Source organism: Trematomus bernacchii, unplaced genomic scaffold, assembly GCF_902827165.1.
Source record: "Trematomus bernacchii unplaced genomic scaffold, fTreBer1.1, whole genome shotgun sequence".
Classification (NCBI taxonomy): Eukaryota; Metazoa; Chordata; class Actinopteri; order Perciformes; family Nototheniidae; genus Trematomus; species Trematomus bernacchii.
Genome location: NW_022987633.1, coordinates 117,501 through 177,502, shown reverse-complemented (window position 1 = coordinate 177,502; position 60,002 = coordinate 117,501). Strand labels below are relative to the sequence as shown.

At 42.1% G+C, this 60,002-nt stretch overlaps 3 protein-coding genes across 3 annotated transcripts in view; 1 reads left to right on the top strand and 2 right to left on the bottom strand.

Moving 5' to 3' along the window:
* Positions 1-1,896: 1,896 nt before the first annotated feature.
* On the bottom strand, positions 1,897-30,217 carry fam102ab (family with sequence similarity 102 member Ab). The gene is given in 13 exon segments (XM_034133068.1): positions 1,897-2,333; positions 2,413-2,482; positions 2,566-2,687; positions 4,156-4,190; positions 4,192-4,361; positions 4,975-5,070; positions 5,356-5,516; positions 6,041-6,087; positions 6,334-6,450; positions 12,091-12,120; positions 12,751-12,871; positions 29,412-29,702; positions 30,036-30,217. Coding segments are annotated over 12 exon segments (1,161 nt in total). The 5' UTR covers positions 29,558-29,702; positions 30,036-30,217; the 3' UTR covers positions 1,897-2,287.
* Positions 30,218-45,781: 15,564 nt separating this feature from the next.
* Positions 45,782-52,353, bottom strand: naif1 (nuclear apoptosis inducing factor 1). Its single transcript, XM_034133058.1, has 3 exons — positions 51,684-52,353; positions 50,339-50,389; positions 45,782-46,350 (listed from the first exon to the last, which is right to left on the bottom strand). The coding sequence occupies exons 1-3, from the start codon at positions 52,126-52,128 to the stop codon at positions 45,833-45,835; spliced, it is 1,014 nt and encodes a 337-aa protein (XP_033988949.1). The 5' UTR covers positions 52,129-52,353; the 3' UTR covers positions 45,782-45,832.
* Positions 52,354-53,569: 1,216 nt separating this feature from the next.
* slc25a25b (solute carrier family 25 member 25b) overlaps positions 53,570-60,002 on the top strand; it is a 20,013-nt gene continuing 13,580 nt past the window's right edge. The window contains exon 1 of the mRNA XM_034133065.1: positions 53,570-54,517. Within this exon, the coding sequence (XP_033988956.1) occupies positions 54,182-54,517 (336 nt within the window). The 5' untranslated portion in view covers positions 53,570-54,181. The remainder of the gene's footprint in view (positions 54,518-60,002) is intronic.

Below are 60,002 nucleotides of genomic sequence, written 5' to 3'. Positions count from 1 at the left end.
TCATAGGGTACACCAACATACACATTTGAAAGAAATGAAAGAAATAAAGAAATAAAAACAGAACATGACATTTAAGACAACCATGCATTTCCCAATTCCTTTTAGTGGTTTCTAACAATCCTCCTCAGAGAGTACACTTGTGCAAAATAGTATATTAAGTACATATATAGAGTGATCAAGTTTTAAACAATATAATAAAAGAATAAAAGCTAATGTTCCAGTTCCAGCCTTTCATGGCTCTGGTGCTGCGTTCAGGAGGTGCTCATCAACGCATGAAGCAGGACAGACATCTGGAAGCTGCTTTCACTGCATCCTTTAAAAGCTCAAGAATAAATAAACGTCTCATTCCTCTACGTAACAATTAGAAAGGTTTGGCCTAAGTCATTCTTGATTCTTACTCATCGTTGATTGCACTTATTGTAAGTTGCTTTGGGTAAAAGAATCTGCGTAAATAAAATGCAAAAACAAATAACAGGATAGAATCATATCTGACTTGTGTGGTCATCAGAGGTGAATCCATCACCTGGACCGCAGAACAGTCATTTGTATAAGTTAACGAGGCCCTCCTGAACGCAGCATTATTTCAGTGTTGCACTATAGTTCCCAGGGTGCAGGGGTTTTCAGGGTATTGTTCAAGTAACTGTTGCACGTAGCCCTGGTCAAAGTGTCACTGGGTGTGTTTCAGACTGGTCCCTTGTTCAGTGAAACATCACCAACACATCTCTAGCAAAAGTGTAAAAGCAATTCATTGTGCAACTGTAGTTGTAACAATGCTAACAGTAGATCTTTAAATCATTTTATGTTTTTGTGCAAAAAGTATGTGTTTGCATGTATCACGTGTCTTTTCATTGGATAGTTCAGCTAAAGCTAATAATATTAGCCATGGGGAGGACGGATATAAAAGTTCAGACCCCTCCCTGTTTTCATTTAAGAAATGAGTGTATTTGTTTAGTTTGCCATCATCATTAACAATAACAGGCACGAAAGCTAAATCCTTTTAGTCCTTTTTTCTGGCAGACATTATTACATGTGAACACACTACTAATACACATGAACGATGGCTCTGTTCTATTCAAGGCCTGACAGTGTTCCAAATCCCAGACTAACATAATAATGAAACCAGTATGATGTCAAAATTGTTTGTGGATTTTTGCCTGGATGTGTCAATAATCTTGAATTTTATATTAGACGTGAGCTAACTGCCCCAAAAATGCATTGCAGCTCATCAGACTGTCCAATGACTGCGAGGGAGAAATATGAACCATTAGATACAAAATGATCGGTGATGGTCGGTGGAGTTAAGGAAGAGTTAAGAGGAAATGTCCAGGAGCTCACATGTGTACTGTCCTGTAGAACACATGTTTAGCTTTAACTTCCATTTCCTTACAGAAATACTGGAAAATATTCAATTTAGCTGATTTTTTCAAATCATTCTGCAGGGACTGTGCAAAATGAGTGATCAATGAACCTGCTAAGCCAGTGACAGGTTTGACACACACCCAATGTAGAGGACATTATTGTATTACTGTAAATCCTCAAATAGAATGCAGGGCAAACCAAATGACTGCTATATTTACTACAGATCAAACATGAGGGTTGAAATGAGATATGAAATGAAAATGAGCAGTGTATTTCACTGCTCTGATTTACTCGAATGTCTCATTGAATAAGTTCAGTTTAATTCTAGCTCATCTGCTGCCAACGTTTGCTGCTGCAACAAAACTCAACCTGGACGTTCCATGATAGAAGCTTGGCAATAAAGAGGAGGAACGTTTCCTCTGCACGGCTGCCAGTGTTTTAAAGTCAAACCGATACATAGAGGACACGTTCATTCTGCATTAACAGCAAACAACTAGAACCGTAAATCAACATGGCAACAGGGAGCAAATCTGAATATTTTAAAATGTACTTATAACATCATTTAATATAGTAAAAAATACCATTTGTTTTCTTCATTTGAGAAAAGACAGTAATCATGTGTTGCACCCTCCCACACTGAACACACTGAAACGTTGACTTCATTCAATGTATGATGTCAACACATTTCACATAACTGTATTAGGTTAATCAAAAGCAATAATATTACGTTTAAATAGGTTCAACTTAATACATTTAGATAAAGTCAACGTTTCAGTGTACCTCCTGATTAATTCATAAAGGTTCCTCATTTATATTGTCGACTTATTTCAAGTCGTGTGCACTGAAGAACAGTATGCAACCTTGCACATACAGACACTCTGATGTCACACAATCATTCCCAGCTGATGAGCTGGAGAGGTGATATCTCTCAGTGAGTCTCGATGACCACCGGCTCAAAAATACCAGGTGTTCCTCTGGGAAAACACAGAAACATGCTCGGTCAGATAAAAGAAAGTAGATTGTTAAAAGATGCAGTAGATGAAAACTGCGTACCTGTTGGAGAGCTGAGTCCCGCTGAGGGCGGTGGTTCCATCTTTACTGACAAACAGTCTCAAGTTGCTGTCTGAAGGAAAACAAGGAATCCCGGAGAGAGGTTTACATTATGATACACACATGCTGAACTACATCCCATAAACTCTGTCCTACCTTCATTGTTGCTGCTGTCAGAAAAGTTCTGGCTCTGGACGATCTTCTCCACGATGTCGCCTGCATCGATGCGGGTGTCGTCCACACAGCTGGGCTGCCTCTCCACCGGGTCCTTCTTCCTCCTGACGACAGGAAAATAACATTAATATCTGAAATACACTCAAAGTCAGAAAGCATTAACGTCCTGCTTTTTGCCACAATTGATCATTTTAGAGGGGGGGTTGAGTGATCTTTTTCTAAGCAAATCCCATGAGCAGACCCAAGATAAACACTGAATGTATCGACTGACAGGCACTGTTGTTTCAGAGCTCCTCTGTAGACAGCTATACCATTTCAAATTCACCCACTACCCAAGTACGCTGCAAAAACTAAACCATTGACTTTAATTAAAAGTATTAAGTCAACACATTTCACATTAAGTTAGTAGAAAGCAATAATATTAAGTTGAACCTGTTTAAACCTAATACTACAGCTTTCCACTAACCTAATACAGTTATGTGACATTTGTTGACATAAAAAACTCGATTAAAGTCAACGTTTCAGGGTTTTCAGTGTAAGTGCAAAGTGTTCACAGAGTACGACATGGCAGTGTATCTGAATTGAGACACAGACTACATTACACTTTAAAAATGTACTTTTAATAGCTATATTCTCAGTAACATGATAATCGGAAAGAAAACAGATCGCTGAAATAGTTGTAACACCCCACTTTGCATAGATATCAATGCTGTTAGCATTGGGGCCAACGTTTTAACATCATATTGTTTCAGGAGCTTCATGAAGACATGTAGCGTTAGCTACCATTTCAGCTGTCTCCTCACCTCATCTCCTTAGCCTTTAAAACAAAGCTGCTGAACTAAACTTCTTAGAGAATGTTTCATTGCAGGGTTTTCTCTGTGTTGTGTTTGTTGTCACTGTGGGCTTGTGGTTGAAAATGAATAAATGAATGTGAACAGAGAGCGGTGACCTTGCACAATGATGTTGCCCCTTCTCTATCATTTCGTGTTAGCATGCCAACATTTGCTGTTAAGCCCTAAAGAAAACTGCAGCTTATGAGAGTTGTTTTAGTTCTGAAATGATTTAGTGCCACCCTCTGTGGTTCTGGATGAAATGAGGGTTCACTCAAATCTGATTATTTGTCCTCTGGAGAACACAGATGTCTGGACCAAAATGGTCTAAACCAAACCAAGCAACATTTCATTCAGCAGAATGCCTCGCTAGTTGATCAAATGCATTTTGTAATTTTAGGAGGAATGTTTCGTATGATTAATGGACTTTATAACTGATAAAGCCAGAAAGCAAATGCTACGAAAAGGAAATGTGTGTTCTAATAAAGTGTGTAAGTATTTACTATAGGTAGTGTCATTTTATTTGTATAGCACATGAGGAGTGAGGGTATGAGGCTTGTTTTTGTGCTGGTTGGCATTCAGTGTGAGCAACACACACTCCACACAATCCTCCTCTCACATCATGAGCGCCTAAAGAATGTCTGGCATGCAGGTTTACACATGCCTGAGATTCAGACTTCTGTCAGAGTGATGCTGTCCAGACACGCCTCGGTGTTGTGTCACAGCGCAGGTGTGTATCTACCTGGAGGATCTGTTGGACATGAGGGCTGCTGCAGAGGGGGGGGGGGGGCCTCTCTGGTTTGGTGGGAGATGCATGTCGCTGAGGCTCGGTGGGGGTTGAGGGGGCGTTCTGGGCTAACCCAGTGGAAACACTACTGCTGGAGGAGGCGTTCCTCTGGTGACTGAGGTCAGTCAGGCTGGAGCAGCGAGAGTGAGCCGTGCTGTAGCCTGGAGGAGAGGGGGGGGGGGGGGGGGGGGAGGAGAAGATATGAAGATATGGAATGATGCTTTTCATTATATGCAAATGCATATATGCAAATGCAATCACATACAGTACGTTCATACAGGCGTTCATCATGTCACAATCATTTATGATTCTCATGTGGACGGGGATGACAGGAGAGGCTGGAAAAGGAAACGTTTGATTATGAGCGAAGAGAGGAGGATTTAATCATAAAGCCTGAGTGTCTCTAAAGACTTGTGATTGGTTCAATGACTGAATGAAAAGCTCCTTTTAGTTCAAAGGACAAATGAGTGACAGGTGAAACACTTTTGTTGACTTTAATAAACGTATTATGTTATCAATTACACATAACTGTATTAGGTTAGTTGAAAGTAATAATATTATGTTTAAATAAAAAATATTAGTTTCAACTTAATACTATTGATTTCAACTAACCTGCAGTAATACAGTTATGAGAAATCTGTTGACATAAAACATTTAATTAAAGTCAATGTTTCAGTGCTATCAGGTAGGGAAACTAATGTAATATGCATTCATTATGAACAGTGCACATGATGGAATGTGGTATTAGAACGTGCCCCCCCCCCCCCCCCTGACCTGAGATCTTGCTGTGCTGGCTGGCTTGGCTGGAGCTGCGGATATGACCAGTGTGGAAGACCTCCTCTGACACACACTCCCCCTCCTCAGGAAGCCCTGCAGAACACACACCGTAAACACACACACACACACATCTGACTGAAGAGCATGGATCAGAAACATGATCCGGTCCATTCTGAAGCCTTTAGCCGTGCCGGTTTTTTGTTTTATTTTGTAAAATGTTGTCTTGAATACCTGTTAAAAGATTGGTTCGACATAATTGGAAAACATACTTACTCTTTAATCATTTTGGGATGTAATTTAAATATTTGTATGTTATCTTAATCTACTTATATTACCATTAAAACGCTAAGGACACAGGGAACCATGCTGAGCAGTTACCTGAGCTACGTACTGATGACTGTCTGGGTTTGAAGGTGCGCGCCCCCCCGCTGACGCCCCCCAGAGGCTGCCCTGTGGGGTCAGTGCTCTCCCCCTTACAGTCCAGCTGCAGGGTTGGGTCCTCGTCTCCAATGGAGACAGATTTGGTCGTGTTGGGAGGCCTAGTGATGTCAAAAACTAAAATAAAGTCACCACAGTCACAGTCTCATTTGTGGGTCAGAGGGGAACAGGGACAGTTGCATGCTGGGATTGTCAAAAAACTGAAATGTAGATATTGAAGTTGTATAACAAGTTGTATTGTATAATATTGAAACACTAAGTCTTAGGTTGGTGTAATCTTGCAATAAAATGTTACTCCTTTACTGAGTCATTGTTAAGTAGAATATGAACACACATGATACTCATATTTTAAGATTCAGTGTGACTGTTAAAATCATATATCTTACAGTATGTGCTGTATGTTCATCAAGACTGAATGTTCATAAATTGGTTTAATGTTGCCTGTGCATCAATGCATACACAGCAAACTGGAACTACGAATAGGTCCTTTGGCTTACTCTGGCTCATCTACACTATCGGTCTAATTTACCAAAATGTAACAAGTATAGGTTAAAGCTATAGCTTGTTTGTGTTTTTTCTGATAGGTTGTGCACAGAGTCAGAATCCCTGACCAACAGGAACTCACGTTTTAAAGCAGGGATCCCCAGACAGGAGAGTCATTCCAATTGTTACCTATAAATGAAGACAGATGTGTTACTAAATGTGTGTGTGTGTGTGTGTGTGTGTGTGTGTGTGTGTGTGTGTGTGTGTGTGTGTGTGTGTGTGTGTGTGTGTGTGTGTGTGTGTGTGTGTGTGTGTGTGTGTGTGTGTGTGTGTGTGTAGTGTGTGTGTGTGTGTGTGTGTGTGTGTGTGTGTGTGTTGTGTGTGTGTGTGTGTGTGTGGTGTGTGTGTGTGTGTGTGTGTGTGTTTTGTCCCTGCCTTGAGGATAGAGTTGTCCTGCCGGGTGTTTTTGGTGTCATAACCCTCCAGGATGCAACAGCGAACTGTGGAGCCTGAACCAGCAAACTCTGCTATGTTGAGATCAGCAAAACCTAGCTGCAGACAGACAGACAGACAGACAGACAGACAGACAGACAGACAGACAGACAGACAGACAGACAGACAGACACACAGACAGACAGGAGGAGAGAAATGAGAACAGAATTGGTGTAATGTGTTCCATGAAATTAGCACGGAATATTCATGTTCCCAAAGGATAACTTCCCAAAGAATAATCTAGATGCTTCAGTAATGAACAATTACAGGCCAATATCAAACCTGCCATTTCTAGGTAAAATCATTGAAAAAGTTGTATTTCAACAGTTGAGTAACTTCTTGCATTTAAATAACTGTTTCGATGTGTTCCAGTCAGGATTTCGTCCAAACCACAGCACTGAGACTGCTCTTGTAAAGGTCTTCAATGACATCCACTTAAACACAGACAGTGGCAGAACTTCAGTGTTAGTATTATTAGATCTCAGTGCTGCGTTTGACACTGTTGACCACAACATATTACTAGACCGACTAGAAAACTGGGTGGGACTTTCGGCAACAGTTCTAAATTGGTTTGAGTCCTACATAAAGGACAGAAAAATGTTTGTTTCTATAGGTAAATACACATCTGAGTTGACAAATATGACATGTGGGGTACCTCAAGGCTCCATCTTGGGGTCTCTTCTCTTTAACATCTACATGCTACCAGTGGCTCAGATAATGAAAAACAACAAAATAAGTTACCATAGCTATGCGGATGACACACAAATTTACGTAACAATTTCACCAGGAGATTATGCTCCAATTCAAACACTGAGTAAGTGCATTGAACAAATCAATGACTGGATGTGTCAGAACTTTCTCCAATTAAACAAAGATAAAACTGAGGTAATGGTTTTTGGAGCCAAGGCAGAACGTATAAAAGTTAGCGCTGAGTTTCAGTCTGCAATGTTCAAAACAACAGATAAAGCCAGAAATCTAGGTGTAGTCATGGACTCTGACCTGAGTTTCAACAGTCCCATTAAAACAGTTACTAAATCAGCCTACTATCACCTAAAGAACATATCTAGGATTAAAAGACTAATGTCACAGCAGGATTTGGAAAAACTTGTCCATGCTTTTATCTTCAGTAGACTGGACTACTGCAATGGTGTCTTTACAGGTCTCACTAAAAAATCTATTAGAAAGCTGCAGCTAATTCAGAACGCCGCTGCTCGAGTCCTCACTAACACTAAGAAAGTGGATCACATCACTCCTGTTCTGAAGTCCTTACACTGGCTTCCTGTGTGTCAAAGAATAGATTTCAAAATATTGCTGCTGGTTTATAAAGCTTTGAATGGTTTAGGCCCAAAATACATGTCTGACCTACTGCTATATTATGAACCATCCAGAACTCTCAGGTCTTCAGGGACTGGTCAGCTTTCTGTCCCCAGAGTCAGAACTAAACATGGTAAAGCAGCATTCAGTTATTATGCTCCAAATATCTGGAACAAACTCCCAGAAACCTGCAGGTCCGCTGCAACTCTTACTACTTTTAAATCCAGGCTGAAGACTTTTCTTTTTGCCGCTGCTTTTAATTGAACTATTCACATCTTAAACTGCACTGTAACTTTGAACCTTTATCCATGTATTTTTTCTTTTAATGTTTATTTTATTATCTTTTCTTTTTAATGACTGATTTTAAATGCCATTTTCATAATGTCTTCCATTTTTGTAAAGCACTTTGAATTGCCTTGTGTTGAAAGGTGCTATATAAATAAACTTGCCTTGCCTTGCCTTGCCTTGTGTTTTGAATGATTCATTGACCTTTCCTCCCGTCCCATTAAAAAAGCCCAATATCCATTAGTGGTATTTCCAGAGCTGAATCATGCTCCTTAGCAGGCACGTGCACACATAGACATCAAAGTGGGCTTGAGCCCCTGCCCTTTTTCTTCCTCAGAGTAAGTGCCATTCTTTTCCCCTTTTTTATTTTTTAAATAAATGCATATATATCTACTGCTGTTTGAGCATTTTCCCTTTCCAAAAATATATTGATTGAATACAAAATAAACATATCAGGTCAGGAGATTAGACTGTGAAGTTCCGATGCTCTCTCTACCCTCCCTCCCTCCCTCCACGTCTCGCGCACAGCGGTGGGAACATCGGCAGTCCCTTCAGACAGACAGGTAGCAGCACCTCCCACTTTACAGTCCCTTCAGACAGACAGGTAGCAGCACCTCCCACTTTACAGTCACTTCAGACAGACAGGTAGCAGCACCTCCCACTTTACAGTCCCTTCAGACAGACAAGTAGCAGCACCTCCCACCTTACAGTCACTTCAGACAGACAGGTAGCAGCACCTCCCACCTTACAGTCCCTTCAGACAGACAGGTAGCAGCACCTCCCACCTTACAGTCCCTTCAGACAGACAGGTAGCAGCACCTCCCACTTTACAGTCCCTTCAGACAGACAGGTAGCAGCACCTCCCACTTTACAGTCCCTTCAGACAGACAGGTAGCAGCACCTCCCACTTTACAGTCCCTTCAGACAGACAGGTAGCAGCACCTCCCACTTTACAGTCCCTTCAGACAGACAGGTAGCAGCACCTCCCACTTTACAGTCCCTTCAGACAGACAGGTAGCAGCACCTCCCACTTTACAGTCCCTTCAGACAGACAGGTAGCAGCACCTCCCACCTTACAGTCACTTCAGACAGACAGGTAGCAGCACCTCCCACTTTACAGTCCCTTCAGACAGACAGGTAGCAGCACCTCCCACTTTACAGTCCCTTCAGACAGACAGGTAGCAGCACCTCCCACTTTACAGTCCCTTCAGACAGACAGGTAGCAGCACCTCCCACTTTACAGTCCCTTCAGACAGACAGGTAGCAGCACCTCCCACTTTACAGTCCCTTCAGACAGACAGGTAGCAGCACCTCCCACGTTACAGTCCCTTCAGACAGACAGGTAGCAGCACCTCCCACTTTACAGTCCCTTCAGACAGACAGGTAGCAGCACCTCCCACTTTACAGTCCCTTCAGACAGACAGGTAGCAGCACCTCCCACTTTACAGTCCCTTCAGACAGACAGGTAGCAGCACCTCCCACTTTACAGTCCCTTCAGACAGACAGGTAGCAGCACCTCCCACTTTACGGTCCCTTCAGACAGACAGGTAGCAGCACCTCCCACTTTACAGTCCCTTCAGACAGACAGGTAGCAGCACCTCCCACTTTACAGTCCCGTCAGACAGACAGGTAGCAGCACCTCCCACTTTACGGTCCCTTCAGACAGACAGGTAGCAGCACCTCCCACTTTACAGTCCCTTCAGACAGACAGGTAGCAGCACCTCCCACTTTACAGTCCCGTCAGACAGACAGGTAGCAGCACCTCCCACTTTACAGTCCCTTCAGACAGACAGGTAGCAGCACCTCCCACTTTACAGTCCCTTCAGACAGACAGGTAGCAGCACCTCCCACCTTACAGTCCCTTCAGACACAGGTAGCAGCACCTCCCACTTTACTGTCCCTTCAGACAGACAGGTAGCAGCACCTCCCACGTTACAGTCCCTTCAGACAGACAGGTAGCAGCACCTCCCACCTTACTGTCCCTTCAGACAGACAGGTAGCAGCACCTCCCACTTTACAGTCCCTTCAGACAGACAGGTAGCAGCACCTCCCACGTTACAGTCACTTCAGACAGACAGGTAGCAGCACCTCCCACTTTACAGTCCCTTCAGACAGACAGGTAGCAGTACCTCCCACTTTACAGTCCCTTCAGACAGACAGGTAGCAGCACCTCCCACTTTACAGTCCCTTCAGACAGACAGGTAGCAGCACCTCCCACTTTACAGTCCCTTCAGACAGACAGGTAGCAGCACCTCCCACTTTACAGTCCCTTCAGACAGACAGGTAGCAGCACCTCCCACTTTACAGTCCCTTCAGACAGACAGGTAGCAGCACCTCCGACTTTACAGTCCCTTCAGACAGACAGGTAGCAGCACCTCCCACTTTACAGTCCCTTCAGACAGACAGGTAGCAGCACCTCCCACTTTACAGTCCCTTCAGACAGACAGGTAGCAGCACCTCCCACTTTACAGTCCCATGTTATGCCGGCTTTTCTTGGCTTGTTTGAAGGTGAGTGGTGATGAACAAATGACTAAGCTGCCAGTGCCTCGAGTTTACAGCTAATTAGCCAGAAGACAAAAACAAATAGTTAGCTACGGTAGGCTACTAGCTAATGGATAAGTTAGCTCAAGGTTTAGCTAAGGCAATGTATCATGGGCATACAGGCTAATGTACTGTACTTAAGGGGAGACACTAAAGGTGAATACAGTCAAATGTGTATCTATAACGTCATCACAATCGCCACATTGATATGCAAATTAGGCGTTAACTAGAACACTAGTAATAAAGTACTATTTTATCTCTTATCTTATCTTGATTAAAATGTGCTAATGTGCATGCAGTTACCAAGGCATTGCAGATGAAAAGGATAAAGCAAAAAACAAGCCTCACAACTTCCCCAGATAGTTACTTAGGTCAAGTCAGTATTTTCCCCTGAAATGTTGTGTTTAAATGCAGATTAGCTTTAAATCTATAGATAACTTCATAATTGTGATTGTTGGCTGCTCATTTAATAACTATATTTAACTTTTTGTTTTACATTTTTTTTTATATAAATGATTATGGGAAGTGCCCTTTTTCTCACTTGAGCTCCCGCCCCCAAAAATGTCTGTGCACGTCCCTGCTCCTTAGAGCCTAATTGTTTTAGATTCTCAAGAAATGTGTTCATTTTCTGAACATGATAATGCAGTATGGGGAACCCCTCTAGACTGTAATGACCACAGGGCTTGTGATAAGGTCCTCTTTAAAATAGTATTTTAAAGAGGGCATTTCAGCAAAGATTAACTATGATCTGAATGGACAATGTTTTTTTATTTACCAGGTTGTGAAGGATTTTGAATGTACCCATTACACACTTCAGAAATCATTTGATCTTTCATTCATTTAACTCATTGACTTCTCATTATAAGTGAAGAGAAGGCGGTGCAGACAGAGGAAAGAGTCCTGGGTCAAACAGACAAACACATTGCACACACATTACTCAGCATGGATTGACGCCAGTAATTAACCTATAATCACGGTGTGACACGACACTATAGCGCTCAAACAGCTGATACTTTAAAAGACAGGACACACACACACACACACACACACACACACACACACACACACACACACACACACACACACACACACACACACACCACACACACACACCACACACACACACACACACACACACACACACACACACACACACACACACACACACACACACACACACACACACACACACAATGTGATGTGTTACTGACCACTTCTCCTGTCTCTGTCACATGTCTCTGTAACAAAGCACTGGGATGTTGACATGCTTGGTGTTTAACACCACTTTTACTGACCATCACTGACTCTGTCAAGTTTTATACAGAACACATGCCTCTCTCAACTTTATGAGGCCATAGTTCAGGTCTAACGGGTTAGATAAACTGTGCTGAGCTGGACTGAAGAGGAGTTTTGTTGTCTTGTGTATTTTTATGGGTAACCAATGTACCGCAGGTCTCCCTTGAAAAAGAGATCGTTGATCTCAATGGGATTTTTCACCTGGTTAAATAAAGGCTACAAACAAACATTACTGGTTGTAATCACATCATAAACTAACCTTACCTTTGAGAAGGCCTTTCCACCTTTGAGCTCCTGGAGAGAGAAAAAACAAAGCAGTCAGTGAAACAGTCTGCAGTATGTCAGACTGTGATCACCATCTCCACAGTCTTTCTCATAAACACATTACAGCACATCACATGGACCCTAACCCCTAACTGAATGTATTTACTGTATGACATTTTCAGGATTCCAAATGGCCATTTTAACCGGAAAATGTTCATAGTTGTACTCTATGTGGGCTGATTTTAATGCATTTTTGATAGATTTTTGAAGTTTAAGGGGCCTCTGGATCATTTGGATGGTGGACAAATTGCTTAATCAATTGAAAAATAATTGTCCACAGTAGATAATAATTTGCATCTATATCCAATGGTCACAACACTGCTCATATTAGTCAAATCTGGTTTTAAATAATGTATTATTCAAATATAATACATTTCAGGATACAATATTTGTATCCTGAAATTGTTAAATTCTCTATTATTTCAGAAATGGATTCAGCATCCTCAATAACCTCAGAAACCACTCCAAAATTGTCATGAGTGCTAATTACGGCAAATGATGCTAATTGTGCAAATTGCCCAACATTATGTGAGGTAGTATCAGGCAGTTGTAATTACTGGGGGCCGTACTATACATGCACAGGTGGCTGCTGGGAATTACCTTACGTACAGAGACCCGGCAGATGCAGGGGTCCAACACTCCAGTGATTGGATTAGCACCCATCTTACACACGAAAGAGAACTTCTTCTTCCATCGAACACAGTTCTGCTGCACCTCCTCTCTACACACACACACACACACACACACACACACACACACACACACACACACACACACACACACACACACACACACACACACACACACACACACACACACACACACACACACACACACACACACACACACACACACACACACACACACACACACACACACACACACACACAATGTGATGTGTTACTGACCACTTCTCCTGTCTCTGTCACATGCCACTGTTGCATTTTATTAGTCATACAACTCCCAACAGTAGTCATGTAATGCATTGAGCTGCAATGTGATTGGGCTAAACCCTCAGCAGGCTCCTCGTAGCGAGAGCCACTCTTTAAAAACTTTAAAATGTGTTTATTTACAGGCCATAATGATAGATACATGTCTGAGCAATGTATAACCAAAGGACTGTGTTACATGCTTTTTGAAACACAAGACAATAAATACTTCAAAAGAACTTAAAGCTGCGTTGGGTAGAAATATAAAGGACAGTGACAGTAGTTTGTGTCCTCTGCAATGTTTTAACATAAACTTGTATTATCTACTCCGCTTTGCTTGGAACCTTGGCTGAGGTGGTTCTCGAAAACAGTGCTATCCAAAACTTCTCCTAAAGCAAAACCAAAGAGTGTGTCGAGCCGCTCCATGAAGTTTAAACATTGCATAGCTGTGTCAGTCTGTTCAGGCAGGGTTTCTCATATTTGTTTCTGCACAATCATTCTTAATAGCTTGAGTAAATATCCTCTGGCTCTCTTTTCCTACATTAACATTAACCCTAACATGAACACTATCAAAGGAACTTTTCCCACCCCGCTTATCTAAAGGCTGACCTGAAGTTTAGTGCTCCTAAAACAACAAGCCTGGAGGCTGGGAGAGGCAAAGGACTGCCAGACAGGTTCTGCCACTTCTTTTCTTACAGCCAGCCTTCACAAACACACCATTGTACAGCGAGTAGATACAGGCAGCGCTTTCTCTCACAATGAAGCTGTGCTTTACATGGCCGCTCGCTCACAACCTCAAGGAGACGTTTAGAACAGTCACAGTCTGAGTTAGTGACTAATGCATGCTTTTAAATTTCAGTATACACTGTTGACCGGTTTTTGCATTATTTTAAGTTTTCCATTGTATTTCTAGGTTTGTTAATGTGCATTAAACAGGTGCATGGATCTACACTGAATTTGAAGCTGAAACATAAAGTAAATGAAAATGGCAACGCCCTGATATCAATTGTATGCCTCAGTTTATAATTTACACATGTGCATTACAACAGATCACAGTGTATATACAAAGGCTAAAAACATTAAGTCACTGGAACTGAACAATATTCTAATTTACTTTATGATCAAAACAACTAGAAATGATTTTACATTCATTTTCCCATGTGAAGTTATCCGAACTGACACAACACAGACTAGAGTGGGAACTATTAAGGAAGAAGGTTATGTTTTCCCACTGCCTTGTAAATGTATAAAATGTATACTTACAAAATACATAAAAGTTGTGAAAATTGCAGTTAATGTCTTCTCTGTCATTTGTAAACTTTGGAAAGTCATCCCGAGGGCCATATTGGACCCTCTGGCGGGCCTGTTTAGGCCCACAGGCCATATGTTTGAATCCCCTGATTTAAACACTGTCGCTGCAGGAAGAAACATCTGCCCTTCACACTGCAGCTTCATGAAGCACAGCTGGAGAATCTGGTGAATGTGTTCGTGGCTGCCTCTTGGCTGGAATCTGTTGAAGATGTTTGAGCTTTCTCCTGAGGAATAACACCTGTGTCTGACAGGAGAAGGCTCAGAGCCTGACCCTGTCCTCACTACACCAGAGACTCAGCAGGTCAACTTGTCTGCTTACATTCTTTAGCACACACTCACTTGTGTTAAGAGCATATTCGTCTGTTTTCCAAGAACAGTTAAATGCAGCTAATGTGTTTGGGTTAAAATCACACTTTGAAGAACACTCAACTCCTATTAGGCGCTTTCACACCGGAGTACTTTTCCCAGGAATAGTTCCAATAGTTCCTGGGATTTTGCGTTCACACCAAAAAGATCTGGAACTAGAAGTTCTGGAACCTTTTCACCCCTTTTCAGTCCCTGTTAGAGAGGTGGTACTTTCCTGGGGAGGAAAAGGTTCCAATTTCTGATTGGCTGGGCGAATTGCAAAAACCACGCCGTAAAACTCAGAAAAAGTTTTGTGAAGCCGCAATTTTATTTGCTCGCATTAGCATTATTAGCATTAGCATTAGCCCAGCGCACCAACGGAGAGAGACTAACTTATGGCAACACAAAATAAAACATGGGAGCGGTGGAGTGATGAGGAGGTGTCGGCGCTTCTGGCGATTTACCCGGGACTTGGGCGGCAGTATACGCCCTGAAGTTGTTTGCGGCCTGCCAGTAAACCCAAAGCAGAAGAAGAAGAAGTGACGTCAGCGGCTTCATTTGCGTAATCCTCCCTCAGGGACTTATTCCGGTGTGAACGCGATCCACTAGATAGTTCCGGAACTAAAGAGTTCCGGGGGAGTTCCGGGGGACGCCTATTAGGCGCTTTCACACCAATTACTTTGCCGTACATAGTTCCCAGTACTTAGTTCATCGGAACTCTTTAGTTCCCGGAACTAAAGAGCAGATCGCGTTCACACCGGAATAAGTCCCTGAGGGAGGATTAGGCAAATGAAGCAGCTGACGTCACTTCTTCTTCTTCTGCTTTGGGTTTACTGGCAGGCCGCAAACAACTTCATGGCGTATACTGCCGCCCAAAGTCCCCGGCCGGAAGTCCCCAGAGTTGGGGACTGGCTTCAGTAGAAGCTGCTGGGACTCCCAGCAGCTTCTACTCTGCTGAGGCTCAGTCATTGGTACACGTTTATTTATAAAGCTATGTTGGGTAAACTCCCGTATTATATCTGCTCTCTGATAACACAGAGAGTTGCAAGCAGCTATTGTCTGAGATCGCATGATGTAGTATTGTTAGATGTGCCAAGAGCAAGGACTGTCTTAGGTAAGACAGCTTTTATGTGCGCAACTCCACTTGCTTGGAACAGTCTACAGCTAAAATGGAAACTGAGCAATTTCATTCCTCTGAATGTTTTTAAAGCAAGTCTAAATGAAATGCTCATTGAAACTATGGGTATTTGTAAATTGTAAGCTTGTAAATATGTTGTATGATGTCCTCTATTGTTTTATGTTGTTTTATGTTTCATGTGGAACCTATTTGCTGCAGGTCTCCCTTGAAAAAGAGATCTATGATCTCAAGGGACCAATCTGGTTAAATAAAGGTTTGAAATTAAATGAAATTAATCAGAAATTGGAACCTTTTCACCCCTTTTTAGTCCCTGCTCTCTAGCAGGGACTAAAAAGGGGTGAATAGGTTTGCAAAAGAAAGTTCTAGTTCCAGATCTTTTTGGTGTGAACGCAAAATCCCAGGAACTATCGGAACTATTCCTGGGAAAAGTACTCCGGTGTGAAAGCGCCTATAGAGAGTCGAAGTCCCTCCCTTTCCGGTGACCACCATGGGACCTTATTTCGGAAAAATTATGTATTGAAGTCAATGGAGAGAGAAAACTTATCTTTCGATCCCGTTTGAATTGTGCCACGAATTACACATATGATGTTTGTCAATTTAAAAGATAATTTCCATGTCAAAAAGGTCAGTTTGTCGTAAAACTGTTGAAATATAAGACTATGAAAAATACGCAACTAGAAAGACTACACATCCCAGAATACCGGTCCTGCATGCTGGCTCTTACGGAACCGACAAACTCCCCTTTTGTGTACAGCTCTCAACATGCCCAGACTTGTAGTGATTTTCACCTCTTTTAATACTTTTCGCCTCATTCTGAAAGAAAGAGGTGAAATGTGCCAACGTGACGGCCGTCTTGGTGTGTGGTGCGAGACGGGAGATGTAGTTCATTGAGCGGTTTCACACAAAAAAAGTGTTACTTCACAGTTTTACGACACATTTTTATTTTTTTGACTTGTAAAATTATCTTTTAAATTGACAAAGATCATATGTGTAATTCGTGGCACAATTCAAACGGAATCGAAAGATAATCTTTCTCTCTCCATTGACTGCAATACATAATTTTTCCGAAATAAGGTCCCATGGAGGTCCCCCGGAAAGGGAGGGAATTCGCCTCTCTATTGGTTACTCTCTGTCAGAAGAATCTGAGGAATGAGACAGAGCTGTAAATGATCCTTACTCACACAAGTAGGTCCACACACACACACACACACACACACACACACACACACACACACACACACACACACACACACACACACACACACACACACACACACACACACACACACACACACACACACACACACACACACACACACACACACACACACACACACACACACACACACACACACACACACACACACACCAGTTCTGTTGCTATGTGTTTTTATGATATTGTTCTTATGTCACAATGCATTGGCTTTAGTTAGCAGGTGTATGTCTAAGGCGGTGGTGGCTAAAAGGTTAATGTGAGTTGAGACTATAATGTATTGGACTGCTCCCAAATATGCATGTGAGTAATTTCTATTACTTTTATAGCTTTTAAAATAAAGCTCGCTTTTTGTTTCTAGACCTTTTTACCTTTTTTGTAGTCTGCATTTGGGTCCTACCTTTTCCACGCATTCTAACAGAATGAACTGACCAACTATGAACCCAGCGGATTTTTATTTTGACTTGGATTCGATCTCCCTAGAGTACACTCTTCAGTGTCATTATGCTGAGGGGAGTAGAACCTCGGCTAAAAGGGACAAAGAGGCTGTCCACAAAAAGGCACAAATGGAGGTGGCCAACGTGCCATGGTTGAGGAGCTCGTTGCCTGAATTGCTCAGAGTTTTTTCGCGTAGCCCTGAGTGCCAGGCTCCATTCTCTGACCCTTTCTTGGGATCCCGCCTGGCGTTTGGAGGTCCACGGACTCTCCAAAAGACCTCTAATACCCCATTCACACCAACGGTGTTTCGGGGCCGGTTCGGTGCTGGTGCTTGAAAAGCACCGGGTTTTCCTGTTCACACCGCAGCGGAGCAGCCTCTAAGCTCCGGAATCCGGTTCGTTTCGAGCACCAAAAAGTTGTCCGTCTAGAAGCAAGAACCGCATACGTCACGCTTACGTCGGAGGGGGGCGAGATTAACCTGAGCTAACAGTTAAGGCGAGTACGGCAAATAAAAGTTGTAACAAGCAGTAGTGCTGAGCAAAGTGACTAGAACGCAACCACACACTTGTTAAAAAAAAACACACTTTATAAAGTCAGGCAACACTAACCAGGCTTCGTGTGATTCTGTTTATTTGTACCTTACTTTGACCATCCGTTCGCTGTTATTGATCATTGTGGAGAGCAGGCAGACGTTTTGTTTGTTATTATAGCAGCTATCGGATGGAATCAATACATGGGCTGCACAGGTTGTCATGTCCGACTATCACAAGTAGAATCATAATGAAAAATACGTCGGTAAAAAGTGCCTGGAGAAAACGGCGTAGCAAGTAGTCAGTTTAGCTTCGGTTGCTATGCTAACATCACCCATGTTATACCAGAGAAACTTTCATAACAGCGTTGTGATGCCAAACAGCGTCAATTCAGACTGACACACATTCACTTAAGGGGAACTGGGGATATGTATCAGCTGCTTGTGTGACAGTCAGACAGTGAATACTTTAGAGCCGTGTGAGCTAACCCGGAGCTAACGGGAGAATACACTCGTGGAAGAGCAGCAGCACTGCAGCGGTCGGTAAATGCCGCTGAAACACATTAATAAACAATGAACCACGGCACTCTGGAGAAAAGTATAAGGTTGGAGAAGTCGTTATTTAATTTAATCTGGCTTCGTATGATTAAAAGCAACGCAGTCCCCGGCCCGTTGTTGTTGTGAGGTGAGCTCCGTTGGGGAGAAAATCAGCGACGTAAACTGTGACGTCATGACGCAGCAGCGGCAGCACCAGTCGGGCTCTGAGCGGTGTGAAAAGAGCCGGAGCTAAACCGAAGTACCGGTTCTGAACCTGAAAAGCTCTAGCACGGAGCTTGAACCGGAGTTGCGTTGGTGTGAAAGGGGTATCTGAGAACCAAGGTCAGGATTCCAGCCCGAGCTCCAGTTCCGGCCCCAGCAACCATGTTTCCGGCTCCAGTACCGGCCCACACAGCCATGGTTCCGGCTCCAGTGCCGGCCCCGGCAGCCATGGTTCCGGCTCCAGTACCGGCCCCAGCAGCCACACCTGCTCCGCCGGGTTTCCTGCCAACACCATATCCTGTCCTGTCGAGGGTCCCGCCGACACCTGCTCCACCGGATTTCCTGCCAACACCATGTCCTGTCCTGTTGGTGGTTCCGCCGACACCTGCTCCGCCGGGGTTCCTGCCGACATCATGTCCTGTCCTGTTGGAGGTCCCGTCGACACCTGTTCTGCCGGGGGTCCTGCCAACACCTTGTCCCATCGACACCAGTCCTTGCTCCATCGGGGGACCCACTGACACCAGCCCATGTTCCGTCCAGGGTTCCGTCTACGCCTGTCCCGCCAGGGGTCCCACCAGCTCCTGCGCTCGATCCCAGTGCTCCGGCGATCCAGCTGACACTGGAGGGGTCCCATTGCGGCGTACGTCGTCCTCCGGAGCTGTCCCGTCGCCGCCTTCTTGCCCGACCATGTGCCCGGCCTCCTGAGTTTCCCAGCGGCTTTCGGCCTCGAGCCCGGCTGCCTGACTTTCGCCGCTGCGGCTTTCGCCCTCGAGCCTGACCTCCTGACTCTTCCAGCCGCTGCCTTCACCCTCATGCCCGGCCCCCTGAGTTCGCCCGCTGTGGCCTTCGCCACTTCTTGAACTCTGCCTTGCCCCCGGGCCGTCCGCCCGAGACCCCCTCCATGAACTCTGCCTTGCCCCCGGGCCGTCCGCCCGAGATCACCTCCTGTTCCTCTGCCTTGCCTCTGGGCTGTCGAACCAGACCCGTCCTCCGGACCCCCTCCACCCACCCTTTTTGAAGTGTTGGACTTTGTTTTTGGGACGTCTGGAATCCGTCCCTTGAGGGGGGGGGTTCTGTCATGACCATGGCAATATGTGTTCAATTTATGATTTTGCCCGCAAAAACCTTTATCAGGGTAAAAGAGAGAAAACCGTGTAGAAGAGAGAGTTAAAGACAGAGGGTTGTGGTCTTGGATCAGCTGTTCAAGCACAGTTTCCTCGCTGCAAACCTTTTTGTAAACAGCTGTTTCTATTGATGCTGATGCAAACAGTTTGTTTCAAGTGCCGCTTCTACAGCTGTGACCAGTTGCTGAAAACATCTGTTTGTAGAGCCGGTTCGGCACATGATGGTGCTACCTCACATTTCTAGTCCTGGTATGCATGGACTGAAGTCCAGGGCTAGCTTATTGTACGGGTGGAGCTGTTCAGAAGCAGGCTCTTCTCTGACCTGTCGGTGACATTTGGCCAGTGGTGTAGATGTCTCTTATGGCTCTGACACACCAAAACAAAATCAAATAAATACATTTATCCTCTGTGGGACAAATAAATGAATTCTGATTCTGTTTCAACAGTGCCTCGTTAATTCAACATGCTGAATCAGCAGCGAAGAATATTTGAAGCTGAGAAAAGTCCTGGTGGTACGGGACACAACACAAAAACATGGCCGTCAGACACTCATCAATGTATAGTCGTTATCCATCGCAGAGAGTCAGCTTGGTACGTCAGGCCCTTTAGAAGTCTTTATAACTGGTACAACCACAGCTGCTAACAGAGAACAAGACCATCTCCACCCGTTTAAGCCCCTCCTCACTGGGTAGTGTCAAGGTTAGGGATTTTAAGATTTTACTGATCACATTCAAAGCCCTTCATGGTTCAGCCTCCGGCCACATTGCTAGACTGCTGGCTCCTGCATGGTGCAGGTCCTGGTCCGGTTCTCAGGCAGCGCTCTGGTGCTCCTGCATGGTCCAGGTCCTGGTCAGGTCCTGGTCCGGTCCTCAGGCAGCGCTCTGGGGCTCCTGCATGGTCCAGGTCCTGGTCAGGTCCTGGTCCGGTCCTCAGGCAGCGCTCTGGGGCTCCTGCATGGTCCAGCTCCTGGTCAGGTCCTGATCCGGTCCTCAGGCAGCGCTCTGGGGCTCCTGGGGCCCAGGCCCAGGCGTAAAGGGGCCGATTTGCTTCCCTCTCAGTAAGCAAAGGGTTTTCCATTTGTTCCGAGGGCAGGTCCTTAAAGGGGGGCACTCCCTTTAAGGGTAAAGTCAGGGAACAAAGGTCTTATATGCTCTAAATGTTTCATTTAAAATGATAACATAAATGTTGGTATAACTGAAACATTGAGAGATGTGCACAGTTACATATCTTTGGTTATTTGTAGGTAGGTATGAGGAAACTAAAGGTTGATTGGAACATTGGTGATGGAACTACATTTTAAACCCTTGAAAATCGAAAAAAAATTGAAACTTAGGTGGAGTGGAACTTTAAATGGTTATGCATGACATCAAAGCTGACCACTGATCACACAAACAAGATTTATAGATTTAAACGTTTGGACTTTGGACTTCTTTAAGCCAGGAGGGCTATTGCTATGTTGGAAAATATGGGTGCTCTATCACTGAAGACTTGGTTTCGGAACTTTTTGGTAGTGTTGGTCTAGAAAGACTGACATACATCAGTAAGGGCAAGCAGAAGGACTTTATTCAGCTCTTGGAACCGTATATGAATATTATGAGGGATGGGAAGGTGATCTCTGAAAGGGAATTGAGAAATGTCTCTATTCTATTTATTATGTATGTGTGTATAAGTGTGAAGTACATGTTTGTTTTCATATTGTTGTTCCAATATAAGAAAATGCCAATAAACATATTATGAAGATTTATAGATTTACATTTCTGAGCAAAAGCAATCCAAAGATATGCTTAATCTATGAACAACAATCGAAATAAATCGAAATTTGATCCAATGTATTCACATGTGTTAAAGCTGACTTCTGTATTACTGATGGCAGACAAAGTAAGCTTTTAACAAAGATCATTCTTAGAGACCTGTCTAGGTTCAAGCATAATGTGACACTGAATATTGAAAATCAGAAAGAATCATTTACAGTGAGAGCAGACAGGAGACTGAGCACACACACATCTGACTGCTCACACTTCCCTTTTCAAGAGCTGCACTGCAAATAGAAACAGCTTCTGACTGAGCTGCTCTTCATTTCTCTATTTAAAAACACAACCAAAGCACTGTGCCACGCTGCCATCACTGCAGACTACACTACAGTAGAGCAATGTCATCAACCCATGTAGGATGTATGAAGATAATGTGAAACCAAGTACACATGAGCAGTGTACAGTCAGGGTGCCTAACTGTGGTCAAAGGATAGTCAGTGGTAGGGTCAATAATGTGAATCCAGAAGTGAATTGAAGCTTGATCCTGTTTAGCACCAGAAATGTGTGATCCCTCCACAGGGAGGAATTGTAAATGGAATAGTTAGAATTTTGTGGAAATGGGCTTATTATTATAATATTAGTGAATCATAGCTCCAGCCATACTTGCCAACCCTCATGATTTTCGCGGGAGACTCCCGGTTTCATTGCCCTCTCCCGGTTTCCTCCCGGGGTCATATTTCTCCCGCATTTCTCCCGATTTCTGACAAAATCAGATTTACTCACGACTGTTTCTACTCGGACAGCTACACCATTGTTTGGTTTCCATGGTAGCGCGTCTCTTTAGTAGCGTGCGCAACTGAAAGTCTGAGAGGGTGTTCAGCATGGTGAGGAAGATAGTCACAGAAAACAGAACAAGAATCGACAACTTGACCCTCTGCTCACTCCTTTCCAGCCCACACATATGCTCCATCAAGGATGGTGCTACAGGCCGCAAGGCATTGCACTTAGAACTACAATAAGCATGTTAATGTTAATCCAACAGCTCTGGTGACCCACTAGCACCCCCCCCCCCCGGTGGTTTGGAAATGCTCCCGATTTCTGAGGTCTTAAGGTTGGCAAGTATGGCTCCAGCACCTCTTGCAAGTCGTCCTTGGGGATTCATTGTCTTTCAATAAACACAAATAAGCCCTCAAGAAATGCAGATGTGTAAAAAATATTATTATCAGCCACTTTCCAATATGCTTTCTGGATGAAATGCCTTACTGAAACGTTAAATAACAAGTATAGATGTAGAACAGAAATATTTTAGAATGAGAAGTTGCATTAGCAGGTCTGTGTCTCAACAACAACACACTAACTCACTGCACATTCCTTGAGCCTTTACATGGACACATGTCATGGATTCGTATAGGGAAGTTAGGTAACTGTGAGACAAAACAGTGTTGACTCTAACTGAGTTATTTGCATTCAGGCAAATGTGCTCAGTGGCTGTAGATTAAAGCAGTGACCTGCTGACCGGCTGTCTGAAGGGACCCCACGCACCAAGCTCCTGACTGAGTTCTGGTTAAAGGATAAATGGCAGACTGCAGACAGAGACACTTTACTACTGATTCTTATTCTAGTCCCTTCTAAAACATTTTTCTTGATCTGCTTTCATCATCCACCTGGGCTGAGTGTATTTTTGAATATTTCAATTCATTCTTCTCTCTCTCTCAACAGCATATTTTGCCTCTTGCTTTGCAAAGTGCTGTTGTAAAAAATTGAATACTATCAAAAGGACGTAAAAGTATTTTGCAAACATATTTCCCAGACAGACACTTGACATTAATTCAATTTTGGGAAACACATCAAATCTGCTTTATAGGAATATCAACATCTTAGGAAATACACTTCACTTTCTTGTAAAGGTGAAATAAATATCAATATTAGTTCTGGGTCAGGTCTTAGAGTTATACCGCAGGTACCAGGACCTGTCCTCACAAATACGGCTACCTATTCTATAGCTGGAGACCGTGCACACAAATACTGGGCAGAGTAGTGTTTATGTAAAGAAATGCTTGCAACACATAATTTCCTCTAGAGCCTCGAACAACACTTTTCTGTTGTATACAAATTTGAAACAAAGAAATACAATGCAATCATATGCGAGCTTGAGGTGTGTTGGGAAGTTTATTATAGCTTTGGGTGGAGCCAGGCTAGCAGTTTACACCTTCCTCAGGTCTTAATGCTAAGCTAGGCTATCCACTTCCTCACTCCAGCTCTACACACATAATATTGATATTGATCTTGTCATCTCAGTTACAGAAAGAAGCAAATATAAGCATTTCCTAAACTGTTGAGCTGTTCTTTAACTGGTGGTAATTGCATACCTATTTATCTCAGGTAAGAAGGTATCTGTTTATTTCTTAACACAAAATAATGGAATGAAAACCTAGAGGAAAAAAACTAATTCTGAATTGTATTTTGCAATATTATAAGCTCTAAAAGGGTTAAAACATGCACAAAAAGGACCAGCAGCTCTATAGCTGGCACTGTTGGACAGCCCATAAAAAGTTCCCCACCCTTTTGGCGTGTAGAGTTGACGCCCCAGGGAGCTGAGATTTGCCACCGAGGTCAACTGTTTGAGAGCTTGTGTGAGTGTGAGTGTGAGTGTGAGTGTGAGTGTGAGTGTGAGTGTGAGTGTGAGTGTGAGTGTGAATGATTGCATGAAAGTGGTTGCTGCTGTTGAAAATTGCCTAGACCAGGGGTTTTCAAAGTGTGGGAAGGTGAGCCTCCCCTCAGAGAACATAAGAACAGCCGCGCCCCCCCTCCCAATTATTATTGCTATTATTATTATTATTGTTGTTGTTGCTATAATGCAGGGGTATTATTATCCAGTGGAATGTCCTTACCTACTGGTCTAGTTAAATCAAAGTGGTTACTTTCTTTTGGCTGGGCAGTGTAGTTTTACACACCGTCTTATTTGACTTTCTCAGGATTTAAAACTTTTTTTTGGGGGCAGACCCCCACAAAGAAAAAAATATATTTACACACGTAAGGTCATCATCTTAACAGTTTGTTATGCTCATCGAGTCATCCGTGAGCAGAGCATCAAGTTGGCATGCCTATAAGTTAACAGCTGAATGCGGCGATTACCATCTTGTTCAGCAAAACGCCTCACAAACTTATTAAGATCTAAAGCTTTAGTGCGTTTTGGTTCAATGCTGAGTACAGCCAAACTTCACAGTCTCTTCTCTGTCATTGTAGATACCTCATTCCTTCAGTACTTGGGTCCGAATGCGCCGTCCCGTTCAAATGAAATCGCCGCCAATCACATTTCCTCGCTCGCGCCAGGGCCGGGGGAGGGGTTACAAGGCTCGAGTGACATTAGGGATTTTCTCTCAAAAATGTCCGATGAGCCACAACTTTTATTTCAAAACAAAGCTGACGTTTTCTGCCAGACGCTGTCTCCTCTTTCACTTTAGGTAACTTCACTAAAAATCGATCCATGTTGCCGCTCGCATAAAGTTAGCTGAAGTTAACTAGCTAGATTTCACTGTTTCTCGTTATTGTTTTCTCACGCTGCGCCTCCCCTGAAGCTCTCTGGCGCGCCTCACACTTTGAAAACCGCTGGCCTAGACAAACGGTCTGCAGAGGTCTAGATGTGAAGAGAAGCCAGTTTGACGAAGAACATTTTGCTTGCTTTAAAACTTGCCTAGGCAAACCACTGAACTTCAACATACTCCGAGAGGCTCAGAGAGGAGCAGCAGGAGGCTGGTGCCTCCCTGGGCAGCTCCCAGTGTCACTGTAGTCAGGCTGGAGCTGAAACAGCACAAAAGGCAATTTTCCCAGGAGACATGAGGGTGAAATAACATAAACTGTGGTGACGTGCAGTGTCATACCAGTTTACTGCTGTAGCTCTTATCTGAGGTGGAAAACTCACAACAGAGGTCAATTATCCACACCTTTGTAGCAACGAGTGTGTACAAAATCTAGACATGTTCTGTGTGGGAAAACAGAATGTCAACCAAGGTGGGAAGTAACTAAGTACATTTACTCAAATACTCTACTTAAGTACAATTTTACTTGTACTTTACTTAAGTTTTTCCATTTAGTGCTACTTTGTACTTCTACTCCACTTCAGTTCAGAGGTAAATGGTGTACTTTTACTCCAATACATGTATTTAATACCTTTAGTTACTTTACAGATCTGGATGAATGATGTGAATAATAAATCAACTCTTAAATCAGACTTTAGTTCCACCTGGAGTAAATGCACAAGCTACCCTGCAGTATACAAAGTCCTTCAAACTAGCTGCACCTTTACCAGCTTTGAGAACACTTTCATGATCAATCATTATAATCAAAATATATCATACAGTGAAGGAAATAAGTATTTGATCCCTTGCCGATTTTTTAAGTTTACCCACTTACAAAGAAATGAACAGTCTATAATTTTAATGGTCAAATTATTTGAATAATGAGAGACAGAATATCAAAAGGAATATCCAGACAAGTACATAATTTAAGAGATATAAATTGATTTGTATTTAATTGTGGGAAATAAGTATTTGATCCCCTTGACACCAACAAGGATTCTGGCTCCCACAGACCGGTTACATAAGTCCATTTCCTTTAGGAAAGTACTCCTAACATCAACTAGTTACCTGTATAAAAGACACCTGTCCACAGAATCAATCAATCAGATTCCAACCTCTCCACCATGGGCAAGACTAAAGAGCTGTCTAAGGACCTCAGGGACCAGACTGTAGACCTCCACAAGGCTGGGACTGGCTACAAGACCACCAGAAAGCAGCTTGGTGAGGAGGAGACAACTGTTGGTGCCATTATTCAGAAATGGAAGAAAGACAAAATGAGCATCAGTCGCCCTCGGTCTGGGGCTCCACACAAGCTCTGGCCCCGTGGGGTATTGGTGATCATGAGAAAGGTGAGGGATCAGCCCAGAACTACACAGGAGGAACTTGTTAATGATCTCAAGGCAGCTGGGACCACAGTCACCTAGAAAACTATTGGTAACACACTACACCATAATGGATCAAATCCTGCAGCGCCTGAAGGCCCCCTGCTCAAGAAGAACATGAAAGGGCCGTCTGAAGTTTGACAACGAACCTCTGAAGGATTCAGAGAAGGCTTGGGAGAAGAGGATGTGGTCAGATGAGACCAACATCGAGATCTTTGGCATCAACTGGACACGCCGTGTTTGGAGGAAGAGAGATGCTGACTATAACCCAGTGTTTCTCAAAGTGGGGGGCTTTGGTTCGAAAATAATATGATACAGTACAGTACAAATACGTCTGGGTCTCTGTATTTCATTAAAGCTCGGCTCTGTGTGTGTGTGTAACGAGCCATTTTGTGTGCGTGCGCAAGCGAGAGAGAGAGAGAGAGCACCGGTACCGGAGATCGTTGTTGTTAGCTTCTGGTGCTAGCGAGCTAGTGGCCGGGTCTCAAACGTTTTGGTCACCATTAATGTAAACAATTATTTCCGAGGCACACGTTTATATGATCATTATAGTTATAAAAAAATAAGAGAATAAATGAAAAACAGGTATGAAATACTATATGACAGTAAAACAAGAATAAAGTTTAAAAGGGGAGTGATTTGTAAAATATCCATAAAGAAAAAGTAAATCTGTTTACAGTTCTGTTTCATATGGGTGTTGAGAGAGGTATCCATAGATCTCTTCATTTTGCCCTCAAAGTGAACCAGATTGATGCTTTTAACTTCAATATTTAAAAAATAATCTTCCTGGGGGAGCATGCCCCCGGACCCCCCTATGTTAGGTCCACTCCCCACTTATAAAAATAGCACTTTACCCCTGCTTACACCTATATGCTGTGAGCGGATTATCGAGCCTTCATTGTAACAGTCGTGGGTACACTGTGTATTTTGCGTGGGGATTGTTGCAGTAGAAAGTTCCTCTGTAGCGCCCGGTACATTAATGGGAAACCCTACATGTTTGAGCACCCTCTATGAAACGTCAAGCTACCCCACAGCACCCCCAAAAGAAATCTCTGGCGCCGCCACTGAGCCTGCAACCCCGTTTTGAAGAAATGTGCAGTGCCAAACAGGCTCATTGCAGCCACTGATGCTGTGCTAAGACACACTTTGCCAAATATCAGCATTTTCTTTCTTTTCATTTTTTTGCACAGATTGCAAAGTGGCAAAGTATTATAACTTATTGTTCTAGCAAAGGGATTGCACAATTGTATTATGTATTTTTTTTTTCTGACCACACAGACTTATGGAGCATTGTTTTATTATCACTGTTCTAGCAAAGTGTTTTTTTCTTCTTTTTTTTGAAAGGAATGCTCACGTTCATATTGATGTATTGTAATAAATGTTAACTTGGCCCATTACGTGACTATTTGTGTTGGGGGGGCCCGACTTTTTTTTTTCTCCAAAGGGGGGGTCTGACAGATAAAGTTTGAGAACCACTGCTATAACCCCAGAACACCATCCCCCCACCGTCAGGCATGGAGGTGGAAACATTCTGCTTTGGGGGTGTTTCTCTGCTAAGGGGACAGGACCACTTCCCTGCTTCGAGGAGAGGGTGTACGGGGACATGTACCGTAACATCTTGGCCGATAGCCTCCTTCCCTCAGCCAGGACACTGAAAATGGGTCATGGAGGGGTCTTCCAGCAGGACAATGACCCTGAACATACGGCCAAGGCAACACAGGAGTGTCTAAAGAAGAAGCACATATCGGTGATGGAGGGGCCTAGCCAGTCTCCGGACCTTAATCCCATAGAACATCTGTGGAGGGAGCTGAAGCTTCCAGAGGCCAAGCATCAGCCTCAAAACCTGAAGGATTTGGAGAGGGTCTTCAGAGAGGAGTGGACCAACATCCTTCCTGAGATGTGCACAAACCTGGAAACCAGCTACAAGAAGCGTCTGACCTCTGTGTGTCCAACTAGGGTTTCTCCACCAAGAACTAACACATGTTCTGCAAGGGGATCAAATACTTTAGTTTGTGACTCTTACAACCTCAGATCCAGTGCCTGGATACGGTTCCAGGTTCCTACTGTACGGACTGAGGCTGGAAAAAGGAGTCTTTCTTATTATGGTCCTTGGTCTTGGAATGACCTTCAATCACGCCTTAAACTGAGGGCACTTGTCTCTATATCATGTTTTAAATTGAAGTTGTCGGAAGTCCTCACCACCAGCTGCTCTTGCAGTAACAAGTAGTGTACTTTTTTTATTGTCCTAATGTGCACAATGTAGTGACTGCTTTTTCGTCTTTTGTCCTTTGTTATGTTCTCTGTATTTTATATGTTTGTGTTATGTGTTATGTGTAACGTTGCTGCCTTCTTGGCCAGGTCAGCATTGAAAATGAGATGTTATCTCAATGTTTTTATCTGGTTAAATAAAGGTTAAATAAAAAAAAAAAAAACTTATTTCCTCCACTTATTATTCTGAAATGGACCAATCTGCGCAATGAGTACTTTTCTACTTTTGCTACTTTAAGTATATTTTATCGCCAATACTTTTGTACTTTAACTTGAGTAACATTTTGAATGCAGGACTTTTTCTTTTAACAGAGTATTCCTACACTCTGGTACAGATTTAGTAGGCCTACTTCTCCCACCTCTGTGTCAACTACTGAAATTAGGGGGGGGGGACATTTGTGTCAGAGAGTATGCTAGTGAAAGCAGAGTGTGTTGGTTGCATGCAACAGAGGTGTTAGTGCTTCAAAACAAGGAAGTTGAGAGTGTTTCTAAATACCTGGATGACTGAATGGCAAAGTCCCCCCCATCAATCAGCCGGATCTTGCAGAAAAGCACTCCATTGACAAAAGGCACCGCTGTTAGCTCCTCCAATGTAAAGTGCACTTGAAATTTGAACTTCTTCTTTCTTGTCAAAAAAGACATTGTTCCCAGCTGGAGTGTGCTCGTGGTATGATGAACACCAATGGAAGAGTTAGGAACAAATAAATATAGTGAACGTGGCTTTAAAGTAAGGGCTGGAAATCCCTCTTTGCTTCAAGGTCAGTCATCTCTGGAAACATGTTCAGACCTGGAATGGGAAATAAAAACACTTGTTAGAGTTATACAAGCAGCTGAATGCAGCTCCATTGGGAACTTCGTGTTACGGTTTCTGCAGCAATGACAGATGTGGACATTAAATGTACCGTGGATGTTTCTATCCCACATAGTAGATTTAAGAAAACACATCCTACGTAATGCTTTAGTTTGATTTATGAATGTAAGGTTTTTCAACAGTTTGAAACTCTTTCTGTGTTTCCTCCAGCAGTAACAGTGTATCGCGGTGCAGACAGCTGCCACGCGAACACGCAGTGCCGGGGCGGCTCTCCGCGGGCTGAGTGCCGGGGAAACTTCTCTGACTCACCGCTCCGTCTGTCCGGTGCTCCGCATTCTGGTTTTGGCTGTGTACCGTTGGCGGGGTTTTTGGCCCTTTCATCGGTTTCAGTGCATCTTCCACAACTTTCCCTCCCCGGTAGAGAGTTCAACAGTCAAGACAGTGAGCGCGGCTGTAAAACAACTCAGAGTTAGGGACCGTCCACAAAGTGTGTGCAGAGGTGCAGAGAGTGCATAGCTGAAAATGGAGGCAGTGGTGGAATGTAGGGAAGTACATTTAGGCTACTTAAAGCGCAACTTGCAGGTTTTTTTTTTTACTACATTTATGCTTAACCCAGGGTTGCCAACTTTGGGTACCTGGCTGGAGTGAGATTTTGATATCATGGGTTTAATTACACATATGCGCACTAAATGACTGCTATCGTGTCAGTAGCGGGACCTTAGCATATATATATGATATACAAAATATACAAATACACAATATTGGACACAGACTATAAAGGGCACAAAGTTTCATTCACTAATGAAAGTCAAACACATGTTTGTTTCCACTGTTTTATTGTGTGCATAGGCCAGCAATTAATTGACTTATCGTACAATAAATAAAAATGAACTCGATAACTTTTCTGACCTCGATAAATGTCCATTTACATGAGGATGTGACTAGCAGTTTGAAAGGATGTACTTGAATTATTATTATATATTATCATTATGTCAGTGGTCTAAAATGGTCATACAACGGTGCCGACAATATTATCGTTTATCTCAATAATTTCCGGGAAAATGTATCCAACAAAATTAATTATCGTGAGAGGCCTATACATGAAACACACAGACACAAACAAATCTACAGACTTACTCCAAACTGCCAAATATATTAATTAACGCACTCTCACTCTCATATACTCTTTGACTCTATTTTGGCCTAGTAGAACAATAAGCAGCAGACTTTTACTTTTTATCATTTCTACTGGATCTTAGATCTGCGCATGCGCAATACGGGTCGGGGATTGACCAACCGGCTCCCACTGCTCTGCTGTCTGTTAACGTTGTTAAGAGTGGTGGGGGCGGGGAGGGAGCAGATCAACAGCTTGAGCAGCTGTCAACTCAACATTGTAAATAACCAACCAAAAACGATCGCCGGTTCATCTTGTTTTGGCGTGAGAATAGTTTGGGCAGCGTGAGAGCGTGAGATTGAGAGTGAAAGCGTGTGTCACACGCCAGATGCGTGACAGTTGGCAACCCTGGCTTAACCTTGCCTGAAAATTACAATTAAAAAAGTTAATGCAAGATTTGATATGTTTTACAAGACATAAGGGCAGGAATTCAGAGGGAAAGGAGCCGTTTTGAGCTCTGCTACTAAAAACTGCTTTTTTTTAACGTCATACGTCAAACGCGTCATATTACGTCACATGGGAGAGCAACTTTCTCTGACTCCTTCTCTGCCCAATCCGCGGTAGTAGTTTGTAGTTGGTTTGAGCGGTTGTGATTTAGTGAGCTGGTATTATTCCCAGGGATGCAAACTTGTCACCTTTCGGCGAAATTCGCCGTTTTGATTCCAAAATAGGTCGTTTGTGTGATTCATGTAGATCTGCAATAAAAATATTTTTGGGGTATGGGGGGGGTCTGGGACCCGGAGTAATCTGCGGCCGCGAGCTGTTATGTGCCATCATGACACGCATGGTGTTCTTTTTTTATATGTTATAATGAAGCGCGAGCACAAGTCTTCCTGCCTGTCAGCTCTGCTCATGGATGTATAATAAGGCTCTGCTGCTCCGGGATGAGGGTCTAGCTTCAGCAGCTACATTACCTACGGTGCGTTCGTTAATATTAACTGTGCGGTCCAGAGTCACTGTGGCACAGACTGGACCGCTGGTTAGAACGGGGTGTTCGGAGCAGCAGAGCGTGATGTGCACTGAAAAGTGTTTCTGTCGCAATATTATTTAATGAATCGTTGAGCTAGCTAACTAGCATACATTGTCACTATCTGCTAACGTTAGCTTTAGCCTTCGTTTTCAAATAGTTTCTTTCATAGCCTATAAACGGAGGTGGTATAAGTATCTTGTACTTGAGTAAAAGTAGAAGTACTCAGGTCTTGTACTTGAGTACAAGTAGAAGTACTCAGATCTTGTTCTTGAGTAAAAGTAGAAGTACTCAGATCTTGTACTTGAGTAAAAGTAGAAGTACCAGAGTGTAGGAATACTCTGTTACAGTAAAAGTCCTGCATTCAAAATGTTCCTCAAGTAAAAGTAGAAAAGTATTATCATCAAAATATAGTTAAAGTAGCAACAGCAAAAGTAGTCATTGTGCAGATTGGTCCATTTCAGAATAATATATATGATATATTTTATAATGATTGATCATGAAAGTGTTCTCAAAGCTGGTAAAGGTGCAGCTAGTTTGAATGACTTTGTATACTGCAGGGTAGCTTGTGAATTTACTCCAGGTGGAACTAAAGTCTGATTTAACACTTGATTATATTTCACATCATTCATCCACATCTGTGAAGTAACTAAAGGTATTCAATACATGTAGTAGAGTAAAAGTACACCATTTACCTCTGAACTGTAGAGGAGAAGAAGAACAAAGTAGCAAAACATTGAAATACTTAAATAAAGTACAAGTATCTAAAAATTGTACCCAAGTATAGTACTTGAGTTTATGAACTTAGTTACTTTACACCACTGGCTATAAAGATAGAAAGACAGCCTTGCACAGAGGCATGAAAATACATTTTCAAAATGCTCAACTGTCCTGCCAAAATTATAAACTGACTGCTACACAATTAAATTAAATGCTTAAATATATTTCTATTAGATGTGACTCTTTGGCGTTTCTGTTATTATTAACTGCTGCTTTAGTTGTTCTGACTGCTAAAATCCTCTGTTATTCCTCATTTTAAAGCCGATATTCCGTGGGGTCGGGGGGCTCGGATCCTTGTCACCTTTTTCATACCTGATGAGTTTGCATCCCTGTATTCCGGTAATTTTACATTGCATTTCACTATTTTTAATCATGGTGAGCTTGAGTTTGTGCAGGTTGCACAAACTCGAGCCTGTCAGTGTCAGGACATCGAGTCCACAGTTTCCCTAACAGGAAAAGTACCGGAGCTAGCTTTCGTTCCTGGGTGCGTTGTGCGAGGTGCATCCACCTCCCTGCAGCACATACTCTCAGCCAACACAGTCTCACGGCATTTCGTGTTATAGTCACGAAATTAATCTATTGATTCGTGTTCACCAACACGATTTTCCCATTTTTTTCGTGTCACACAGAACGATTTTAAAAGCAATGTAAATAATAACAAATTAGAAGGAAAAACAGATTAAAAAAAATACAGATTTCAGTATTCTGACACAGAACGATTTTAGAAGCAATGTATTTATATTGGTAGTATGTTTCGTGCCTGCACCAAATAATAACAAATTAGAAGGAAAAAAAGATGACAAAAAATACAGATTTCAGTATTCTGAGGCTCTGAGTCATTTCTTTTCCTCGCGGACGGCAAAAAAACTCAGACATTATACAATTTAAAATAAAAGGGATAAGGTTAGGCTTAGGGTAAGATATTGAGTAAGAAAATGTGTTTATGAACCACACAGCTTCCGGTCTTCCAAAACCCGACCGGACAAAAAGACGTGGTGCAGGCACGAAACATACTACCAATAGAAATACATTGCTTTTAAAATCGTTCTGTGTGACACGAAAAAAATGCGAAAATCGTGTTGGTGAACACGAATCAATAGATTAAATTAATTTCGTGACTATAACACGAAATGGCGTGAGACTGGGTTGTCTCAGCACATACTCTCCACAGCTGAAGCCTATCAAACAAAACGTTTATCAGGAAACCGTATTACATCTCTCTCCCCCCCTTCGCTCCTCTCTTTCCCCCCCTTCGCTCCTCTCTCTCTCCCCTCCGGTACACAGCACCGTAAAATACGTAGTGTGGAGTTGCATTAGGTAACGCGAGATACGGCTGATACTTGCGCATTAGTTTCTGTTAGGGATCAGTATCAACAGTCCTGCCAGTAACGTTACTATATTATCAATATTACTTTAGTTATAGCCTATATATGATAGCTAACTTTACAATGTTGTGATGTGACTGACGTTAGCTAACATTAACTGTCTGTAGCTAACGCCGGTCACTCACCAAGACAGCTGCCCTGTTCTCCACTGGTTCTCCTAACACCACAGCTCCATTTCTCGCCGATGGCCGTTATTTCTTCTAATCCTTGGCTGTTCCTGGTCTCTTGGACGCCTAGCAGGCTCATAATTATAATTATATGCATTTGAATATATATTTTCAACCTCTTCTGTGTCAAAACTTGCATTGTGAACCATGTTTATTAATACATTAGACCGGCCGCTCTCCCCCATGTGACGTCACACGCGGGAGGTCACATGGGGAGGCTTTTTTTATGCGGAAGTAAAAATGTCTTACAAAAACGACGCCAGATGTACACTGTAGCAGAGGTGTGGACTCGAGTCACATGACTTGGACTCGAGTCAGACTCGAGTCACCAATTTGATGACTTTGGACTCGACTTGACAAAATCACAAAACACTTGCGACTCGACTTGGACTTGAACACCAATGACTCGGGACTTGACTTGGACTTGAGCCTTCTGACTTGAGGTGACTTGATAATTTAATTCAGGGGTCTCCAACACGCCGATCGCGAGATGCCGCTAGAAGAGCAGACTCCCGTCGGGGAGAGCAGAATCTTCAGCCGCTGCAACTCTTGCTGAGAATCCATGCAGGCAGGGGCGGGACTTTATTTTGCTGAGCCACCATGCGGCCAATCATATGCGAGGACACACTAGGATCATACCATTATGTGAAAGAAGGGTGGGGGGCAGACGCTCCAAAGACAGCAGGTGTAGTGGTACAGGCCAGCTACAGAGCCACGGGGAGACGGGGAGCCGGATTTAAATGCAAGCGCGTTGGGAAAAGTCAAGAAATTTGCGAAAACCGAAAAAAGAAGCAGCATCTGGCTGCATTTCAATGATATTGGAGAAAGCAAAGCTGAGTGCAGGATTTGTAAAATGAAAATAACCTTCAGAGCAGGGTTTTTTTTTTGGTAACCACTCAGGATTTATTGTCAGAGGTGGGAGAAGTTCAGATCTTGTACTTGAGTAACAGTACCAGAGTGTAGGAATACTCGGTTACAATAAAAAGTCCTGCATTCAAAATGTTACAAGTAAAAGTACAAAAGTATTAGCATCAAAATATACTTAAAGTACCACCTGCAGAGGGATCCAGATTCAGGTGTTCTTTTCCCCATAGAGACCGCCTCGCTGCACATTATCCCTTGCATAAAGATAGATTGTGGGTCCCTTATAACATGTTGAACACAGTGGAAATAAACATTCTGGTTACCTTAACATCAGGGATCTTATACATTAAACTCCTTCTGAATCAAACCGTCACGGTAGCCTTACCTTACTGATCCCTCTTACAATAGAAGACAAACACGTTACTTTACCAGCAGAGAGAAAATGGATTATTAAATTATTAATGTGACTAATAAAGAGCAGTTTGATTATTATTCTGTTGATCGATGTCATTACATTTGTTGAAAAGCACATAAGGACTTGTTTAAGACTCGTTTTGTCAAGGTTTAGGACTTGGACTTGACTTGAACTTTCCCATCCTGACTTGAGACTTGACTTGGACTTGAGCGCAAAGACTTGAGACTTGACTCGGACTTGAGCGCAAAGACTTGAGACTTGACTCGGACTTGCAAAACAATGACTTGGTCCCACCTCTGCACTGTAGTGTATATTTCTGTATATTTTTTTGAAAATCTAGTATACATAATTTTCCTACACATGTATTCACTGGTGTGTCTAACCTGCAAGTTGCTCTTTAAGTATTGAAGGCTGCTTAAAGGGGACCTATCATGCAAAATGCACTTTTGTACGTCTTTTATACATGAATATGTGTCCCCGGTGTTCCAGGGAACTCACCAAGTGTCAGAAAACACAACCCTCTCTATTTTCCTCCATACCCAAATCTCTAAAAAAGTGGCTGCAACGGATCTGATAAAAACTGATCCAGATTTGAACACTTTCCTGACGTCAGGACGGTGGCGCTACGGCTATTGGGCCAACTCCACCAATCAGGAGGAGACAGCAACGGCCATTGCCATTCTAAAGCGCTGGAGACGCTGTAGTACATATGCCAGGCCAGTAGATGGTGCTGTTCTCACTGAATATGCCCTTGCTAAAACAGATCCAAAAAAATTCAAATTGAGCAAAATGAGGCATGGCTAAAATGCATGATCTGTTTGGTATTTTGAAAAAAAAAAAGTATAAATATGCCTTATATAGGTATGGTCCTACACTATATTATTCAAATATAGCATGATAGGTCCACTTTAAGGAAAATGTTATGGTTCTTGTACTTAACCTGAGTATTTTTCATTTTATGTTTTATGCTTTATACTACGTCTACACTATATTTAGGAAGCCAATATTTATCTTTTTAATATTTTATTGAGTTTCTCCTTTTCTAGAACCCAGAACAATTTGCACAACATCTACTTTGCACAATTCTAGTGTATATAATATAACGTCAATATGTTTTTTATATATATATATATATATGGTTTTTTTGTTGTTATTACTGTCAGGAAATGTTCAACCTAACCCTGGTCCGCCCAGTAGTAGTAGTCAGATCGCTACTCCTGCTGATTTTAAAGCTAGGTCTGGGTTGGGTTTCATCCACTTGAATGTGCGCAGTCTACTAGGTAAACTAGATTTTGTCCGCATTTGGGCAAGCTCGACTGACGCTGACGTCATTGTTTTATCAGAAACATGGCTAAATAAAACTATTTTGGCCTCTGACATATCCTTAAATGGTTATAATGTGTATCGTACCGACCGGCCTAATAAAGGTGGTGGAGTTGCCATTTATGTTAAGAATAAGTTCAGTGTAACCACATTGATTTCCAAATCTGTCAGTAAGCAATTCGAATTTTTAGCCTTAAATATAGAAGTGGCAAAGGGGCAACAAGTCATGGTGGTAGGGTGTTACAGACCCCCCTCAGCTGTCAAGGACTCCTTGTCTTCACTAGCAAAACTTTTATCGCAACTAGACTACAAGGAAATAGTGCTACTTGGAGATTTTAACTGGGACTGGTTAACTGTAGTATCAGAGGATTTTAAAAACCTTTGTATCTCTCTGAATGTTACTCAGATTGTAGATAGTCCTACTCGCCCTAACGTTAAGTCCCCTAATAAATCCTCCCTAATTGATCTCATTCTAACTAATGTTCCCTATAAATACCCATCTGTGGGAGTATTTGCAAATGATGTGAGTGACCACTGTGTTGTAGCCACAATTAGGGACACTAAGGTCCAAAAGGTTAAACCCCGTATTATTATTAAGAGATACATAAAACAGGGCTACTATGCTAAATTGTTTTAATGAGCATTTTGTGTCCTGCGGTTCTATGTTTGATTCTGTGACTAACTCTGCTACTGTGAACACCACAGTCGGTGACTATGAACAATGTGGTCTGGAAAACCCTTTCAGTTTTACTCCTTTTACTGTAAATGTTGTTCATGAAGCATTATCTAAGTTAGATCCTAAGAAACCGGCCGGCCCGGACAACGTGGAACCTTTCTTTTTAAAGATAGCTGCAGAGTTTATTGCTCCACCTCTCACTACTCTTTTTAACCTCTCCCTCAGCACAAACACAATTCCAAAACTGTGGAAGTCAGCGTATGTCCTGCCTTTGCTGAAAGGAGGGGAGGCAACTGTTTTAAATAATTATAGGCCAATCTCTAAATTATCAGTTCTGGCCAAGGTTCTTGAACGCCTAGTGAGTGAGCAGGTAAAGGTGTTTTTATGTACAAATGACATCCTGTCTAAACATCAGTCAGGCTTCAGAAAGCAACATAGCACCATCACTGCCACAATGAAAGTGGTGAATGATGTGGCGAGTATTTTAGATAATAAGCAGAGCTGTGCAGCTCTATTTATTGACCTTTCCAAAGCGTTTGATACCGTCGATCATCGCATCTTAAAGCAGAGGCTACTCAGTATTGGCATATCCAGTCATGCAGTGGGGTGGTTTGTGAACTACCTCTCTGAAAGGTCCCAATGTGTTCATTTTGATGGGCTGTCTTCAGAGTGGTTAAACATTACTAATGGTGTTCCTCAAGGTTCTGTTTTAGGTCCACTTTTATTCTCCATCTACATCAATAGTTTAGGTGAAAATGTCAATGGAGCAACCTTACATTTTTATGCGGACGATACCGTTATGTACTGTGCATGTCCCTCCATTAAGGAGGCTGTTGTTGAATTGCAAGCTGCTTTTAACATTATTCAGACTCAGCTCTCTGAACTAAAGCTTCTTTTAAATGTTGATAAAACCAAGGTAATGCTCTTTTCAAAAGCCAAAAAGACACCAGAGCCTGTTTTAGATATTTTAACTACGCAAGGAATAAAACTTGAAGTGGTTGCCTGTTACAAATACCTTGGTATCTGGCTTGATGATTGTCTCACTTTTAAACGTCATGTCAATAACCTGCTTAAAAAACTGAGGGTTAGACTAGGTTTCTTCTACAGGAACAAGTCCTGTTTCTCGCTCGAGGCCAGAAAAAGGCTAGTCACTGTGACCTTTTTACCTGTGCTGGACTATGGTGATCTGATTTATATGAATGCACCTGCCAATTGCCTGGTCAAGTTAGATGCTGCGTATCACAGTGCACTGAGATTTGTGACAAACTGTAAAGCATTAACTCATCACTGTACCCTGTATGCAAGGGCTGGTCTGCCTTCACTAACTGTACGGAGGCTCAGTCACTGGTACATTTTTATATATAAAGCCATGTTAGGGAAACTTCCATCCTACATCTGCTCCCTGATCTCACGGCGAATTGTAAGTGGCTACTGCCTGAGATCGCATGCTATGGTTTTATTAAATGTGCCAACTGCTAGGACTGTCTTAGGGAAAATAGCATTTAGATGCGCAGCTCCACTGTCCTGGAATAGTCTGCAATTAAAATGGAAACTGAGCAATCTGGTGCCACTAAATGTTTTTAAAGCTCGGTTGGATGCTACTGGATCGGAAGCTGTTGGTACCTGTGCATGTGGATAGTATGTAAATTGTAATCCCTGTAATGCTACTGTATGATGTCCTTTTGTTGTTCTGTTTATGTTTTTTAATGTTTCATGTGGAACCTACTTGAGCAGGTCTCCCTTGAAAAAGAGATCAATGATCTCAATGGGATACAACCTGGATAAATAAAGGTGTGAAATGAAATGAAATGAATTATTTTGCTTAATTTTTTTTTCAAGCTACGTGATGTTTTCCTACGTTTGTCATGAAAAATGATGTCTCAGGAATGTAGGGTTTGGGAATTATGGCAGGTTTAAAAGAAAATATGAAGGCAAAATTAAATCTGTCCTCCACTCTAGCTGTGACATCACGCACTCTAAAATCTGAAGAAGGCCTCTTTACCAAGGTCTGAACAATGTTTAATATCTCTAAAAGTATGAATCAGATTTAAAAGTGGTGTTACACAAATGATGTCAGAAAGATGTGTAACAGTTTAAAGTTGGAATGAGGTTTCTGAGTGAAAGTATGAAGGAGCAGTTAGCAGTTGAAGTTGCATGAAGATTGTTCAAGTCTGAAGAGTTTCTCCATTGACTTCCATGTAAAAAATGTGATGAATTATGGGATGTATCTCTGGAATTATGAAAGTTATGAATGAGAAAAGTAATAGCCATCGATTCCCGACCGAGCTGAACGTTTTGATGTTTGAACGGAGTTTCTGCGATGTTCAATGTGGGAGAAGAAGAGGCGCAAAATAACCCGGTGGAATAATAAAGAATTTTGTGCGTAGCATAACAGATAGTTGGAATGCTGTATCAGCATTCCCACTAAATAACCTACAGTACAGTGAACATACTAGAACCAAAACCAGGGATTGATTGACATTAAATATTTAGAAATTCACATATTTTCTTGTCAAAGACTTGTATTTACATAACATAGAGTGGGAAGCTTCCCCATTATGTAGGAATTATATAAATAATTCAAATAAATGTGGCAAAGGCTCAAATTTGTTGAACAACACATTTGTAACAGGTTTGTTAATTGACCATATGAACAGTTGGAAGATTGAAAATGGGATTATTATTAGGATTATTTGTAGGTCATTGAAAAGTAGAATCATTTAGAAAGATGTGAACATTGAAGTTTCTGTTTTAGAAAAGCTGACACTGTAGTGCATCGCTGGTTTTAAAAGTGATTTATAAGAGTCATGTTTAAAGATGTGCAATACTTAAAACGTTTATAAAGATCCTCTGAGTGTGTGTCATTAGTTAACTGATAAAATGTTAGGGATAAATACCTTGACATATTGATTACAAGAGCTTGAATCAAACAAGCAACCTTGTATTTGAAAGATTAACTCACATAGCAACAGTCGCACCTGGTATATAATGGCGCATTTCCACTACACGGTCGGCCTCGGCCACACTCGGTACGGCTCGGTACGGCTTGGCCGCGTTGGGCCTTAACAGGGCCGACTCACTTCATGCTGCGCTTCCATTACAGTTTAGGAACTGGGGTAGTTACTATAGTAACGCAGTGTAGGCGGAGCCGTGACGTCATCTTCAATGAGAAATCCAGAAACACAACACAGCCGTTAGCTGTGAGCACTCAGAGCTCACAGCTCCTTATATATGTTCAGAAACTCGACAAAAGTTAAACAAGTACACACCACAGACTGCCTGTGTCATGGTGAATACAGTCGCTGCTTTATTTATGTCTGTATAGGCCGTTGTTGTGAGTGTGGACGGTCGGGGCATATACTGCGTTAGCTTAGCCAATCTCCTTCTAGAAAAACACGAATTTTAAAAGGTTTTTCGCCTGCCGTCTGTCTGCAGACTTGACAAAGCATTAATTCATGGTTTTTACTAACCGGTATCAGTATGTTGTTACTTCGGCATCATTTTGAAACGTGTATTACAATTAAATCACGGTCAAATATGTCCATCTTGTTGTAGTTCTAGCCCTCTTGCCAGCGCTCCTCTCTCTAGTTTAGCATACTCAGCCCGACTCAGCCCTGTTTGTTGGCCCCGATAGAACCACAATTTTCTAGGGCCAGAAAAGAGGGGAAAAAGTGGCCCCGCGCCGTGCCGTGCCGGAACGAGGCCTAGTGGAAGCACAACCAAAAAAGGGGACGGCACGACACGGCACGCTTAAAGCGAGCTACGCGCTGCAATGGAAATGCGCCATAAGTGGTGTGGCTGAGTACTTTAAAGGGTTCATGAATAGAGGGGACTTGAATGTGAAATAAGAACAAGAAAATAAAAGTCTAAATGCATGAAAAAGCAGCAGAATATTTGAACTGAAAACTTTAGAACTAAAAGCATACGTCACCAATAATGTCTAAAATATGTGGAACATGTTGAAGTCAGTATGAAGTCTCCATCAGACGGAAAAGAATAGGCTGAGACAGTCTGTTAAACTCCAGTGACCACGTCATTAGTCTGCTGCTCTAATTATGTCAATTGGAGTTATGACATCATCGTGTTCCATGACACAGGTGTTTATATTTGAGCTAACGACGTGTCCAGAGATCAAAGGTTTCCATGGTGATCAGTGAGAGGAGAGCATTTTCATTGATCTGAATGAGAGATAAACCTCTTACATGTGAACGTTTTGTTGAAGAACCGTAACAGATATCGGTGAAATTTCAAAGCGTGAAGCATGTCAAGGAACTTGAGCATCTGAAGTGTGCTTTTTGTGTACTTTCGGGTTAATAATATGGCCTTTTTGGCAGATTAACTAAAGGTGTGCGGCTGCTGTGGTGGGGAAAGGTGAGGCTGAACTTACAATGGGGTTTAATGGAGACATGTTGAAGGTTTTTGTCACTTCATGCCCTCAAGAGGCATTTTGTTTAATTATTTTGCTTATTTTTCTTTTATCTTTCAAGCTACGAGATGTTTTCCTACGTTTGTCATGAAAAATTATGTCTCAGGAATGTAGGGTTTTGGAATTATGGCAGGTTTAAAAGAAATATATATGAAGGCAAAATTAAATCTGTCTACTCTAGCTGTGACATCACGCACTCTAAAATCTGAAGAAGGCCTCTTTACCAAGGTCTGAACAATGTTTAATATCTCTAAAAGTAAGAATCAGATTTAAAAGTTGTGTTACACGAATAATGTCAGAAAGATGTGTAACAGTTTAAAGTTGGAATGAGGTTTCTGAGTGAAAGTATGAAGGAGCAGTTAGCAGTTGAAGAAGGAGCAGTTAGCAGTTGAAGTTGCATGAAGATTGTTGAAGTCTGAAGAGTTTCTCCATTGACTTCCATGTTAAAAATGTGATGAATTATGGGATGTATCTCTGGAATTATGAAAGTTATGAATGAGAAAAGTAATAGCCATCGATTCCCGACCGAGCTGAACGTTTTGATGTTTGAACGGAGTTTTCTGCGATGTTCAATGTGGGAGAAGAAGAGGCGCAAAATAACCCGGCGGAATAATAAAGAATTTTGTGCGTAGCATAACAGATAGTTGGAATGCTGTATCACTAAAAAATATCGTTTAAAACTGGAGATATAAAAAAAAATGCATGAATAAATAAATGTTAACTAGGTAAAATAAGATATGAATGAACAACAAAAATAAAATACGTTAAATTCATTTGTTATTGGCTATGGGTTATTGGTTATGTTCACATACTTATTTGATTATTAAAATGTAAACCGAGCTTTTTCATATGGGTGTTTTAGAGTTGTACCCCCTAGATCTAGTCTCTAGTAATTCTGCTCAAAGTGCACCAGATTGAAGCATTTTACTTTAACCTGTTAAGCCCTGAGCCTGTGGGAAATGACATTCCCAGAACAAATGACCATATCTTCCCTTCTAAAAGGGTTAAATTAATAATCTTTTTTCTCAAAGTAATGATAAACCTGTGAGTTGGATGTAAAAAAGTCAGAATCAATATAGATGTTTTTTTATTTTAAAGAAAATCCAGATTTTACATAGTAAAAAACTGTAAATGATAGTGTCCATCCAAAAATTCTTTTTTACTTATAGTGAAAACTACCCTTGGATGATGGGTTAGTAGACTAAAAGCTTTAGGAATCCAAAGTACAACATATAATAAGTACCCTGTATCAAGATTGATGCAAAACAAGTGACATTTGACCTTTTTAGAGAGATTTAGCAAAAAGAAACCACTTCTGGGGTCATTTGGGTGGATTTTCCATATCTCTGGCCCCCCTTGCTCGATTTTGATGGTTGACACCTCTTTCTGACCGCTAGAGCCAATAGAATCGAAGGGGGAGTCCCCCACACACACTCATTGTGAAAAGAAAAGGTGGGGGCTTCGCGCATGCAGTTTTGCATCAGAGCGAACCTATCTCTAGCTTTGACATCTGGAAACGGAAAAGCAGTTTTATTGCTTATGGATTATCAGAAATCATTTCAAAGGGACACAGACACATTGGATTAACCTATGGATTAAAGTGGACCTATCATGCTATATTTGAATAATATAGTATAGGACCATACCTATATAAGGCATATTTATACTTTTACCAAACAGATCATGCATTTTAGCCATGCCTCATTTTGCTCAATTTGACATTTTTTAGCTCTGTTTTTGCAAGGGCAGATTCTGTGAGAACAGCACCATCTACAGGCCTGGCATATGTACTACAGCGTCTCCAGCGCTTTAGAATGGCAATGGCCGTGGCTGTCTCCTCCTGATTGGTGGAGTTGGCCCAATAGCCGTAGCGCCACCGTCCTGACGTCAGGACAGTGTTCAAATCTGGATCAGTTTTTATCAGATCCGTTGCAGCCCCTTTTTTTAGAGATTTGGGTATGGAGGAAAATAGAAAGGGTTGTGTTTTCTGACACTTGGTGAGTTCCCTGGAACACCGGGGACACATATTCATGTATAAAAGACGTACAAAAGTGCATTTTGCATGATAGGTCCCCTTTAACTTCAGCAGCGTTTTTATCGTTTTAATGCCATTGAAGACCACTTTGGAGAGACTACAGAGCCAAGGTAAAAATGTTAGCATTTTTAGCTACCTAGCGTCGCCTGTTTTGATGTCTGTTTTTGTTTATAACGTCGCAAATTCGTATAATTCAGTGATAATGTGGGTACCCATCGATTCTGTGTCACCTCACGATGTGAAACGATGTCATGGATGTGGAGAAGAGATAAATAATAAGGTTTTGTGAGTGATTTTCGGTGCAGTAATCTGTTAGCATTTTTCGCTCGTTGCTAATTCAGAGGCTCAGTGGTTTTCTTTTGAAAAAAAAAAAAAAAAGATCAGTTACATGAGTTTCTTCCCGTTACATGGATATAAAACATTCATAGTTTATTAAATGAACATGTCCTCAGACACTGTTTCCTGCAAGATGTTGCGGCAGTGCCCCGGTACCGGGGTCTCTCGGGCTTAACAGGTTAAAATGTTTCACTGCCGGGAATTCCAGACGCGCAGACCTGTGTGCTGAACCCTCCTGGCCGCCGGACCCGAAGGTACCAGACAACGAGGCGTCCTCGTCGTCTTCCTCCTCCGTGAACGCAGCCACCCGGCCCCTCGGGAGGGTGAACTCAAATGGCACCTCGTCATCCTGTTCATCCATCTCCACCACCTCGAGGTCCTGATCCTCCACCTCCACCTGCGGGCCGAACTTCACCCGGAAATGCTCGCCACGATGTCGGCGGCTTAGCCGAGGGATCATGCGGCAGGCGTTACAGGCCGGCGGCAGGCGTTACAGGCCGGCGACTGGTTTAGGCCGTCTTCGGCGTGGTCCGGCCCCAGGCACTGGAAGCACAGGCGGTGCGGATCAGCCCCCGCGATCAGGCCAGGGCATGTCGGGCAGGTCCGGTGCTCAAGGAGTGGTTCCATGCTTGTTTTATCTCTTTTCTCTTTCACGTCTTTGCTCAGTGTTTCACTTCCGCTCGCTGAAGAGAAAGGGATGACAGTCAGGAGGCGAGGCCTCCTATTAAACGGTGAGATGCGCGCGCATTCAGGTAGGCCCGCCCCGGGGCAGGCTACGTCTATAGAAGTCTCAGTAGGTGAATGCTTGCATGATAAGGTAGTACCCATAGAGTCCAGTAGAGGGCGGATTTTGGAACATTGAACAATGAAAATCTATTCTAGTAGACCTCAACAATGGAATTATGATCAGTAAAAATGGCCAAAAGATGGGACCTTTAAACTATACTGCTGTAGTGATGAAACCTGTTTACACACACTGACCCCTCCTGGCTGCTAAGTAGCGATGCACCCCAGAGACAAAATGGGGGCAGATGATTTTTATTCAAGTTTTTCTTCAGTTCTGAAGACACAGTGCACACTACCTGAAGACCCCTGCCGTCTCTGGTGTGGAGAACAGGACTGGTTATTCTTCATTCAGGGTGAACTGCAGGGTGACTGGATCAAACTAAGGATTCCATGTTACTGATAACCGTCTGCATCTCTGCATTAAAAAACACACTCTCAATTAAATGTCTCAAATAACATAAACTCTGCTAGTTAAAGACAGAAGGTAACAAGTAAAATTCTGTACATGCTCACCGCAAAGGCAACTTTTGACACGTTTTTTATTTGTTATTGTTTTCTGAAGTCTGTGTGTCCTTTATGTACAATTCAGACAGGAAGCACACACACACACACACACACACACACACACACACACACACACACACACACACACACACACACACACACACACACACACACACACACACACACACACACACACACACACACACACACACACACACACACACACACACACACACACACACACACACACACACACACACACACACGTCTATTGTGCCTCCTCGGCCGGCTGTGGAGGTGGAGGTGTTCTGGGCCTCTGCTCCTCTGCTGCGGAGCTGCTGGAGTTGGCTGCTTCAGTCCCACTCTGGAGGAATTTGCGCAGGTCTTTGAGAGCAGGTTTGAGCAGCTGCACTAAGGCCAGCAGTGCGGCCTGGGTGCCCTCCAGCGCCTGGGCCTGTCTCTCCTGTGCGAACGCCTGAGCTTCCTGAGAGCGCCGCATCATCTGCAGCAGCTCGTTCTGTCCCTCCATGTGCTGGGCGATCTGACGGATGTGCACGTTGGTGACCCTCTGCTCCTGCAGCAGGCGGGCGGAGTTGAGGGCGATGCGGCTCTTCAGCTCCTGAGGTTTGGCATGACTCTGAGGTGGAGGGGGAGAGGCCGAGGAGGCAGCCAGCATCTCCACTGGAGCCTCAACGGCCGCCACCACGGTGGGAGTGGAGTCACTCACAGTGGTTGTGCAGTACTCCACCACGCCTCCATCCTCCAGGGTGAGGAAAGTAGTTTCAGCTGGAAACAGAACAGAAAAGCTGTTTTAGTTATGAAGTGACTCAAACCCAAACTGAATATCTAGTTGCATCTACAAACCCCCATTCCAATGAAGTTGGGACGTTGTGTAAAACTTAAATAAAAAGAGAATACAATGATTTGCAAATCCTTTTCGACCTATATTCAATTAAATACAGTACAAAGACAAGATAATAATGTTCAAACTGATAAACGTTGTGTTTTTTTTGCAAATATTCACTCATTTTGAATTTGATGCCTGCAACACGTTCCAAAATAGCTGGGACAGGGGCAACAAAAGACTGGGAAAGTTGCGGAATGCTAAAAAACACCTGTTTGGAACATTCCACAGGGGAACAGGTTCATTTGGTGAGTGTCGTGATTGGGTATAAAAGGAGCATCCCCGAAAGGCTCAGTCATTCACAAGCAAGGATGGGGCGAGTTTCACCACTTTGTGAACAACTACCTGAGCAAATAGTCCAACAGTTTAAGAGCAACGTTTCTCAACGTACAATTGCAAGGAATTTAGGGAATTCATCATCTACAGTCCATAATGTCATCAAAAGATTCAGAGAATCCGGAGAAACAACTGCACCTAAGCGGCAAGGCCGAAAACCAACATTGAATGCCGGTGACCTTCGATCCCTCAGGGGGCACTGCATTAAAACCATTATCATTCTGTGAAGGATATTACCACGTGGGCTCAGGAACACTTGGAACACCATTGTCAGTGAACACAGTATGTCACTACATCCACAAGTGAAGGTTAAAACTCTACCATGAAAAGCCAAAGCCATATATCAACATCACCCAGAAACGCCATGGGCTTCTCTGGGCCCGAGCTCATCTGAGATGGACTGACACAGAGTGGGAAAGTGTGCTGTGGTCTGATGAGTCCACATTCCTAATTGTTTTTGGAAAACATGGACATCGTGTCCTCCGGGCCAAAGAGGAAAAGGACCATCCAGATTGTTATCAGCTTAAAGTTCAAAAGCCAGCATCTGTGATGATGGTATGGGGGTGTGTTAGTGCCCATGGCATGGGTAACTTGCACATCTGTGAAGGCACCAGTAATGCTGAAAGGTACAGACAGGTTTTGGAGCAACATATGCTGCCATCCAGGCAACGTCTTTGTCAGGGATGTCCCTGCTTATTTCAGCAAGAGAATGCCAAGCCACATTTGCACTGCTATAACAGCATGGTAAAAGAGTGGGGGTACTAAACTGACAACTTCAATGGACTTGGGGTTTGTACTATTCTCATGTCACTCAGCAGGTAGCTCAACATTAGAGGAAATGTTTTTTCTTTCTGAGGTTGAGATCAGAAAAGAAAAAGTCTGGAGAGGCCTAAAGACCATCTCTGGCTACAAAGACCCAGACTCCCAGGTCCGGGGGGACCATCAGTGGGCAAACGACTTGAACATTTTCTTCAATAGATTTGATCAGTCAGGCGCCCCTCCTAGCTGTGCAATATATACCTGGCTGCTATATCTCTCAGAACTGTTACAGGATGTGTATTTTGGAAATTATGATTTATCTTTTTTGAATTAATATTTGTTATGAATGCTTCTTGGTTAATTCAACTTATTAAACTGTCTTTGGCTCTTTTCTTGCTTTCTTTTTTCAAGTGTATTCTGATTGTTTTCAGTTATGCTGACCTGGGAAATATAAAGCTTTACATGTGCGTATGGATGTTTACTTATAATGTTTCCACCTCCATGCCTGATGGTGGGGATGGTGTTCTGGGGTTATAGTCAGCATCTCTCTTCCTCCAAACACGGCGTGTCCAGTTGATGCCAAACTGACCACATCCTCTTCTCCCAAGCCTTCTCTGAATCCTTCAGAGGTTCGTTGTCAAACTTCAGACGGCCTTTCATGTTCTTCTTGAGCAGGGGGCCTTCAGGCGCTACAGGATTTGATCCATTATGGTGTAGTGTGATACCAATAGTTTTCTAGGTGACTGTGGTCCCAGCTGCCTTGAGATCATTAACAAGTTCCTCCTGTGTAGTTCTGGGCTGATCCCTCACCTTTCTCATGATCACCAATACCCCACGGGGCCAGAGCTTGTGTGGAGCCCCAGACCGAGGGCGACTGATGCTCATTTTGTCTTTCTTCCATTTCTGAATAATGGCACCAACAGTTGTCTCCTCCTCACCAAGCTGCTTTCTGGTGGTCTTGTAGCCAGTCCCAGCCTTGTGGAGGTCTACAGTCTGGTCCCTGAGGTCCTCAGACAGCTCTTTAGTCTTGCCCATGGTGGAGAGGTTGGAATCTGATTGATTGATTCTGTGGACAGGTGTCTTTTATACAGGTAACTAGTTGATGTTAGGAGTACTTTCCTAAAGGAAATGGACTTATGTAATCGGTCTGTGGGAGCCAGAATCCTTGTTGGTGTCAAGGGGATCAAATACTTACTTCCCACAGTTAAATGCAAATAATTTTTTATCTTTTATATAATGTTAATTTCTGGATTTTTTTTTTGATATTCTGTCTCTCATAAACCTACCATTAAAATTATAGACTGTTCATTTATTTGTAAGTCAAAGTCAAAGTCAACTTTATTGGCAATATTCCAGTTTGTGTGTACAGACAGAGAGATCGAAATACCGTTTCCCACAATCCCGAATATAAAAACAAATGTATATAAAAATATGTGTGCAAATATGTATATATATACACAGTTAAAGAGAAATGTTTACACATTAAGACCTTAATAAAAACACAACAATCAATATGTACAAAACAACAGTCACTTCAATATTTTGAGAATGTGCATTAGTGCAAGATTGTCCATAGCAGCGTAAAAAGTGTCTGGTGCTGGATTTGAGTGTCTGAGTGTGGGGGGGAGAACAGCGACCGCGGCACGACAATTGCAAATGGGTAAACTTACAAAATCGGCAAGGGATCAAATACTTATTTCCTCCACTGTATATGTTTACAAGTAAGTGTGTGTGTGTGTGTGTGTGTGTGTATAAGAAGAGGGGGATGTGAGTGTCTTTGAATGTTTATCTGTGAAATCATCCCTCCATTTTACTCGACCCATGATGAAATATGAACTGTATGATGCTTGGTAATCAGCCTTAATTTAACTCTAAATATATTATCCCTTAGATTTTTGTTACTGTTTTATTTATTTCATTTTTTAACTTTTTTTGGTGTTTACTTTGTTGTGATTTACCTATGCTATATCTAAAAATATAACTTTATATTCAGAAAATAGTGCGTCTGTTTAATTAAATAAGCCGATAAATAAGAAGTTTAAAAAAGGAAAAGAGAAGATCAGTACCACACTCCTGTCAGAGCTGGAGTAGGTTTGAATTAGATGGTCATCCAAAGGGGAAAAAAGATTTTATCCTGATAAAACATTTGACGCTCTGCTTTGCTGGAATCACCATCGACAACAACATTATTATAACATAACTATATGTGTCTTGGTTTGCTAGAACTGCTGCTAAAAATCTGAAAACTCATTATTTTCATGGTGGGTGACCACAGGAGCAAGTGAGGATTCACTCGCTCGTTCCTGTTTCATGGATGGATGAACGAAACCCAAAGATCAGTGCCCCCTTCACACACACCTCACATCATTATAATACATATCTAAAACACCTGTAATCATAGTGACACAGTAATGACTGGAAGAACGTCATAAACGAGGACAATGTCTTGAATGATGAAGTTAATATTGCTCTCATGATTTTAAATAATGGTTGTGATATTAGAGCTTTTTACATAAATTAAGTACATTATTTTTTACATTTAATAAAAAAATACTAAATTATTTGAATTTTAGAAAAGGTAGTTTTCTAAAATTATTCCAGTAAGGGATGCAAAGCATTGAAATGTTACCTTTGTTACTTAATTACTTTCACTGAACACCAACATTTTAGTCTTTCGTGGATGGGTCATATGCTAACAGTATATAACGACCAGAAAGCTTCGTTAATGTTCACACAGACTGATAGTTTCACGTATATAATAATAAACGCACTTACCAGTCAGTGGCTTTGCTTCATCACAGACTGTAGCTGAGCCCGCTGGAAGAGCTGAAAGAAACACAGACAGCATGATGCAAAAAACACAAAACAAGCAATCCAAGAAAATAAGAAAGACCATCTAAAGCAAAAAATAGGCTAAAATCTTCAAAAGCACATTTAGGATATTTTTCTCCTAAAGGGGCTAAAATACTTAAGTGCCCTTTTAATTTAGGTTGTGCCTCCAAAGTTAAGAAGGGAAAAGAGAAAGGTTTTAAAAAAAAATATCAACCCGAGGACCCATAATATATCAGGACAGAAAAGCAGAAGAATTATATTTTAGCCACACATTTTTACTTCCTTTTACAGTTGTTACATCTTTACTTTTTTACTTGTGGTTTATTGGATAGTTTTTCCTTTTCAGAGTTTAAATATATAGATTTATTTTTTGTATTACTTAGAACCTGTCTCCATAGTAACCTGTGATGAGGGCTTTGAGGGGGATCAATGCACTTCAACCCCTCTTGGTGTGGGAAGTATCAGATGCTATGTAACACACACAATCCTAACGTGTACTCTACCCTTACACAGCAGACAGTGTCAGGTTTCATGCTTTGCCAAAACGCTACTGTACAGCATGTTTTCCACTGAAGGTGGGATATGTATTTTTAGTGTTTATTGGGTTGTGTCTTCTATAATGCTTGTTCAGTGTTGTACACTCATCACGTTTTAAGCAACATTTATCACTGAGCTCTGGGGATGAATCCACTCAAAGGAAAGGAACTTGTCTTGCTTATTATAACAGCATTGCCACTCATACTCACAGAGGTGGACGAAGTACTCAGATATTGTACTAAAGTAAAAGTAGGAGTACCAGAGTGTAGGAATACTCTGTTACAAGTAAAAGTCCTGAAATCAAAATGTTAATCGTAAAAGTAGATATAAAATATACTTATAGTACCAAAAGTAAAACTACTCATTATGCAGATTGTCCCATTTCAAAATAATATATATCCCAGGTAATTGTAATAACTTTGTAATATACTACAGGGTAGCTTGTGAATTTACTCCAGGTGTAACTAAGATCTGATTTAAGAGTTGATTGGGCTATATTTCACATCATTAATCCAAATCTGTAAAGTAACTAAAGGTATTAAATAAATGTAGTGGAGTAAAAGTACAATATTTCATTTCCAATTTTAGTAGGGTTGAAGTCCAGTAGCAACACATTGAAATGCTGAAGAACAGTACAAGTCTCCCAAAATTGTACTTAAGTACAGTACTGAGTACATCTACTAGTTACTGTACACTACTGCACACTAAGTGTATCATGTGAACGCTCACAGTTCAACTTGTGAGGACTTACTCTCTGCCAGTGTGACGGTGGCGGCTGCGTTCACGGTGACAGGTAAACTTATCTCAGCATCCGAGTCTCCTGCAGGCAGGCTGATGATGGTGGCCTCCCCCAGCAGGTTACAGATCCTCTGCTGCATCGCAGTGAGGATGACGGGGACTGGAGTGCAGTCAGCGGAGGTTCCCTCTATAGCAGCCCGCGCCTGGGCCACTTTCCGCCGGACCTCCGTCTTCATGTCCGACCACTTCTTCTTCACCTCGGGCAACTCTCTGGGACAGGTGGTGACAGCGTTTACCTTTTTCAGGATGTCCCCCCAAGCGTTATTCTTTGCCATGTGGGTGACTCCAGCGTTGAAGTGGTTAACCAGTGTGTGCTTTTGTTTCTCTATTTCTTCCACAATAATTTCCACCTCTCTCTCCGAGAAATTCATTTTTCTCTTTTTCGCGGCTGATGCCATAATTGCACAAATTCCCCTTTTGGAGAGGTAATTGTGCGTATTGTACGCAAAAATAGTAGGATTTACTCAATTGATGTGCGCAACGTAATGGCTTCCAGAATCGGCTTCTTCTTCCTACAACAACGCTTACGTTAGCTGGGCGTGCCCTGTAGCCCCGCCCAAAGACATCCCATTGGTTGGATATCTCTCGGTCATGCAATATTCTCTTTCTCTATTGGCTCAATTAAACGCCAATTGAACAAGCAAAATAAACGGTACCAAATAAGAATTGTCCCCGTTATCTCACTTTATATCACAGTCGTGGTTGGTCAACAGTTGTTTCTTGTTTGCATTGGTAATTATATTTGTCTTTAAAAACACTCAACGATGACAAAATCTAGGAAAGAAATCTCAACTAACTATAGGCCTATTTTCAAAAACATTTCAAAGCAGGGGAGGTAGATATCATATACCCTTAGTTACAAACAGTGAAACCTGCAGTCTTAGGGAGCGTTCAGAACAACACACACACACACACACACACACACACACACACACACACACACACACACACACACACACACACACACACACACACACACACACACACACACACACACACACACACACACACACACACACACACACACACACACGTTGAATTACTTTGTTTTTTATTTTGTGAAACCTGCGTTATTTAGATCTGTAATAATAACATAGGCAAGCAGTATATCTTCCCCACCCCCATTTTGCTGTTTTTTGCTAGGTAAACACCAATAACTATCAGGCATTGTAACAGTGCACAATTATCAGCAGGAATGTGGGTCTAATACTATCAATCACAGAGTAATACCTTTTATATTTATTTACTCATAAATATACATTTAAAATGTGAAATTCATTTTTGTAGTTACAAATTAAGAGGAATCTTTCGTAAAAGAAAGATTGTTTTAATTTAACAAACTCATAGTTTGATAAGATCTTTAATTTATTCAACCACAACATAAAGATTATGTTATCCATCTGGAATGGAGTTATAACTTATAATATCGGATTTCTCAGCCTTCTTTAAACCTATTGAAGAGAAATGACCCCCCACTATTAAAACAAGGTGCTAGGAGAAGGAAAGGAGTTTCGCGTTAGTAATCTGATGAGTGTTTATCCTGATTGTTTTGTAACTACTTTTTCTATTCGCTCAGGAATTTAAATACATCAGTCTTCCTCTGAATTTTAAGTTCGGCTTGCATTACACATCTGAAACAAAAGATGGCGCCAGTGACATACGTTTCTCAGAATTCCATTCAATATCCTCATTTCCTATTCTGATCCTCAAATTCTCATTAATTCTCCGTTTTCCAGTCGAGGTGACAAATTATTGACAAAAGGGCTATGTCTGTACTGGTCCTATGGTCTCCTAGAAAGAAGAAGTCACCTGCCTGTCAGTCAGAGCAGTCTCTGGTCAAATACCACAGCTCCCAGCACCTTTTGATGAAGTCGCGCTGCAGTCTCGCGTTGTACAGCGAGACTTCTGGCGCAGCTGTCTCCCCGAGCCACAGTTTCTCTTCTCAGTCGGCAAGTTAACGGACTAAAATATCGGAACACATATCTTACTCATAACGGTCTTTATTGAGGAACCTTTCTTCGTGTTTTGCGATATACAAGCTCGGTATAGACTCTGACACTCAATGCTGTGAAGTCCTTTAATGAATAAAAGGTAAGGCGCTGACAGGTCAGGATCCGTGTCTCCCTTAACCGGCTTTTAACGTCAACATTCAGGCTAACGTCACCCTAAATAGGCCAGCTTACTCGGCTAATGTATAAAGTGTTCTTGTAGATATTAACCATTTTCGTCTCAGGGGAACTCTGCAAATTGGTTTGGAGTAAAAAGTCTGTTTTTTAGGCTTACCGGCTTCTGGTAGCTTTTCCTTTCAGAACAGGCTGAAATGGAGGGACATGTGACGTGGTAGTCAGGGCTCGAAAACACAGCTCGAGACACAGCGCTGGCCTTCAGTGCTCTCCGGCTGTTATCAGTACCGTACAGAGGTTAAAGCGTGGCGGACCGTGCCGGACACCTATGATGCACCAGCAGGGTTCGTTGATGCCGTCCTTGCTCAGTGATGTATTCTGCCAGTGCCAATCAGGCGACACCCACCTAGGGGTCGACCCGGGCGGCGGGCACACTGAAGACCCCACCTCAACAGCCCCCCGGCAGCCCGGGGCCGAGGACCGGCACTCGGAGCCGGGTCAGTCAACGCATCAATGTGACACGTGTGGAGGGCCCGAGCAGGAGCACAGGCTGAAGGTTCTGTTCCAGATCCTGGATGTGAACGGGGATGGAGGCATCTGTGTCAACGACCTGACTATTGGGCTGAAGAAGTTAGGAGTACACCGCACTGAACATGAGCTCAGGGTGAGTGCTTTCAACCGGCTGTTCTGTTTGTATACTGTCTCCTTGTTCATTGTCCACACTTCTATCTTACTTGTTCCCAGTGGTGTAAAGTAACTAAGTACATTTACTCATGTACAATTTAGAGGTACTTGTACTTTACATGAGAATGTAAACTTTGTACTTCTACCCCACTAAAATTCAGAGGTGGAAGAAGTACTCAGATCTTGTACTTTAGTAAAAGTAGAAGTACCAGAGTGTAGTAATATACTACAAATAAAAGTACTGCATAGCAAATGTTACTCAAGTAAAAGTACAAAAGTATTAGCATGAAAATATAGTTAAAGTAGCGACAGTAAAAGTAGTGATTGTGCAGATTGGTCCATTTCAGAATAATATATATGATATATTTTATAACGATTGATCATTAAAGTGTTCTCAAAGCTGGAAAGGTGCAGCTAGTTTGAATGACTTTGTATACTGCAGGGTAGCTTGTGGATTTACTCCAGGTGGAACTAAAGTCTGATTTAACACTTGATTATATTTCACATCATTCATCCAGATCTGTAAAGTAACTAAAGGTATTAGATACATGTAGTGGAGTAAAAGTACACCATTTACCTCTGAATTGTAGTGGAGTAGAAGGTTCAAGGTTTTTTATGTTGTCATACGAACATAGCTACAGTCTAGTTATGACGATGAAAATCTTAGGTCAGGAAGTATCATAACATGGAAATACTCAAGTAAAGTACAAGTACCTCAACATTGTACTTATGTACAGTACTTGAGTAAATGTACTTAGTTACTTTACAACACTGCTAAAATTCTGAGGTAAATATTTTACTTCTACATCACCTTAACCTTTTAGTTAATTTGCGGATATGGATTATTGATATAAAATATAATTAAAACTTACATAAGACATCAGAACTGATGTCTTTTGTACGTTTTGTAACTTTACACTTTGATACAATTCACAAGCTACAGATCAGTAAATAAAGTAATTAAAATGAGTTCCACCTTTACCAGCTATGATAAACACATTATTACATTCATAATTATAATCATACATATTTTTCATATATCTATATTATTCAGAATTTGGTAAATGTGCATAGTAAGTACTTTTACTTTAGATTTGTAAGTACATGTTCATGCTAATACTTAGGTTAAAGTAGAAATACCAGAGTCCAGAGTGTAGGAATACTCTGTTACAAGTAAAAGTGAAAAGTTCTGCATTCAAATTGTTACTCAAGTAAAAGTACATAAGCACAAGAGTACTTCTTTAACCTCTGCTTTTTCCTTGAATAGATTAATTGAAAATGAAATAAAAAACCGAAATCACAAAGACTACAAAGATAATAAGAACGACACACCAGGGAAGTGCAAAAACCAAGCAGTATTAGAAACGGACAAAGGTCAAGTATAATACAACATTGTTGATAACTTTTCGGGGAAAAAAAGAATTTATGAATACGTCTTGACAAGTAAGTAACATGTTGGTAGCACGTAATAACTTGTCGGCCAAGAGACATACAGTGTCAGTGAAACTCTTCTCCAGTATAACTAAGCATCTTGCCTAATGAAGATAAAGGGAGTACAGGAAAAATGTGCGTTTTAATTTATAAACACTTTTATCAGAATATGCATTAAAGTCGACACTTGTTAGTCAAAACCTCATAAATTGAGAGAAACATAATTGTATCATTGACAACCTTGGAAAAAGGGAAACAAGACTTGGACTGCTCTTAGGCCACGTTTACACAGAGACGGAACGGGTTGTATCCGCTACAGTTCTCTATCGTATGGACGGTTCCTTCACACAAGGCCGTAAAGGAACCGCGGAAACGGAGCCCTCAAACGATAAGGGGGCCCAAGGTGGGTAGATCTGCGGACGGAACGCTCTGGGGGGCCAAACGGCTCCGTGTGTACGCCCTATACGCCATAGCCCCGCCTCTCCCCACCTCTCCTGCTCATCCCCGCGTCACCCGCGTCATTGCTGATGTGTTTCGCCAACAACAACAGCAACAGTGTTCCGAGTGTTTCGAGCTAGGTCCCGGTATCTCGCAGGACAGTGCACCCAGCAGGAGCCTCCAGCAGACCCCCCCGCACGGTTCCCTCGTCCCTTGGAAGAGGCGGAGAGGTGAGTGTTTTTCATCTGCTGGTGGACTACCGGGGAGAACGTCCTGCTCTGGAGCCAGGCTTAGAGTTAGTGGCAGTGGGTGCGGTGCACCTGCCTTTTACAGCAGGAGCACATGCTCGCCTCGGGGAGGGAGAAAAAGAGAAACAGAGGCCGCCGAAACAGCCAGAGGCCTGCCTCTCCCCACCTCTGCTGCTCACCCCCGCGTCAAATCTACAGCTCCTCTACCACAACCATCAGCAACAAGTAGACGTGGAGAACTACATGAACTACATGTTGCTAAATCCACCGTGGAGAATAAACAGAAGGGCAACCAGGCAACCATGGCAACCATGCTCGGGAGGTCTTATTCGCTGCTTTTGGTGTATTTTGTGGCGGAAGTACAGCGCCACTTACAGGCCCGGCATATGTACTACAGCGTCTCCAGCGTGTCGAGCGGTCTCGTGTGGACCGACACATTTATTGAGCCGATTCCATGTGGACGGAATACTTTTTTGTTATCGAATTCTGTTCGTTTTCGTTTTTGTCACCGTGTAAACGGAGACAAAAGGGTTTATAACACATGCAGGGCATTTTCAACACCTGAGTTTAGTAAAGAAGCCTAACAAACTGGCTTTAGGTAAGTCTTTCCTGTAAGTCATACAGGAGGTATGTGACAGGACTGCCTGAGGGGCAGCCAGCATTTGACTTCACAGCTTTTAGACCTTCCTTTATGTTATTTAAACGCATGAACAGGTACAGTCTCTTTAAAACGTCCTATACCAAAGGATTTGGTATAATTGCCATTAGTTAAGTGTTTCTTGTGTGTTGATTGCTTGTTGTTGCTTTTGAGCTGAAATTCACATGCCAACATCACTTAATTGGAATTACTATAAGATACAGTTGTAATATTTTTAGTAGCTAATTCAGAACCTTTACTTTGATTAGGGTTTCTAGTCTTAATGTATTTAAGGGGATTCCTGCTGAATGCCAGTGGATGATGCATATTTCATTGTTCTTTCAGTCGATATAAAAAGGCCATATAGACAAACATGTTCAGTTTTGACCTAACAATTGAATGTGCAAGATTATCTAACTAACAGGAAAGTCACAGGTAGAAAAATAACAGTTTTGTACAGCACTGGTCAAGGCTGTCAACCTTTTAACACACGTTCCTGTTTAAATATTAGCTACAGCAGAACATAACGGTGCTGGACGACTGAAGAGGTTGTCCCTTGTTTGTTCCCTGAACTGATTATTATAGAGACATAATGATATCCATTACATAGCTGAAATAACTTGTTTAATCACGTCACACATTCCTACCAATGAACAGACACTAACTGAGTGTAGTCACAGACCCGTTAGTATAACCGTAGTATACCCTTGTTTGGGGTGTTTGTTTCTACCTATAATAAAGAATTGTTAGTATTTGGACCTTGTTTTCATTTTGCTTGCCTCATTGTACAAGGAGAACCTATGCTTGCCTCAGTGTAGGAGGAGAACTACAACTGTTCAAACTCTATCTGCACCTACACTTTCAACTGTATAAACTCTATTTTACTTTCAATGGATGAATTTTACATTTTTAGGCTATGACACACTGGTTAATACCTTGGGATTGGTTTCCTAACACAGCTTCATACAACAAAGAATGGTGAGATATTCAAGGTTACTGTCTGAGGCTGGTGTTAGGAGTTCTGCTTTAAGGGAGGGAGGGCCGCCAATCAGATACAGAATTCACAGACCCAGCACTGTTTGCTCTGACTTCCAGACTCTTGTCAAGTTCATGTACTCTGTGATTTTGAGTCCTTTCTGAGAAAGTTTGTTTATTCGTAATGAATACTCAAAGACAACTTATTGAGTAGATTGACTTTGTTTGAATAGCATAATTTCTACCACAACACTTGATAAGAAGACATAATACTTGATGAATGCAGTGCAAAAGATATTCCGAATTATGGTTCCAAGCCAATTATGCCAACATTTTAAGTAGATCTTCTAACTTTTTCAATGGACAACAATGTCATGTTTTATGTTACAAAAAAGGTTCTTAATTCAAATTTCAGAGCATAAATATAGCAGCCAACTATTAAGCTATGTAATGATAAAGTGTGAATGTGAATTTACTTTGTCACTAGAGGCAAATGTTTTTTGTCCCTTCACTGGCTTGGAAAGGAGATGAATTGGAAAAGAATGACAATTTTGCGCATATATGTCCGTGGCCTTAAACTGTAGGAACCCTGGTAAACATTTTTTTTTTACCAGAAATTATTATTTGACTACTGTTTCACATCTTCTAACGTTCCTATTGAACTTTCCATCGCCATATTTGGACAATTAACTGTGTTTTCATTACTTACCTCAGTACAAATGAATTATTCTTCAATGGGCTCTGTATGTAATGTAACACAAGTGATCATGTGAAGGTCAAATATAAATTGTGTTCACGGTTTACAGAGTTCATGCATAGATCGTGAGATCAGTGATGACAATTACAAGAATGTGATCTTTGGAGCGTCCAATGTCTAAAGCCTTACATGTAATGTAATGGTAGTGTAGTACATATAACCCTTCCTCTTCCTGTCATACAGGTTGATTGGAGGCTAAGTTCAAAAAGAGATCAAATACCTTTCTCCATGAGGTACAATCTGCAGGCCTCCTCCTCATTGATAATCTAATGCTTACTCACTGCCAGCAGTCAGTGAACCACAGACGGCAGCACCCCCCACTACACAGGGCTGCTCTCAAAGACCCGTAGGACAACTGGGCATTTTGATAAAAGACAGATTGAGCAGTGAGTCGTCTACTGGTTAATACAAATAGTCACAGAAAGTCTCAAATGACCTCTTCCAAGTTTGAATAATTCACTGAATCAAAAAAATGCTAAGAGAAATTCTCCCCTGGTTAAAAAAAAAAGTGTATGCTCTTTGGACATCAAAGATATTTGAGCTATCCTTCTAAATATGGATCAAATCAAACTCAAAAGCAAAACCTTGTTGATGTTGGACCCAAGGTCGCTGTACATGGTGGACAGACAAGACAAAACAGACAATGAGGAGCGAACAAAACAAGACAAAGTAAAATAAAATAAAGGAAGCCAGGGGACCAGGAAAGGACTAGGGTCCGAACGCCACGGTGAACAGGTGAGTTTTTAGTGAGGATTTGAAGATGTCCAGTGAGGCAGCGTTCCGGATCTCAGGAGGAAGTGCAAACTAAAGCTGAGTCGTGAGAAACAACCATGAGTAGATTTGTGAAAGTGACATTTTAAGGAGGATACTTGAGGGGTTTGCATACATCTTTAGTGTATCATAGACAACAGAATTGAGTCCGAAAACGAAATTGTTACTTTTTAATTATTAAAACTAAAACAGGGAAAAGTGTTCAACC

Coding starts and splice junctions, on each gene's coding strand:
- naif1 (XM_034133058.1), bottom strand. CDS start 52,128: ATGGCATCAGCCGCGAAAAAGAGAAAAATGAATTTCTCGGAGAGAGAG. Junction 50,390..51,683: donor CACCGTCACACTGGCAGAGA/GTAAGTCCTCAC, acceptor TGTTTCTTTCAG/CTCTTCCAGCGGGCTCAGCT. Junction 46,351..50,338: donor TGAAGCAAAGCCACTGACTG/GTAAGTGCGTTT, acceptor TTCTGTTTCCAG/CTGAAACTACTTTCCTCACC.